This window comes from Leuresthes tenuis, unplaced genomic scaffold (assembly GCF_036924035.1).
Source record: "Leuresthes tenuis unplaced genomic scaffold, fLeuTen1.0.hap1 SCAF_5, whole genome shotgun sequence".
Classification (NCBI taxonomy): domain Eukaryota; kingdom Metazoa; phylum Chordata; class Actinopteri; order Atheriniformes; family Atherinopsidae; genus Leuresthes; species Leuresthes tenuis.
This window is the reverse complement of record NW_027325359.1, coordinates 25,845,773-25,917,255: the sequence shown is the minus strand read 5'-3', so window position 1 is coordinate 25,917,255 and position 71,483 is coordinate 25,845,773. Positions and strand designations below refer to the sequence as shown.

Genomic DNA, 71,483 nt, shown 5'->3' with positions numbered 1-71,483 from the left:
AAAAGGTTCGAATATCCAACCAAACAAAATCAAAAGCAGGAGCAGAGCTGTTCGACTGCAAGTAGGTGTGAATGTCCAGCCATAATTACTCACAAACGGGTAAGAAAAGGTAGTATTGCCACTCCATACATGATCAAAACAGGGAGCGGAGGTGGTTCAGCTGCAACGTGTGAATGTCTGACTATAGTTTGTAAAAAGCGGGTAAGACAAGGTGCGAATGCCCGACAACGTATGATCAAAAGTGGGAGCGGAGGTGTTCGGCTGCAAGGTCTGAATATCCAACCATAATTTCTAAAAACCAGGTAAGAAAAGGCTCGAAAGCCCGACTTTACACCATCAAAAGCGGGAGCGGAGGTGTTCAGCTGCAAGAAGGTGTGAATGTTCGACTAAAGTTTGTAAAAATCTGGTAAGACAAGGTATGAATGTCCGACAATGTATGATCAAAAGCGGGAGCGGAGGTGTTCATCTGCAAGCAGGTCTGAATGTCCATCAATAATTGCTAGAAAACATGAAAGTAAAAATTTCTAAAATCAAACCACACATGATCATAAGTGGGAGAGGAGGTGTTCAGCTGCAAGAAGGTGTGAATATCCACCCATAATTCCTGAAAAATGGGTAAAAAAAAGGTGCGAATGCCCAACCATACATCATCAAAAGCAGCTGTGGATGTGTTCGGCTACAAGAAGGTGTGAACGTCCAACCAAAGTTTGTAAAAAGCAGTTAAGAAAAGGTTCGAATATCCAACCAAACATAATCAAAAGCGGGAGCAGAACTCTTCGACTGCAAGTAGGTGTGGATGTCAGATCATGATTTGCAAAAAGCTGATGAGAAAGGGTGAGAATGCCCGACTATACACCATCAAATGCGGGAGCGGAGTTGTTTGTCTGTGAGTAGGTGTGAATCTGCGACCATAATTGCTGAAAAATATGTTAGAAAAGGTAAGAATGCCGGTCCATACATCATCAAAAGCGAGAGAGGTGGTGTTCTGCTGAAAGTAGGTGTGAATGTCCAGCCATAATTACTCACAATCGGGTAAGAAAAGGTAGTATTGCCAGACCATACATGATCAAAACAGGGAGCGGAGGTGGTTCAGCTGCAACGTGTGAATGTCTGACTATAGTTTGTAAAAAGCGGGTAAGACAAGGTGCGAATGCCCGACAATGTATAATCAAAAGAGGGAGCGGAGGTGTTCAGCTGCAAGAAGGTGTGAATGTTCGACTAAAGTTTGTAAAAATCTGGTAAGACAAGGTGCGAATGCCCGACAATGTATGATCAAAAGGGGGAGCGGAGGTGTTCAGCTGCAAGAAGGTCTGAATGTCCATCAATAATTGCTAGAAAAAAATAAAGTAAAAATTTCGAAAATCAAACCGCACATGATCATAAGTGGGAGAGGAGGTGTTCAGCTGCAAGAAGGTGTGAATGTCCACCCATAATTGCTGAAAAATGGGTAAAAAAAAGGTGCGAATACCCAACCATACATCATCAAAAGCAGGTGTTAATGTCAGATCATAATTTGCAAAAAGCTGATGAGAAAGGGTGAGAATGCCCGACTATACACCATCAAATGCGGGAGCGGAGTTGTTTGTCTGTTAGTAGGTGTGAATCTCCGACCATAATTGCTGAAAAATGTGTTAGAAAAGGTAAGAATGCCGGTCCATACATCATCAAAAGCGAGAGAGGTGGTGTTCTGCTGAAAGTAGGTGTGAATGTCCAGCCATAATTACTCACAAACGGGTAAGAAAAAGTAGTATTGCCAGACCATACATGATCAAAACAGGGAGCGGAGGTGGTTCAGCTGCAAGAAGGTGTGAATGTCCGACTAAAGTTCAAATATATTAACAAAAGCGGGAGGAGAGGTCTTCGGATGAGAGTGGTTGAGAATTTCCAACCATAATCTATAAAATGCGGTGAAAAAAAGGTGTGATAGAACACTAAAAGGTGGAGCGGAAGTGTTCGGCTGCAAGAAGGTGTGAATGTCCGACTATATTTGGTGAAAAGCAGGGGAAGCAAGGTCTGAATGCCCAACCTTACATCATCAAAAGCGAGATCAGAGGTGTTTGGCTGCAAGAAGGCCATAGTTTGCCAAAAGCGGGTAAGGTGCGAATGACCGACTAAATATCAACAAAAGTGGGGGCGGAGGTCTTCGGATGCAAGTGGGTGTGAATATCCCACCATACAAGTATGGTGGAGAGGAAGCTGTGAATTGCTGACCATAGTTTGCAAAAAGCGGGTGAGAAAAGGTGCGAATGTCCAACCATACGTGATCAAAACAGGGAGCGGAGGTGTTTGGCTGCGACAATGTGTGAATGTCCACCCATAATTAATGAAAAGCGGGCAAAAAGTGGGTTCGAATGCCCAACCACACATCATCAAAAGCAGGAGTGGATGTGTTCGGCTATAAGAAGGTTTGAATGTCCGAGCATAGTTTGTAAAAAGCGGGTAAGAAAAGGTTCGAATGCCCGAACATACACCATCAAAAGAGGGAGCGGAGGTGTTCCGCTGTAAGAAGGTGTGAATGTCCGACCAGAGTTGGTAAAAAGCGGGTAAGAAAAGATTAAAAAAACCCGACTGTACACAATCAATAGCGGGAGCAGATGTGTTCGGCTACAAGAAGGTGTGACAGTCCGACCATGGTTTGTAAAAAGCGGGTAAGAAAAGGTGCAAATGCCCGACAATGTATGATCAAAAGAGGGAGCGGAGCTTTTCGGCTACAAGAAGGTTTGAATGTCCGACCATAGTTTGTAAAAAGCGGGTAAGAAAAGGTTCGAATGCCCGACTATACACCATCAAAAGCGGAAGCGGAGGTGTTCCGCTGTAGACGGTGTGAATGTCCGACCATAGTTGGTAAAAAGCGGGTAAGAAAAGGTTAAACTACACGACTGTACACAATCAATAGCGGGAGTGGAGTTGTTCGGCTACAAGAAGGTGTGAAAGTCCGACCATGGTTTGTAAAAAACGGGTAAGATAATGTTCGAATTCCCGAATATATACCATCAAAAGCGGAAGCGGAGGTGTTCGGTTGCAAGAAGGTGTGAACGTCCGACCAAAGTTTGTAAAAAGCAGTTAAGAAAAGGTTCGAATATCCAACCAAACAAAATCAAAAGCAGGAGCAGAGCTGTTCGACTGCAAGTAGGTGTGAATGTCCAGCCATAATTACTCACAAATGGGTAAGAAAAGGTAGTATTGCCACTCCATACATGATCAAAACAGGGAGCGGAGGTGGTTCAGCTGCAACGTGTGAATGTCTGACTATAGTTTGTAAAAAGCGGGTAAGACAAGGTGCGAATGCCCGACAATGTATGATCAAAAGAGGGAGCGGAGGTGTTCGGCTGCAAGGTCTGAATATCCAACCATAATTTCTAAAAACCGGGTAAGAAAAGGCTCGAAAGCCCGACTTTACACCATCAAAAGCGGGAGCGGAGGTGTTCAGCTGCAAGAAGGTGTGAATGTTCGACTAAAGTTTGTAAAAATCTGGTAAGACAAGTTATGAATGCCCGACAATGTATGATCAAAAGCGGGAGCGGAGGTGTTCAGCTGCAAAGAAGGTCTGAATGTCCATCAATAATTGCTAGAAAACATGAAAGTAAAAATTTCTAATATCAAACCGCGCATGATCATAAGTGGGAGAGGAGGTGTTCAGCTGCAAGAAGGTGTGAATGTCCATCAATAATTGCTAGAAAACATGAAAGTAAAAATTTCTAAAATCAAACCGCACATGATCATAAGTGGGAGAGGAGGTGTTCAGCTGCAAGAAGGTGTGAATATCCACCCATAATTCCTGAAAAATGGGTAAAAAAAAGGTGCGAATACCCAACCATACATCATCAAAAGCAGGTGTTAATGTCAGATCATAATTTGCAAAAAGCTGATGAGAAAGGGTGAGAATGCCCGACTATACACCATCAAATGCGGGAGCGGAGTTGTTTGTCTGTTAGTAGGTGTGAATCTCCGACCATAATTGCTGAAAAATGTGTTAGAAAAGGTAAGAATGCCGGTCCATACATCATCAAAAGCGAGAGAGGTGGTGTTCTGCTGAAAGTAGGTGTGAATGTCCAGCCATAATTACTCACAAACGGGTAAGAAAAAGTAGTATTGCCAGACCATACATGATCAAAACAGGGAGCGGAGGTGGTTCAGCTGCAAGAAGGTGTGAATGTCCGACTAAAGTTCAAATATATTAACAAAAGCGGGAGGAGAGGTCTTCGGATGAGAGTGGTTGAGAATTTCCAACCATAATCTATAAAATGCGGTGAAAAAAAGGTGTGATAGAACACTAAAAGGTGGAGCGGAAGTGTTCGGCTGCAAGAAGGTGTGAATGTCCGACTATATTTGGTGAAAAGCAGGGGAAGCAAGGTCTGAATGCCCAACCTTACATCATCAAAAGCGAGATCAGAGGTGTTTGGCTGCAAGAAGGCCATAGTTTGCCAAAAGCGGGTAAGGTGCGAATGACCGACTAAATATCAACAAAAGTGGGGGCGGAGGTCTTCGGATGCAAGTGGGTGTGAATATCCCACCATACAAGTATGGTGGAGAGGAAGCTGTGAATTGCTGACCATAGTTTGCAAAAAGCGGGTGAGAAAAGGTGCGAATGTCCAACCATACGTGATCAAAACAGGGAGCGGAGGTGTTTGGCTGCGACAATGTGTGAATGTCCACCCATAATTAATGAAAAGCGGGCAAAAAGTGGGTTCGAATGCCCAACCACACATCATCAAAAGCAGGAGTGGATGTGTTCGGCTATAAGAAGGTTTGAATGTCCGAGCATAGTTTGTAAAAAGCGGGTAAGAAAAGGTTCGAATGCCCGAACATACACCATCAAAAGAGGGAGCGGAGGTGTTCCGCTGTAAGAAGGTGTGAATGTCCGACCAGAGTTGGTAAAAAGCGGGTAAGAAAAGGTTAAAAAAACCCGACTGTACACAATCAATAGCGGGAGCAGATGTGTTCGGCTACAAGAAGGTGTGACAGTCCGACCATGGTTTGTAAAAAGCGGGTAAGAAAAGGTGCAAATGCCCGACAATGTATGATCAAAAGAGGGAGCGGAGCTTTTCGGCTACAAGAAGGTTTGAATGTCCGACCATAGTTTGTAAAAAGCGGGTAAGAAAAGGTTCGAATGCCCGACTATACACCATCAAAAGCGGAAGCGGAGGTGTTCCGCTGTAGACGGTGTGAATGTCCGACCATAGTTGTTAAAAAGCGGGTAAGAAAAGGTTAAACTACACGACTGTACACAATCAATAGCGGGAGTGGAGTTGTTCGGCTACAAGAAGGTGTGAAAGTCCGACCATGGTTTGTAAAAAACGGGTAAGATAATGTTCGAATTCCCGAATATATACGATCAAAAGCGGAAGCGGAGGTGTTCGGTTGCAAGAAGGTGTGAACGTCCGACCAAAGTTTGTAAAAAGCAGTTAAGAAAAGGTTCGAATATCCAACCAAACAAAATCAAAAGCAGGAGCAGAGCTGTTCGACTGCAAGTAGGTGTGAATGTCCAGCCATAATTACTCACAAATGGGTAAGAAAAGGTAGTATTGCCACTCCATACATGATCAAAACAGGGAGCGGAGGTGGTTCAGCTGCAACGTGTGAATGTCTGACTATAGTTTGTAAAAAGCGGGTAAGACAAGGTGCGAATGCCCGACAATGTATGATCAAAAGAGGGAGCGGAGGTGTTCGGCTGCAAGGTCTGAATATCCAACCATAATTTCTAAAAACCGGGTAAGAAAAGGCTCGAAAGCCCGACTTTACACCATCAAAAGCGGGAGCGGAGGTGTTCAGCTGCAAGAAGGTGTGAATGTTCGACTAAAGTTTGTAAAAATCTGGTAAGACAAGTTATGAATGCCCGACAATGTATGATCAAAAGCGGGAGCGGAGGTGTTCAGCTGCAAAGAAGGTCTGAATGTCCATCAATAATTGCTAGAAAACATGAAAGTAAAAAATTCTAATATCAAACCGCGCATGATCATAAGTGGGAGAGGAGGTGTTCAGCTGCAAGAAGGTGTGAATGTCCATCAATAATTGCTAGAAAACATGAAAGTAAAAATTTCTAAAATCAAACCGCACATGATCATAAGTGGGAGAGGAGGTGTTCAGCTGCAAGAAGGTGTGAATATCCACCCATAATTCCTGAAAAATGGGTAAAAAAAAGGTGCGAATGCCCAACCATACATCATCAAAAGCAGCTGTGGATGTGTTCGGCTACAAGAAGGTGTGAACGTCCAACCAAAGTTTGTAAAAAGCAGTTAAGAAAAGGTTCGAATATCCAACCAAACATAATCAAAAGCGGGAGCAGAACTGTTCGACTGCAAGTAGGTGTGGATGTCAGATCATAATTTGCAAAAAGCTGATGAGAAAGGGTGAGAATGCCCGACTATACACCATCAAATGCGGGAGCGGAGTTGTTCGTCTGTGAGTAGGTGTGAATCTCCGAACATAATTGCTGAAAAATGTGTTAGAAAAGGTAAGAATGCCGGTCCATACATCATCAAAAGCGAGAGAGGTGGTGTTCTGCTGAAAGTAGGTGTGAATGTCCAGCCATAATTACTCACAAACGGGTAAGAAAAGGTAGTATTGCCAGACCATACATGATCAAAACAGTAAGCGGAGGTGGTTCAGCTGCAAGAAGGTGTGGATGTCTGACTATAGTTTGTAAAAAGCGGGTAAGACAACGTGCGAATGCCCGACAATGTAAGGCAAGGCAAGACAAGGCAAGTATATTTGTATAGCACAATTCAACAACAAGGTGATTCAAAGTGCTTCACAGAGACATTAAAACAGAAGAAATAAAAAGCATGATTTAAAATTTAAACAAAAGAAGGAAATAAGAACAATAGATAAAATCAGAAAAAATTATATATATGAAAGATAAAATCAATAGTTAAAACATGATTCCGTTTTGAAACTCAAGCTTATTCAAATGCAGCTGAAAATAGATGTGTCTTCAACCTGGACTTAAATACACTGAGTGTTTCAGCTGATCTGAGGCTTTCTGGGACTTTGTTCCAGACATGTGGAGCATAGAAGCTGAATGCAGCTTCTCCATGTCTGGTTTTGACTCTGAGAACTGATAAAATACCGGATCCAGATGACCTGAGGGGTCTGGAAGGTTCATAGTGGGTCAGGAGGTCACTGATGTATTTTGGTCCTTGACCATTCAGAGCTTTATAGACCAGCATCAGAACTTTAAAGTCTATCCTCTGATGGACAGGCAGCCAGTGTAAAGACTTGAGAGCTGGACTGTGATGTGCTCCACTTTTTTGGTCTTAGTGAGGACTCGAGCAGCTGAGTTCTGGATGAGCTGCAGTTGTCTAACTGACTTTTTAGGCAGACCTGTAAAGATGCTATTACAATAATCAAGCCTACTAAAGATGAATGCATGGACTAGTTTTTCCAGGTCCTGCTGAGACATCAGATCTTTTAGCCTTGATATATTCTTAAGGTGATAGTAGGCTGACTTTGTTAATGCCTTAATGTGTTTGTCCAAATTTAGGTCTGAGTCCATCACTACACCCAGATTTCTGGCCTGGTTGGTCGTTTTTAGATTTATAGATTGAAGCTCTGTGGTGACTTTCAATCGTTTATCTTTGGCTCCAAAGACAATTACCTCAGTTTTGTTTTTGTTTAGCTGGAGGAAGTTGTGGCACATCCAGTCATTAATCTCCTCAATGCATTTTCCAAGGGCCTGTACAGGCCCTCTGTCTCCTGGTGACATTGTTATATACATCTGTGTGTCATCTGCATAGCTATGGTAGTTTATTTGGTTGTTTTTTATAATCTGTGCCAGTGGGAGCATGTAGATGTTAAACAGAATAGGTCCCAGGATGGAACCTTGGGGAACTTGTGATTCTTGTCTGCTCAGATGTAAAGTTACCTATTGACACAAAGTACTTCCTGTTCTCTAAGTATGTTTTGAACCAGTTTAGTACAGTTCCGGAAAGACCAGCCCAGTTCTCCAGTTGTTTGAGTAATATATTGTGGTCAACTGTATCAAAGGCAGCACTGAGATCCAGTAAAACTAAGACTGACATTTTTCCACTGTCTGTATTCAGACATATGTCATTAAACACTTTGGTCAGAGCAGTCTCAGTGCTGTGGTGCTGTCTAAAGCCTGACTGGAAGGTATCATAGCAGTTATTTTGTGTTAAAAAGTAATTAAGCTGTTGAAAAACCGCTTTTTCAATGATCTTACTTAAAAATGGGAGATTTGAGATGGGCCTGTAGTTGTTCATTTGCGTCTTATCAAGATTGTCCTTTTTCAGCAGAGGTTTAATTACAGCTGTTTTTAGTGGCTCTGGAAACACACCTGACGTTAAGGACAGGTTCACAATCAGTAACAGGTCTGACTCCAAAGTCTTTGAGACCCCTTTGAAAAAACCTGTTGGTAGGATGTCTAAACAGCAAGAGGAGGACTTCAGGTGACGTAAGATGTCCTCCAGGTCTTTACTGTTAATGGGTTGAAATAGTGTCATGGTGTTTAAACCGGTTTTCGGTGGACACAGTACATATGCTGAACCTGCTGCTGATGTACCAACTGCTTGTCTAATATTTTGGACTTTGTCTATGAAGAATTTGGCAAAGTCATTGCAGGCCATGGTGGAATGGAGTTCATTTGCCACTGACACAGGAGGGTTTGTTAGCCTGTCAACTGTAGCAAATAAGGCCCGAGCATTATGACTGTTTTTGGTGATGATGTCAGGGAAGTAGGATTTCCTTGCATTCCTCAGTTGTAAATTATAAGAGTGAAGTTTCTCTTTATAGATGTCATAATGAACCTGGAGATTTGTTTTTCTCCATCGGCGCTCAGCTTTCCGACACACTCTTTTCCCATTTTTCACCAGTGTGGAATTTCGCCATGGAGACTTCTTCCTTCCAGAGATAACCTTCACCTTAATGGGAGCAATAGTATCCATAACATTTAACATTTTAGTATTAAAGCTACTGACGAGCTCACTGACTGAACCCCCGGACAGGGCAGGTGCTAAGGAGAAAACCTGGTTAAAGATCTTACTACTGTTTTCAGTTTTGAGATCACTGCTGTTGAGACATTTGTGTGCACTGAAATCGTACTCTCAAAGAAAACACAGGAATGGTCAGACAGGCCCACATCAGACACAGTAATCTTTGAAATGCTTAGACCCTTGGAGATCACTAAGTCTAGAGTGTGCCCCCTATTGTGCGTAGGCTCTGTTATATGCTGAGTCAGCCCAAAGTTGTCCAGAGTGTTACTCAGGTCTTTAGTCCCTCTGTCCTGAGGATTGTCCATATGGATGTTAAAATCACCAACAATAATTATACAGTCAAAATCAACACAGATCATAGACAGCAGTTCACTGAGGTCTTCAGAAAAATCTGAACAGTATTTAGGGGGCCTGTAAATATTCAGAAACAGGACACTGGGTGAGGCCTTCACCTGTATAGCCATATATTCAAAGGACTGAAAACTTCCAGGAGATAACTGCTTACATTGAAAGGATTCATTGAATAAGACTGCGACCCCTCCTCCTCTCCTGCTCACTCTGGCCTCGCTGATAAAACTGTAACCAGGAGGGGTTGACTCAATAAGAACAGCAGCACTGTTATTTTGTTCCAACCAAGTTTCAGTTAAAAACATAAAATCCAGGGTGTGCTCAGTGATAAAATCATCAATTAAGAATGTTTTCCCAGCTAAAGACCTAACATTTAATAAAGCCAACTTAAGTGTTTTAGAGGTATTATTTGCCCCCTCGTGTTTGGGTGCAGTCTGTGGCACACAAGGTATGTTTACTTTATTTAAAGATCTTTTTGAGTGCAACTCTCTGTGTTTTGACTGGGTCACATTTCTCCTTCTGTCACCTAAAAGTACAGAAATTTTAAGATCTTCTAATAAACAGGGTCCCAGCTTGTCCTGGGAAAAGTCACGACTGTCAGAATTCACACAGCCTGGACCCCTCACACATCACACATCAGACTGCGGAGACAGTACATGGTGGCAGCGTGAAGGGACAGAAGGGGGTGGGGCTGGGCTCCGTCGCTTCGGCTGCTCTAGTAGGGGCGGGGCTCGGCGGGGAACCTTTGGCCGCTTTGGTGGGGGGTTTATGGGGGATAAAAAGGGATTGGGCTGGGGGGTAGATCTAAGCCCAGCATTGACCCGTTCCATCATCTCCTCAGTGAATTTCAGGTGAGGGGAGGAGGAGGGAGAAAGGGAGGGTGAGGAGCACAATGACCTGTCAGGGGTTTGGGGGGCTGGGGAAGGTCCTGGTCCTGGTCCCTGGTCCTGGTCATTAGTGCTGTTGAGAGGGTTTGGGGCAAATAAAGACCTCTCTTCTTGCCTCTGATGTCTCTCCTTTCCAAAGTTCCTCTTGGGTGGGGGCAGATGGAGTTCCTCCTCAAGGTTTCTGCTGGGATTTGTTTGTTCCTCTCTATGAGATAACTCCTTGTTTATCTCAGCCTTGGCCCCGAGCACAGATGGATGACGTAGGAAATAAAATATGTTGGAGGTGAACAGTTTCACCCCTGACTTGTTAAAATTAAATCCATTTGCCATGTATGATCAAAAGAGGGAGCGGAGGTGTTTGGCTGCAAGGTCTGAATGTCCAGCCATAATTTCTAAAAACCGGGTAAGAAAAGGCTCGAAAGCCCGACTTTACACCATCAAAAGCGGGAGCGGAGGTGTTCAGCTGCAAGAAGGTGTGAATGTTCGACTAAAGTTTGTAAAAATCTGGTAAGACAAGGTGCGAATGCCCAACAATGTATGATCAAAAGCGGGAGCGGAGGTGTTCAGCTGCAAGAAGGTCTGAATGTCCATCAATAATTGCTAGAAAACATGAAAGTAAAAATTTCGAAAATCAAACCGCACATGATCATAAGTGGGAGAGGAGGTGTTCCGCTGCAAGAAGATGTGAATATCCACCCATAATTCCTGAAAAAAGGGGAAAAAAATGGTGCGAATGCCCAACCATACATCATCAAAAGCAGCTGTAGATGTGTTCGGCTACAAGAAGGTGTGAACGTCCAACCAAAGTTTGTAAAAAGCAGTTAAGAAAAGGTTCGAATATCCAACCAAACATAATCAAAAGCGGGAGCAGAACTGTTCGACTGCAAGTAGGTGTGGATGTCAGATCCATCCATCCATCCATCATCTGCCGCTTATCCGGGGGTCGGGTCGCGGGGGCAGCAGCTTGAGCAGAGAAACCCAGACGTCTCTGTCCCCGGCCACTTCCTCCAGCTCTTCCGGGGGGACCCCGAGGCGTTCCCAGGCCAGCCGAGAGACATAGTCTCTCCAGCGTGTCCTGGGTCTTCCCCGGGGTCTCCTCCCAGTGGGACGTGCCCGGAACACCTCCCCAGGGAGGCGCCCAGGGGGCATCCTAACCAGATGCCCGAGCCACCTCATCTGACTCCTCTCAATGCGGAGGAGCAGCGGTTCTACTCCGAGCCCCTCCCGGATGACTGAGCTTCTCACCCTATCTCTAAGGGAGAGCCCAGACACCCTGCGGAGGAAACCCATTTCGGCCGCTTGTATTCGCGATCTTGTTCTTTCGGTCACTACCCACAACTCGTGACCATAGGTGAGGATGGGAACGTAGATTGACCAGTAAGTAGAGAGCTTCGCCTTCTGGCTCAGCTCCCTCTTCACAACGACGGGCCGGTGCAGAGCCCGCAACACTGCAGACGCCGCACCGATCCGCCCGTCAATCTCCCGCTCCATTCGTCCCTCACTCGTGAACAAGACCCCGAGATACTTGAACTCCTCCACTTGGGGAAGGATCTCATTCCCGACCCGGAGAGAGCATTCCACCCTTTTCCGGCTGAGAACCATAGTCTCGGATTTGGAGGTGCTGATTCTCATCCCAGCCGCTTCACACTCGGCTGCGAATCGCTCCAGTGAGAGCTGAAGGTCACGGCCTGACGACGCTAACAGAACCACATCATCTGCAAAAAGCAGAGACCCGATTCTGAGGTCGCCAAATCGGACACCCTCACCCTCACCCTGCGCCTAGAAATTCTGTCCATAAAAGTTAGGAACAGAATCGGTGACAAAGGGCAGCCCTGACGGAGTCCAACTCTCACCGGAAACGTATCCGACTTACTGCCGGCAATGCGGACCAAACTCTGGCACCGGTCATACAGAGACCGAACGGACCCTATCAAGGGGTCCGGCACTCCATATTCCCGGAGCACCCCCCACAGGACTCCACGAGGGACACGGTCGAACGCTTTCTCCAAGTCCACAAAACACATGTAGACTGGTTGGGCGAACTCCCATGCACCCTCCAGGATCCTGCCGAGGGTATAGAGCTGGTCCACTGTTCCACGGCCAGGACGAAAGCCACACTGCATCTCCTGAATCCGAGGCTCGATTATCCGACGGATCCTCCTCTCCAATACCCCCGAATAGACCTTACCAGGGAGGCTGAGGAGTGTGATACCCCTATAGTTGGAACACACCCTCCGGTCCCCCTTTTTAAAGAGGGGGACCACCACCCCAATCTGCCAGTCCAGAGGCACTGTCCCCGATGTCCACGCGATGCTGCAGAGGCGTGTCAGCCAAGACAGCCCTACAACATCCAGAGCCTTGAGAAACTCAGGACGGACCTCATCCACCCCCGGGGCCTTGCCACCGAGGAGCTTTTTGACCACCTCGGCAACCTCAGCCCCAGAAATGGGAGGCCCCGTCTCCGAGCTCTCCGACTCTGCCTCTTCCGAGCACGTGTTGGTAGGATTGAGGAGTTCCTCGAAGTACTCCCCCCACCGACTCACAACATCCCTAGTTGAGGTCAGCAAAGCCCCGTCCCCACTGTAAACAGTGTTGACTGTGAGCCGCTTCCCCCCCCTGAGACGCCGGATGGTGGACCAGAATCTCTTCGAGGCCGTCCGGAAATCGTTCTCCATGGTCTCACCGAACTCCTCCCAGGCCCGAGTTTTTTTCTCAGCAACCGCCGAAGCCGCAGCCCGTCTGGCCTGTCGGTACCTATCAGCTGCTTCCAGGGTCCCACTGGCCAAAAAGGCCCGATAGGACTCCTTCTTCAGCTTGACGGCTTCCCTCACCACTGGTGTCCACCAGCAGGTTCGAGGGTTGCCGCCACGACAGGCACCGACCACCTTACGGCCACAACTCCGATCAGCTGCCTCGGCAATGGAGTCACGGAACATGGCCCATTCGGACTCAATGTCCCCCACCTCCCCCGGGATATGGTTGAAGCTCTGCCGGAGGTGGGAGTTAAAGCTCCTTCTGACGGGGGATTCTGACAAACGCTCCCAGCAGACCCTCACAATACGTTTGGGCCTGCCAGGTCTGATCGGCATCCTCCCCCACCAGCGGAGCCAACTCACCACCAGGTGGTGATCAGTTGACAGCTCCGCCCCTCTCTTCACCCGAGTGTCCAGGACATACGGCCGCAAGTCCGATGATACAACCACAAAGTCGATCATCGAACTGCGGCCAAGGATGTCCTGGTGCCAAGTGCACATATGGACACCCTTATGTCTGAACATGGTGTTCGTTATGGACAGTCCATGACCAGCACAGAAGTCCAACAACATAACACCACTCTGGTTCAGATCGGGGGGGCCGTTCCTCCCAATCACACCCCTCCAGGTCTCACTGTCATTGCCCACGTGAGCATTGAAGTCCCCCAGCAGAACGAGGGAGTCTCCGGTAGGAGCATTCTCCAGTGCCTCCCCCAGAGACTCCAAAAAGGGTGGGTACTCTGAACTGCTGTTTGGCGCATAGGCACAAACAACAGTCAGGACTCGTCCCCCCACCCGAAGGCGGAGGGAGGCTACCCTCTCGTTCACTGGGGTAAACCCCAATGTACTGGCACACAGCCGGGGGGCAATAAGTATGCCCACACCTGCTCTGCGCCTCTCACCACGGGCAACTCCAGAGTGGAAGAGAGTCCAACCCCTCTCAAGAGGACTGGTTCCAGAGCCCAAGCCGTGCGTCGAGGTGAGTCCGACTATATCTAGCCGGAACCGCTCAGCCTCGCGCACCAGCTCCGGCTCCTTCCCCAACAGAGAGGTGACATTCCACGTCCCAAGAGCTAGCTTCAGTAGCCGAGGATCAGACCGCCAAGGCCTCTGCCTTCGGCCGCTACCCAGCTCACATCGCACCCGACCCCCTTGGCCCCTCCCACGGGTGGTGAGCCCGTCGGAAGGGGGACCCACGTCATCATTTCGGGCTATGCCCGACCGAGCCCCATGGGCACAGACCCGGCCACCAGGCGCCCGCTGACGGGCCCCACCCCCGGGCCTGGCTCCGGGGGGAGGCCCCGGTGTCCCATATCCGGGCAAGGGATCACGAGGTCCAAATTTTTTGTTCATCATAAGGGGTCTTTTGAGCTGTTCTTTGTCTGGTCCCTCATCTAGGATCTGCTTGCCTTGGGTGACCCTACCAGGGGCTTAAAGCCCCGAGCAACATAGCTCCCGGACTCATTGGGGCACGCAAACTCCCCCACCACGATAAGGTGACAGCTCAGGAGGGAGGGATGTCAGATCATAATTTGCAAAAAGCTGATGAGAAAGGGTGAGAATGCCCAACTATACACCATCAAATGCGGGAGCGGAGTTGTTCGTCTGTGAGTAGGTGTGAATCTCCGACCATAATTGCTGAAAAATGTGTTAGAAAAGGTAAGAATGCCGGTCCATACATCATCAAAAGCGAGAGAAGTGGTGTTCTGCTGAAAGTAGGTGTGAATGTCCAGCCATAATTACTCACAAACGGGTAAGAAAAGGTAGTATTGCCAGACCATACATGATCAAAACAGGGAGCGGAGGTGGTTCAGCTGCAAGAAGGTGTGAATGTCCGACTAAAGTTCAAATATATTAACAAAAGCGAGAGGAGAAGTCTTCGGATGAGAGTGTTTGAGAATTTCCAACCATAATCTATAAAATGCGGTGAAAAAAAGGTGTTATAGAACACTAAAAGGTGGAGCGGAAGTGTTCGGCTGCAAGAAGGTGTGAATGTCCGACTATATTTGGTGAAAAGCATGTGAAGCAAGGTCTGAATGCCCAACCTTACATCATCAAAAGCGAGATCAGAGGTGTTTGGCTGCAAGAAGGCCATAGTTTGCCAAAAGCGGGTAAGGTGCGAATGACCGACTAAATATCAACAAAAGTGGGGGCGGAGGTCTTCGGATGCAAGTGGGTGTGAATATTCCACCATACAAGTATGGTGGAGAGGAAGCTATGAATTGCTGACCATTGTTTGCAAAAAGCGGGTGAGAAAAGGTGCGAATGTCCAACCATACATGATCAAAACAGGGAGCGGACGTGTTTGGCTGCGACAAGGTTTTAATGTCCACCCATAATTAATGAATAGCGGGCAACAAGTAGGTTCCAATGCCCAACCATACATCATCAAAAGCAGGAGTGGATGTGTTCGGCTACAAGAAGGTTTGAATGTCCGAGCATAGTTTGTAAAAAGCGGGTAAGAAAAGCTTCGAATGCCCGAACATACACCATCAAAAGACAGACCGGACGTGTTCCGCTGTAAGTAGGTGTGAATGCCCAACCATAGTTGGTAAAAAGAAGGTAAGAAAAGGTTCAAATATCCGACTGTACACAATCAATAGCGGGAGCGGATGTGTTCGGCTACAAGAAGGTGTGAAAGTCTCACCATGGTTTGTAAAAAGCGGGTAAGAAAAGGTGCGAATGTATGATCAAAAGAGGGAGCGGAGGTTTTCGGCTACAAGAAGGTCTGAATGTCCGACCAAAGTTTGTAAAAAGCGGGTAAGAAAGGTTTGAATGCCCGACTATACACCATCAAAAGCGGGATTGGAGGTGTTGCACTGTAAGACGGTGTGAATGTCTGACCATAGTTTGTAAAAAGCAGTAGGTGTGAATGTCAGATCATAATTTGCAAAAAGCTGATGAGAAAGGGTGAGAATGCCCTACTATACACCATCAAATGCGAGAGCGGAGGTGTTTGTCTGTGAGTAGGTGTGAATGTCCCACCCTAGTTGCTGAAAAATGTGTTAGAAAAGGTAAGAATGCCAGCCCATACATCATCAAAAGCGGGAGAGGTGGTGTTCGGCTGCAAGAAGGTGTGAATATCCAGCCATAATTACTCACAAACGGGTAAGAAAAGGTAAGAATACCAAACCATAAATTATCAAAAGCGGCAGCAGAGATGTTCGGCTGGTATTTATAAATGTCTAGATAGATTTGAACAAAAAACAACGTAGTATTTTGCAGTAAAAGAAAGAAAGGTTCAGAAATCCGAGAAAAAGCTTTTCATGAGTTCTGCATGATTTGGGATTTTGCTTATAAAATGCATTCCTTCAATCAAACTATGGTAAAACGGCTTTTACCTTCATATTTATCAATGTCTAGATCGACTTCAACAAAGAACAACATTAGATTTTGCAGTAGAAGAAAGAGAGACACTGAAGGATCAGGAATCCGAGAATAAGCTTATTTTCATACGTTCTGCATGATTTGGGATTTTGCTATAAAATGAATTCCTTCACTCAAACTATGTTAAAACTGCTTTTACCTTCATATTTATCAATGTCTAGATCGACTTCAACAAAGAACAACATTGTATATTGCAGTAGAAGAAAGAGCAACACTGAAGGAACAGGAATCCGAGAATAAGCTTACTTTCATACGTTCTGCATGATTTGGGATTTTATGTATAAAATGAATTCCTTCACTCAAACCAAGTGAAAACTTCTTTGTCCTTCATATTTATCAATGTCTAGATCGACTTCAACAAAGAACAACATTGTATATTGCAGTAGAAGAAAGAGAGACACTGAAGGAACAGGAATCCGAGAATAAGCTTCTTTTCATACGTTCTGCATGATTTGGGATTTTGCTATAAAATGAATTCCTTCACTCAAACTATGTTAAAACTGCTTTTAACTTCATATTTATCAATGTCTAGATCGACTTCAACAAAGAACAACATTGTATATTGCAGTAGAAGAAAGAGCAACACTGAAGGAACAGGAATCCGAGAATAAGCTTATTTTCATACGTTCTGCATGATTTCGGATTTTCCTATAAAATGAATTGCTTTGCTCAAACCAAGTTAAAATTGCTTTGTCTTCATATTTATCAATGTCAAAGCAGTTTTAACATAGTTTGAGTGAAGGAATTCATTTTAAAACAAAATCTCAAAACATGCACAACACATGAAAAGCTTATTCTCGGATTCCTGATCCTTCAGTGTTGCTATTTGTTATATTGCAAAGTACAACGTGTTTTCTTTGTTTTGTTTAAATCTATCTCGACATTGATAAATATGGAAGGACAAAGCAGGTTTAACTTGGTTTGAGCAAAGCAATTTTTTGTAGCAAAATCCGAAATCGTGAAGAACTCATGAAAGCAAGCTTATACTCGGATTCCTGAAACTTTTAGATCTTAGATTTGCTCTTTCTTTTACTGCAAAGTACGTTGGGGTTTTTTTTTGTTTAAATCTTTCTAGACAAGGTAAATATGAAGGACAAATCAGTTTTAACATAGTTTGAGTGAAGGAATGCATTTTATAAGCAAAATCCCAAATCATGCAAAACTAACGAAAAGCTTTTTCTCGCTTTTCACTGCTTTTTACAAACTGGTCGGACGTTCACACCTTCTTGCAGCCGAACAATTCCGCTTCCACTTTTGATGGTGTATATTCGGGCATTCAAACCTTTTCTTACCCGCTTTTTACAAACCATGGTCGGACTTTCACACCTTCTTGCAGCCGAACACCACCTCTCCCGCTTTTGATGATGTATGGTCCAGCATTCTTACCTTTTCTAACACATTTTTCAGCAATTATGGTCGGACATTCACACCTACTCACAGCCAAACACTTCCGCTCCCGCATTTGATGGTGTTTAGTCAGGCATTCTCACCCTTTCTCATCAACTTTTTGCATATGATCTGATATTCACACCTACTTGCAGTCGAACACCTCTGCTTCCGCTTTTGATGGTACATATTTGGGCATTCGAACCTTTTGTTACCCGCTTTTTACATACCATGGGTGGACTTTCACACCTTCTTGTAGCCGAACAACTCTGCTCCCGCTATTGATTGTGTACAGTCGGGTATTTTAACCTTTTCTTACCCGCTTTTTACCAACTATGGTCGGACATTCACACCTTCTTACAGCGGAACACGTCCGCTCCCTCTTTTGATGGTGTATGTTCGGGCATTCGAACCTTTTCTTACCTGCTTTTTACAAACCATGGTCGGACTTTCACACCTTCTTGTAGCCGAACACCTCCGCTCCCTCTTTTGATCATACATTGTTGGGCATTCGCACCTTGTCTTACCCGCTTTTTACAAACTATAGTCAGACATTCACACGTTGCAGCTGAACCACCTCCGCTCCCTGTTTTGATCATGTATGGTCTGGCAATACTAGCTTTTCTTACCCGTTTGTGAGTAATTATGGCTGGACATTCACACCTACTTGCAGTCGAACAGCTCTGCTCCCGCTTTTGATTTTGTTTGGTTGGATATTCGACGCTTTTCTTAACTGCTTTTTACAAACTTTGGTCGGACGTTCAAACCTTCTTGCAACCGAACACCTCCGCTTCCGCTTTTGATTGTGTACAGTCGGGTAGTTTAACCTTTTCTTACCCGCTTTTTACCAACTATGGTTGGACATTCACACCGTCTTACAGCGGAACACCTCCGCTTCCGCTTTTGATGGTGTATAGTCGGGCATTCGAACCTTTTCTTACCCGCTTTTTACAAACTATGGTCGGACATTCAATCCTTCTTGTAGCCGAAAAGCTCCGCTCCCTCTTTTGATCATACATTGTCGGGCATTTGCAACTTTTCTTACCCGCTTTTTACAAACCATGGTCGGACTGTCACACCTTCTTGTAGCTGAACACATCCGCTCCCACTATTGATTGTGTACAGTCAGGTTTTTTAACCTTTTCTTACCCGCTTCTTACCAACTCTGGTCGGACATTCACACCTTCTTAAAGCGGAACACGTCCACTCCCTCTTTTGATGGTGTATGTTTGGGCATTCGAACCTTTTCTTACCCGCTTTTTACAAACTATGCTCGGACATTCAAACCTTCTTGTAGCCGAACACATCCACTCCTGCTTTTGATGATGTGTGGTTGGGCATTCGAACCTACTTCTTGCCCGCTTTTCATTAATTATGGGTGGACATTCACACCTTGTCGCAGCCAAACACCTCCGCTCCCTGTTTTGATCATGTATGGTTGGACATTCGCACCTTTTCTCAACCGCTTTTTGCAAACTATGGTCAGCAATTCACAGCTTCCTCTCCACCATACTTGTATTGTGGAAGATTCACACCCACTTGCATCCGAAGACCTCCGCCCCCACTTTTGTTGATATTTAGTCGGTCATTCGCACCTTACCCGCTTTTGGCAAACTATGGCCTTCTTGCAGCCAAACACCTCTGATCTCGCTTTTGATGATGTAAGGTTGGGCATTCAGACCTTGCTTCCCCTGCTTTTCACCAAATATAGTCGGACATTCACACCTTCTTGCAGCCGAACACTTCCGCTCCACCTTTTAGTGTTCTATAACACCTTTTTTTCACCGCATTTTATAGATTATGGTTGGAAATTCTCAACCATTGTCATCCGAAGACCTCTCCTCCCGCTTTTGTTAATATATTTGAACTTTAGTCGGACATTCACACCTTCTTGCAGCTGAACCACCTCCGCTCCCTGTTTTGATCATGTATGGTCTGGCAATACTACCTTTTCTTACCCGTTTGTGAGTAATTATGGCTGGACATTCACACCTACTTTCAGCAGAACACCACCTCTCTCGCTTTTGATGATGTATGGACCGGCATTCTTACCTTTTCTAACACATTTTTCAGCAATTATGGTCGGACATTCCCACCTATTCAGAGCCGAACACCTCCGCTCCCGCATTTGATGGTGTATAGTCGGGCATTCTCACTCTTTCTCATCAGCTTTTTGCAAATTATGATCTGATATTCACAGCTGCTTTTGATAATGTATGGTTGGGCATTCGCACCTTTTTTTACCCATTTTTCAGGAATTATGGGTGGACATTCACACCGTCTTTCAGCTGAAAACATCCTCTCCCGCTTATGATCATGTGCGGTTTGATATTCGAAAATTTTCTTTCATGTTTTAAAGAAATTATTGATGGACATTCAGACCTTCTTGCAGCTGAACCCCTCTGCTCGCGCTTTTGATGGTGTATAGTAGGGCTTTCGAGCCTTTTCTTCCCGGTTTTTACAAATTATGGTTGGACATTCAGACCTTCTTGCAACCTAACACCTCCGCTCCCTCTTTTGATCATACATTGTCTGGCATTCGCACCTTGTCTTTCGCGCTTTTTACAAACTTTAGTCGGACATTCAGACCTTCTTGCAGCTGAACCACCTCCGCTCCCTGTTTTGATCATGTATGGTCTGGCAATACTACCTTTTCTTACCCGTTTGTGAGTAATTTTGGCTGGACATTCACACCTACTCAAAGCCGAACAACTCCGCTACCGCATTTGATGGTGTATAGTCGGGCATTCTCACCCTTTCTCATCAGCTTTTTGCAAATTATGATCTGACATTCACACCTACTTGCAGTCGAACAGCTCTGCTCCCGCTTTTGATTATGTTTGGTTGGATATTCGAACCTTTTCTTCACTGCTTTTTACAAACTTTGTTCGGAGGTACACGTCTTCTTGAAGCCGAACACCTCCGCTTCCGCTTTTGATGGTGTATAGTCGGGCTTTCGAGCCTTTTCTTACCTGGTTTTTAGAAATTATGGTTGGACATTCAGACCTCACAGCCGAACACCTCCGCTCCCTCTTTTGATCATACATTGTCGGTTATTCGCACCTTGTCTTACCCGCTTTTTACAAACTATAGTCAGACATTCACACGTTGCAGCTGAACCACCTCTGCTCCCTGTTTTGATTATGTATGGTCTGGCAATACTACCTTTTCTTACCCGGTTGTGAGTAATTATGGCTGGACATTCACACCTACTTGCAGTCGAACAGCTCTGCTCCCGCTTTTGATTTTGTTTGGTTGGATATTCGAACCTTTTCTTAACTGCTTTTTACAAACTTTGGTCGGACGTTCACACCTTCTTGCAGCCGAACAACTCCACTCCCGCTATTTATTGTGTACAGTCGGGTAGTTTAACCTTTTCTTACCCGCTTTTTACCAACTATGGTCGGACATTCACACCGTCTTACAGCGGAACACCTCCGCTTCCGCTTTTGATGGTGTATAGTCGGGCATGCGAACCTTTTCTTACCCGCTTTTTACAAACTATGGTCGGACATTCAAACCTTCTTGTAGCCGAAAGCCTCCGCTGCCTCTTTTGATCATACATTGTCGGGCATTCGCACCCTTTCTTACCCGCTTTTTATAAAACCATGGTCGGACTGTCACAACTTCTTGTAGCCGAACACATCTGCTCCAGCTATCGATTGTGTACAGTTGGGTTTTTTAACCTTTTCTTACCCGCTTTTTACCAGCTCTGGTCGGACATTCACACCTTCTTACAGCGGAACACGTCCGCTCCCTCTTTTGATGGTGTATTTTCGGGCATTCAAACCTTTTCTTACCCGCTTTTTACAATCTATGCTCGGACATTCAGACCTTCTTGCAGCTGAATCACCTCCGCTCCCTGTTTTGATTATGTATGGTCTGGCAATACTACCTTTTCTTACCCGTTTGTGAGTAATTATGGCTGGACATTCACACCTACTTTCAGCAGAACACCACCTCTCTCGCTTTTGATGATGTATGGACCGGCATTCTTACCTTTTCTAACACATTTTTCAGCAATTATGGTCGGACATTCCCACCTACTCAGAGCCGAACACCTCCGTTCCCGCATTTGATGGTGTATAGTCGGGCATTCTCACTCTTTCTCATCAGCTTTTTGCAAATTATGATCTGATATTCACAGCTGCTTTTGATAATGTATGGTTGGGCATTCGCACCTTTTTTTACCCATTTTTCAGGAATTATGGGTGGACATTCACACCGTCTTGCAGCTGAAAACATCCTCTCCCGCTTATGATCATGTGCGGTTTGATATTCGAAAATTTTCTTTCATGTTTTAAAGAAATTATTGATGGACATTCAGACCTTCTTGCAGCTGAACCCCTCTGCTCGCGCTTTTGATGGTGTATAGTAGGGCTTTCGAGCCTTTTCTTCCCGGTTTTTACAAATTATGGTTGGACATTCAGACCTTCTTGCAACCTAACACCTCCGCTCCCTCTTTTGATCATACATTGTCTGGCATTCGCACCTTGTCTTACGCGCTTTTTACAAACTTTAGTCGGACATTCAGACCTTCTTGCAGCTGAACCACCTCCGCTCCCTGTTTTGATCATGTATGGTCTGGCAATACTACCTTTTCTTACCCGTTTGTGAGTAATTTTGGCTGGACATTCACACCTACTCAAAGCCGAACAACTCCGCTACCGCATTTGATGGTGTATAGTCGGGCATTCTCACCCTTTCTCATCAGCTTTTTGCAAATTATGATCTGACATTCACACCTACTTGCAGTCGAACAGCTCTGCTCCCGCTTTTGATTTTGTTTGGTTGGATATTCGAACCTTTTCTTAACTGCTTTTTACAAACTTTGGTCGGACGTTCACACCTTCTTGCAGCCGAACACCTCCGCTTCCGCTTTTGATAGTATATATTCGGGCATTCGAACCTTTTCCTACCCGCTTTTTACAAACCATGGGTGGACTTTCACACCTTCTTGTACCCGAACAACCCTGCTCCCGCTATTGGTGGTGTACAGTCGGGTATTTTAACCTTTTCTTACCCGTTTTTTACAAACTATGGTCGGACATTCACACCTTCTTACAGCGGAACACGTCTGCTCCACCTTTTAGTGTTCTATCACACCTTTTTTTCACCGCATTTTATGGATTATGGTTGGAAATTCTCAACCACTCTCATCCGAAGACCTCTCCTCCCGCTTTTGTGAATATATTTGAACTTTAGTCGGACATTCACACCTTCTTGCAGCTGAACTACCTCCGCTCCCTGTTTTGATCATGTATGATCTGGCAATACTACATTTTCTTACCTGTTTGTGAGTAATTATGGCTGGACATTCACACCTACTTTCAGCAGAACACCACCTCTCTCGCTTTTGATGATGTATGGACCGGCATTCTTACCTTTTCTAACACATTTTTCAGCAATTATGGTCGGAGATTCACACCTACTAACAGACGAACAACTCCGCTCCCGCATTTGATGGTGTATAGTTGTTGTTTTGCAAATTATGATCTGACATTCACACTTACTTGCAGTCGAACAGTTCTGCTCCCGCTTTTGATTATGTTTGGTTGGATATTCGAAACTTTTCTTAACTGCTTTTTACAAACTTTGGTTGGACGTTCAAACCCTCTTGTAGCCGAACACATCCACAGCTGCTTTTGATGATGTATGGTTGGGTATTCGCACCTTTTTTTTACCCATTTTTCAGTAATTATGGGTGGACATTCACACCTTCTTGCAGCTGAACACCTCCTCTCCCACTTATGATCATGTGCGGTTTGATTTTCAAAATTTTTACTTTAATTTTTTCTAGCAATTATTGATGGACATTCAGACCTTCTTGCAGCTGAACAACTCCGCTCCCTCTTTTGATCATAAATTGTCGGGCATTCGAACCTTTTCTTACCCGCTTTTTACAAAACTTGGTCGGACTTTCACACCTTTTAGTAGCCGAACAACTCCGCTCCCGCTATTGATTGTGTACAGTCGGGTATTTTAACCTTTTCTTACCCGCTTTTTACCAACTATGGTCGGACATTCATAACTTCTTACAACGGAACACCTCCGCTCCTTATTTTGATGATGTATGGTTGGGCATTCAAACCTACTTGTTGCCCGCTTTTCATTAATTATGGGTGGACATTCACACCTTGTCGCAGCCAAACACCTCCGCTCCCTGTTTTGATGGTGTATAATGGTGGACATTCGCACCTTTTCTCACCCGCTTTTTACTATGGTCGGCCATTCACAGCTTCCTCTCCACCATACTTGTATGGTGGGATATTCACACCCACTTGCATCCGAAGACCTCCGCCCCCACTTTTGTTGATATTTAGTCGGTCATTCGCACCTTACCCGCTTTTGGCAAACTATGGCCTTCTTGCAGCCAAACACCTGATCTCGCTTTTGATGATGTAAGGTTGGGCATTCAGACCTTGCTTCACCTACTTTTCACCAAATATAGTCGGACATTCACACCTTCTTGCAGCCGAACACTTCCGCTCCACTTTTGAGTGTTCTATGTAGCATTCACACCTTTTTCTTCACCGCATTTTATAGATTATGGTTGGAAATTCTCACCCACTCTCATCCGAAGACCTCTCCTCCCGCTTTTGTGAATATATTTGAACTTTAGTCGGACATTCACACCTTCTTGCAGCTGAACTACCTCCGCTCCCTGTTTTGATCATGTATGATCTGGCAATACTACATTTTCTTACCTGTTTGTGAGTAATTATGGCTGGACATTCACACCTACTTTCAGCAGAACACCACCTCTCTCGCTTTTGATGATGTATGGACCGGCATTCTTACCTTTTCTAACACATTTTTCAGCAATTATGGTCGGAGATTCACACCTACTAACAGACGAACAACTCCGCTCCCGCATTTGATGGTGTATAGTTGTTGTTTTGCAAATTATGATCTGACATTCACACTTACTTGCAGTCGAACAGTTCTGCTCCCGCTTTTGATTATGTTTGGTTGGATATTCGAAACTTTTCTTAACTGCTTTTTACAAACTTTGGTTGGACGTTCAAACCCTCTTGTAGCCGAACACATCCACAGCTGCTTTTGATGATGTATGGTTGGGTATTTGCACCTTTTTTTTACCCATTTTTCAGTAATTATGGGTGGACATTCACACCTTCTTGCAGCTGAACACCTCCTCTCCCACTTATGATCATGTGCGGTTTGATTTTCAAAATTTTTACTTTAATTTTTTCTAGCAATTATTGATGGACATTCAGACCTTCTTGCAGCTGAACAACTCCGCTCCCTCTTTTGATCATAAATTGTCGGGCATTCGAACCTTTTCTTACCCGCTTTTTACAAAACTTGGTCGGACTTTCACACCTTTTAGTAGCCGAACAACTCCGCTCCCGCTATTGATTGTGTACAGTCGGGTATTTTAACCTTTTCTTACCCGCTTTTTACCAACTATGGTCGGACATTCATAACTTCTTACAACGGAACACCTCCGCTCCTTATTTTGATGATGTATGGTTGGGCATTCAAACCTACTTGTTGCCCGCTTTTCATTAATTATGGGTGGACATTCACACCTTGTCGCAGCCAAACACCTCCGCTCCCTGTTTTGATGGTGTATAATGGTGGACATTCGCACCTTTTCTCACCCGCTTTTTACTATGGTCGGCCATTCACAGCTTCCTCTCCACCATACTTGTATGGTGGGATATTCACACCCACTTGCATCCGAAGACCTCCGCCCCCACTTTTGTTGATATTTAGTCGGTCATTCGCACCTTACCCGCTTTTGGCAAACTATGGCCTTCTTGCAGCCAAACACCTGATCTCGCTTTTGATGATGTAAGGTTGGGCATTCAGACCTTGCTTCACCTACTTTTCACCAAATATAGTCGGACATTCACACCTTCTTGCAGCCGAACACTTCCGCTCCACTTTTGAGTGTTCTATGTAGCATTCACACCTTTTTCTTCACCGCATTTTATAGATTATGGTTGGAAATTCTCACCCACTCTCATCCGAAGACCTCTCCTCCCGCTTTTGTGAATATATTTGAACTTTAGTCGGACATTCACACCTTCTTGCAGCTGAACTACCTCCGCTCCCTGTTTTGATCATGTATGATCTGGCAATACTACATTTTCTTACCTGTTTGTGAGTAATTATGGCTGGACATTCACACCTACTTTCAGCAGAACACCACCTCTCTCGCTTTTGATGATGTATGGACCGGCATTCTTACCTTTTCTAACACATTTTTCAGCAATTATGGTCGGAGATTCACACCTACTAACAGACGAACAACTCCGCTCCCGCATTTGATGGTGTATAGTTGTTGTTTTGCAAATTATGATCTGACATTCACACTTACTTGCAGTCGAACAGTTCTGCTCCCGCTTTTGATTATGTTTGGTTGGATATTCGAAACTTTTCTTAACTGCTTTTTACAAACTTTGGTTGGACGTTCAAACCCTCTTGTAGCCGAACACATCCACAGCTGCTTTTGATGATGTATGGTTGGGTATTCGCACCTTTTTTTTACCCATTTTTCAGTAATTATGGGTGGACATTCACACCTTCTTGCAGCTGAACACCTCCTCTCCCACTTATGATCATGTGCGGTTTGATTTTCAAAATTTTTACTTTAATTTTTTCTAGCAATTATTGATGGACATTCAGACCTTCTTGCAGCTGAACAACTCCGCTCCCTCTTTTGATCATAAATTGTCGGGCATTCGAACCTTTTCTTACCCGCTTTTTACAAAACTTGGTCGGACTTTCACACCTTTTAGTAGCCGAACAACTCCGCTCCCGCTATTGATTGTGTACAGTCGGGTATTTTAACCTTTTCTTACCCGCTTTTTACCAACTATGGTCGGACATTCATAACTTCTTACAACGGAACACCTCCGCTCCTTATTTTGATGATGTATGGTTGGGCATTCAAACCTACTTGTTGCCCGCTTTTCATTAATTATGGGTGGACATTCACACCTTGTCGCAGCCAAACACCTCCGCTCCCTGTTTTGATGGTGTATAATGGTGGACATTCGCACCTTTTCTCACCCGCTTTTTACTATGGTCGGCCATTCACAGCTTCCTCTCCACCATACTTGTATGGTGGGATATTCACACCCACTTGCATCCGAAGACCTCCGCCCCCACTTTTGTTGATATTTAGTCGGTCATTCGCACCTTACCCGCTTTTGGCAAACTATGGCCTTCTTGCAGCCAAACACCTGATCTCGCTTTTGATGATGTAAGGTTGGGCATTCAGACCTTGCTTCACCTACTTTTCACCAAATATAGTCGGACATTCACACCTTCTTGCAGCCGAACACTTCCGCTCCACTTTTGAGTGTTCTATGTAGCATTCACACCTTTTTCTTCACCGCATTTTATAGATTATGGTTGGAAATTCTCACCCACTCTCATCCGAAGACCTCTCCTCCCGCTTTTGTTAATGTATAGTCGGGCATGAGAACCTTTTCTTACCCGCTTTTTACAAATTATGGTTGGACATTCACACCTACTTGCAGCCGAATACTGATACTGATCCTCCCGTAATAAAATGGTCGGATCTTATCAAACACACTTTGTTTCTTGTGACAATCAAGTCAGCGAAACAGCGTATACACGTCAAGACACTGAATCAAGTTTGCCACAAGAACTCATAAGTTTGGCAGTATTGCTCTGCCGTCAGCAATCATACACCCATTTTATTTTCGTGAGACATGTGCAGGCACCTGTTCATCTACTGTTCTATCACTATGAATTAGTTTATCTATTATCAATAAGGATACTTCTACAACTACTATCAAAGTATGTCCGGACTTCTTATGTTGTCAGTTGCTATATATGAATAAGTGGGTAGCTACTGACAAGCATTAAGCATGTCACACAGCCCAAACATATAACATTTCAGGACACACCACACAGTTAACAACCACAGTGAAGCGTGTCAAAGCCCAAACATGTAACATTCAACGGGACACTTACACAACACATTCAAATCAAACAGTCAGACAACATACAAGAACATATACCCCAGCCGGCATTGCTCCCTGCCTATTTTCCTACAGCTCACTATGTGTGCGCACACCTTTATTCACAAACTCTTCAACTTATACTCTTTTACCGAAGCTGCTACAGCTCGATTGGCCGAATACCCTTAGATCCTATTTCGGTGAATTTGACATCTGCCTTACATGTAACAGATTAGCGATTTAGTTTGAGTGAAGGAATTCATTTTATAGCAAAATCCCAAATCGTGAAGAACTCATGAAAGTAAGCTTATTCTCGGATTCATGAAACTTTAGATTTGCTCTGTCTTTTACTGCAAAGTACAACGTTGTTTTTTTTGTTTAAATCTTTCTAGACATGGTAAATATGAAGGACAAAGCAGTTTTAACATAGTTTGAGTGAAGGAATTCATTTTATAGATAAAATCCCAAGAGTCTGCTGAGAAACAAGAATGAATGCGAAGTAGACTTTAACACGGCTCTAGGAGCGAGCCGAGTGTGGGCTAACCGGGAGAATTGCTTGAAAGAAACGCGACACCGAATGAGCGGTCAGAACAAAGCCTCAATACGGTTTTCCCGTGGTGTTTTTGTTGCTGCCTTGTCTTTTGCACAGAGTAAAAGACAAGGCAGCCATCGAATAGGGCCCGATTGTTCCTACTTGGTCAGCCGAGGAGCAAGGGGGGGAGCAAGCGTCTCAACCAAGCAAAGCTCACCATGGGGAAGGTGGCTATGCCAACTAGCCTGATGCCCTGCTCCCGCAGTGATGGATAATCGTACTCTGGTTTCTCTTCATAACGTACAAGTCTTTCGCCTTTTACTAAAGACTTCCGTGGAAAGCAGCACTAATGAGTTGTTTCTATTTTTGGCAGGCTTTACCTTTGCGGGTGAAGCCCTTTCCGTCTGTGCAAAAGAAATCTTGTTACTGTGCAGAGTGACTTCTCTGAGTAGAGTTGCCTTACTTGTTGCAACTGTGCCGATGTTGCTTGGATGGTGCTTGCTGGAGCGTGCGGTAGTGCAAAGTTATACCATTTAAAAGGGCTGAAGAGTGCTCAGTGCAGCGGGTGGGCGGAGGTGCAAAGTGACACTCTGGCCACCTATGGCCATAAAAAGAACACCACTACAAGTGCGCATTGTGCCAGGAAGGGCCCTTGGACGTGAACCAGTGGACAGATATCACTTCTCGGCCTTTTGGCTAAGATCAAGTGTAGTACCTGTTCTTATCAGTTTAATATCTGATATGGCCTTTGTACGAGGACTACATATTAAATTGATTTTTAGCAATAGGAGTTGAAAAAGGAGCTTGCTCCGTTCACTCCAAGCATCGACCCGGTACTGCAGTGCCGCTGGGAACGGTGCGCTCTTCTCTGCTCTTGTGAAAAAGCAAACAGTGGTGCAGGATGGAAGTTTCAGGGAGCCCAAGATGAAACTTTCTTTTAGTCTGCTGAGAAAAGAGAGTGAATGCGAAGTAGACTTTAACACAGCTCTGGGGGCAAGCCGAGTGCGGGCTAACCGGGAGAATTACTTGAAAGAAACGCGACACTGAATGAGCGGTCAGAACAAAGCCTCAATACAGTGTTCCCGTGGTGTTTGTGGCTGCCTTGTCTTTTGCACAGAGTAAAAGACAAGGCAGCCATCGAATAGGGCCCGATTTTTCCTACTTGGTCAGCCGAGGATCATGGAGGGGGAGCAAGCGTCTCAACCAAGCAAAGCTCACCATGGGGAAGGTGGCTATGCCAACTAGCCTGATGCCCTGCTCCCGCAGTGACGGATAATCGTACTCTGGTTTCTCTTCATAACGTACAAGTCTTTCGCCTTTTACTAAAGACTTCCGTGGAAAGCAGCACTAATGAGTTGTTTCTATTTTTGGCAGGCTTTACCTTTGCGGGTGAAGCCCTTTCCGTCTGTGCAAAAGAAATCTTGTTACTGTGCAGAGTGACTTCTCTGAGTAGAGTCGCCTTACTTGTTGCGACTGTGCCGATGTTTGAAGCTGGAGTGCAACGTTGTTGCTTGGATGGTGCTTGCTGGAGCGTGCGGGAGTGCAAAGTTATACCATTTAAAAGGGCTGAAGAGTGCTCAGTGCAGCGGGTGGGCGGAGGTGCAAAGTGACACTCTGGCCACCTATGGCCATAAAAAGAACACCGCTACAAGTGTGCATTGTGCCAGGAAGGGCCCTCGGACGTGAACCAGTGGACAGTTATCGCTTCTCGGCCTTTTGGCTAAGATCAAGTGTAGTACCTGTTCTTATCAGTTTAATATCTGATATGGCCTTTGTACGAGGACTACATATTAAATGGATTTTTAGCAATAGGAATTGAAAAAGGAGCTTGCTCCGTTCACTCCAAGCATCGACCCGGTACTGCAGTGCCGCTGGGAACGGTGCGCTCTTCTCTGCTCTTGTGAAAAAGCAAACAGTGGTGCAGGATGGAAGTTTCAGGGAGCCCAAGATGAAACTTTCTTTTAGTCTGCTGAGAAAAGAGAGTGAATGCGAAGTAGACTTTAACACAGCTCTGGGGGCGAGCCGAGTGCGGGCTAACCGGGAGAATTGCTTGAAAGAAACGCGACACTGAATGAGCGGTCAGAACAAAGCCTCAATACGGTGTTCCCGTGGTGTTTGTGGCTGCCTTGTCTTTTGCACAGAGTAAAAGACAAGGCAGCCATCGAATAGGGCCCGATTTTTCCTACTTGGTCAGCCGAGGAGCAAGGAGGGGGAGCAAGCGTCTCAACCAAGCAAAGCTCACCATGGGGAAGGTGGCTATGCCAACTAGCCTGATGCCCTGCTCCCGCAGTGACAGATAATCGTACTCTGGTTTCTCTTCATAATGTACAAGTCTTTCGCCTTTTACTAAAGACTTCCGTGGAGAGCAGCACTAATGAGTTGTTGCTATTTTTGGCAGGCTTTACCTTTGCGGGTGAAGCCCTTTCTGTCTGTGCAAAAGAAATCTTGTTACTGTGCAGAGTGACTTCTCTGAGTAGAGTTGCCTTACTTGTTGCGACTGTGCCGATGTTTGAAGCTGGAGTGCAAAGTTGTTGCTTGAATGGTGCTCGCTGGAGCGTGCGGGAGTGCAAAGTTATACCATTTAAAAGGGCTGAAGAGTGCTCAGTGCAGCGGGTGGGCGGAGATGCAAAGTGACACTCTGGCCACCTCGAAAACCGAGGTTACATCCAGTACCAGGGGCAGCCCAAGCTCTGCCGCAAGTGTGGTGAGCATGGGCACCTGGTTGAGGCTTGTACCAAGGTGATATGTGGGAAGTGCAGAGAAATTGGGGACACTTTTGGAGAGTGTCCAAATGGCAGGAAATGTAATCTCTGTGGAGAATTAAATCACCTCTTCTGAGATTGCCCTAAATCTTTTGCCAACAAATTAAAGACGGTAAAGCCACAGTCAAGCCAACAAAGAGAAGGACCAGAGGTGGCAGTTGGTGAACAAAGTGAAGAGGTTGACCCAATAAATTCAAACTTCCCGCTAAAAGCTTGGATTGGAAGTGAGGAGCAAAAAGGAGAGGGGCCTGTAGAGGCCTCACCACTCAGTGCTGAAGTCTGTGAGAATTCACAGGCAGAGGGTGGAGCTAAGCTAAATGAGGAGGAAGAGCAGACAGGTGAGTCTAGTGAAGGTACTCACCTCCCCGAAGGTCAACAGCCGAGGAGGACGGCATCTGAGTTGTCCTCTGATTCCCTTTAGCTCTGCAATCAACCCCCAGGGACTCAAAGTTAAATGCAACATTGCATCAGAGGCCAACACGAGAGTCCGAAAAGGAGAGCTAGTTTCCCAAGAAATAACCTGAGTGTGTAATTTGTTTTGATAACTTAGAAAAACGAAAATGACATACCTACTTTCCTTTATCCTTTTAATGGTTCTCACCTTCTCAACACTAAATGTGAGAAGTGTGAAATCAAAGACAAGAGCCCAGAGTATTATATCCTTCTTAGACTCCATAAAATCAGATGTGTTTTTAATACAAGAATGCGGACTACCTTTTTTGAAAAACCATAGACAATGGGAGGAAATGTGGCCCAATTTATCGATATGGAGTGGCTCAAATCAAATTAAAAATGATGGTGTGGCCATTCTAATTAAAAATCCGCATGTTCTGGTGCGAGACGGACGGGCACTTTTAGCACACTTGAATTTTATGGGGCAAGACTTTAACCTCTTAAATATTTATGGTTTCAATGGAAAAAATGACAGGTATGACCTTTTAGAAGATTACTCACAAACGGGTAAGAAATGGTAGTATTGCCAGACAATACATGATCAAAACAGGGAGCGGAGGTGGTTCAGCTGCAAGGTGTGAATTTCTGACTAAAGTTTGTAAAAAGCGCGTAAGACAAGGTGCGAATGCCCAACAATGTATGATCAAAAGAGGGAGCGGAGGTTTTCGGCTGCAAGGTCTGAATGTCCAACCATAATTTGTAAAAACCGGGGAAGAAAAGGCTCGAAAGCCCGACTATACACCATCAAAAGCGGGAGCGGAGGTGTTCAGCTGCAAGAAGGTGTGAATGTCCGACCATAGTTGGTAAAAAGCGGGTAAGAAAAGGTTAAAATGCCCGACTGTACACCATCAAAAGCGGAAGCGGAGGTGTTCGGCTTCAAGAAGACGTGAACCTCCGAACAAAGTTTGTAAAAAGCAGTTAAGAAAAGGTTCGAATATCCAACCAAACATAATCAAAAGCGGGAGCAGAGCTTTTCGACTGCAAGTAGGTGTGAATGTCAGATCATGATTTGCAAAAAGCTGATGAGAAAGGGTGAGAATGCCCGACTATACACCATCAAATGCGGGAGCGGAGTTGTTTGTCTGTGAGTAGGTGTGAATCTGCGACCATAATTGCTGAAAAATGTGTTAGAAAAGGTAAGAATGCCGGTCCATACATCATCAAAAGCGAGAGAGGTGGTGTTCTGCTGAAAGTAGGTGTGAATGTCCAGCCATAATTACTCACAAACGGGTAAGAAAAGGTAGTATTGCCAGACCATACATGATCAAAACAGTAAGCGGAGGTGGTTCAGCTGCAAGAAGGTGTGGATGTCTGACTATAGTTTGTAAAAAGCGGGTAAGACAAGGTGCGAATGCCCGACAATGTAAGGCAAGGCAAGACAAGGCAAGTATATTTGTATAGCACAATTCAACAACAAGGTGATTCAAAGTGCTTCACAGAGACATTAAAACAGAAGAAATAAAAAGCATGATTTAAAATTTAAACAAAAGAAGGAAATAAGAACAATAGATAAAATCAGAAAAAATTATATATATGAAAGATAAAATCAATAGTTAAAACATGATTCCGTTTTGAAACTCAAGCTTATTCAAATGCAGCTGAAAATAGATGTGTCTTCAACCTGGACTGAAATACACTGAGTGTTTCAGCTGATCTGAGGCTTTCTGGGACTTTGTTCCAGACATGTGGAGCATAGAAGCTGAATGCAGCTTCTCCATGTCTGGTTTTGACTCTGGGAACTGATAAAATACCGGATCCAGATGACCTGAGGGGTCTGGAAGGTTCATAGTGGGTCAGGAGGTCACTGATGTATTTTGGTCCTTGACCATTCAGAGCTTTATAGACCAGCATCAGAACTTTAAAGTCTATCCTCTGATGGACAGGCAGCCAGTGTAAAGACTTGAGAGCTGGACTGTGATGTGCTCCACTTTTTTGGTCTTAGTGAGGACTCGAGCAGCTGAGTTCTGGATGAGCTGCAGTTGTCTAACTGACTTTTTAGGCAGACCTGTAAAGATGCTATTACAATAATCAAGCCTACTAAAGATGAATGCATGGACTAGTTTTTCCAGGTCCTGCTGAGACATCAGATCTTTTAGCCTTGATATATTCTTAAGGTGATAGTAGGCTGACTTTGTTAATGCCTTAATGTGTTTGTCCAAATTTAGGTCTGAGTCCATCACTACACCCAGATTTCTGGCCTGGTTGGTCGTTTTTAGATTTATAGATTGAAGCTCTGTGGTGACTTTCAATCGTTTATCTTTGGCTCCAAAGACAATTACCTCAGTTTTGTTTATGTTTAGCTGGAGGAAGTTGTGGCACATCCAGTCATTAATCTCCTCAATGCATTTTCCAAGGGCCTGTACAGGCCCTCTGTCTCCTGGTGACATTGTTATATACATCTGTGTGTCATCTGCATAGCTATGGTAGTTTATTTGGTTGTTTTTTATAATCTGTGCCAGTGGGAGCATGTAGATGTTAAACAGAAGAGGTCCCAGGATGGAACCTTGGGGAACTTGTGATTCTTGTCTGCTCAGATGTAAAGTTACCTATTGACACAAAGTACTTCCTGTTCTCTAAGTATGTTTTGAACCAGTTTAGTACAGTTCCGGAAAGACCAGCCCAGTTCTCCAGTTGTTTGAGTAATATATTGTGGTCAACTGTATCAAAGGCAGCACTGAGATCCAGTAAAACTAAGACTGACATTTTTCCACTGTCTGTATTCAGACATATGTCATTAAACACTTTGGTCAGAGCAGTCTCAGTGCTGTGGTGCTGTCTAAAGCCTGACTGGAAGGTATCATAGCAGTTATTTTGTGTTAAAAAGTAATTAAGCTGTTGAAAAACCGCTTTTTCAATGATCTTACTTAAAAATGGGAGATTTGAGATGGGCCTGTAGTTGTTCATTTGCGTCTTATCAAGATTGTCCTTTTTCAGCAGAGGTTTAATTACAGCTGTTTTTAGTGGCTCTGGAAACACACCTGACGTTAAGGACAGGTTCACAATCAGTAACAGGTCTGACTCCAAAGTCTTTGAGACCCCTTTGAAAAAACCTGTTGGTAGGATGTCTAAACAGCAAGAGGAGGACTTCAGGTGACGTAAGATGTCCTCCAGGTCTTTACTGTTAATGGGTTGAAATAGTGTCATGGTGTTTAAACCGGTTTTCGGTGGACACAGTACATATGCTGAACCTGCTGCTGATGTACCAACTGCTTGTCTAATATTTTGGACTTTGTCTATGAAGAATTTGGCAAAGTCATTGCAGGCCATGGTGGAATGGAGTTCATTTGCCACTGACACAGGAGGGTTTGTTAGCCTGTCAACTGTAGCAAATAAGGCCCGAGCATTATGACTGTTTTTGGTGATGATGTCAGGGAAGTAGGATTTCCTTGCATTCCTCAGTTGTAAATTATAAGAGTGAAGTTTCTCTTTATAGATGTCATAATGAACCTGGAGATTTGTTTTTCTCCATCGGCGCTCAGCTTTCCGACACACTCTTTTCCCATTTTTCACCAGTGTGGAATTTCGCCATGGAGACTTCTTCCTTCCAGAGATAACCTTCACCTTAATGGGAGCAATAGTATCCATAACATTTAACATTTTAGTATTAAAGCTACTGACGAGCTCACTGACTGAACCCCCGGACAGGGCAGGTGCTAAGGAGAAAACCTGGTTAAAGATCTTACTACTGTTTTCAGTTTTGAGATCACTGCTGTTGAGACATTTGTGTGCACTGAAATCGTACTCTCAAAGAAAACACAGGAATGGTCAGACAGGCCCACATCAGACACAGTAATCTTTGAAATGCTTAGACCCTTGGAGATCACTAAGTCTAGAGTGTGCCCCCTATTGTGCGTAGGCTCTGTTATATGCTGAGTCAGCCCAAAGTTGTCCAGAGTGTTACTCAGGTCTTTAGTCCCTCTGTCCTGAGGATTGTCCATATGGATGTTAAAATCACCAACAATAATTATACAGTCAAAATCAACACAGATCATAGACAGCAGTTCACTGAGGTCTTCAGAAAAATCTGAACAGTATTTAGGGGGCCTGTAAATATTCAGAAACAGGACACTGGGTGAGGCCTTCACCTGTATAGCCATATATTCAAAGGACTGAAAACTTCCAGGAGATAACTGCTTACATTGAAAGGATTCATTGAATAAGACTGCGACCCCTCCTCCTCTCCTGCTCACTCTGGCCTCGCTGATAAAACTGTAACCAGGAGGGGTTGACTCAATAAGAACAGCAGCACTGTTATTTTGTTCCAACCAAGTTTCAGTTAAAAACATAAAATCCAGGGTGTGCTCAGTGATAAAATCATCAATTAAGAATGTTTTCCCAGCTAAAGACCTAACATTTAATAAAGCCAACTTAAGTGTTTTAGAGGTATTATTTGCCCCCTCGTGTTTGGGTGCAGTCTGTGGCACACAAGGTATGTTTACTTTATTTAAAGATCTTTTTGAGTGCAACTCTCTGTGTTTTGACTGGGTCACATTTCTCCTTCTGTCACCTAAAAGTACAGAAATTTTAAGATCTTCTAATAAACAGGGTCCCAGCTTGTCCTGGGAAAAGTCACGACTGTCAGAATTCACACAGCCTGGACCCCTCACACATCACACATCAGACTGCGGAGACAGTACATGGTGGCAGCGTGAAGGGACAGAAGGGGGTGGGGCTGGGCTCCGTCGCTTCGGCTGCTCTAGTAGGGGCGGGGCTCGGCGGGGAACCTTTGGCCGCTTTGGTGGGGGGTTTATGGGGGATAAAAAGGGATTGGGCTGGGGGGTAGATCTAAGCCCAGCATTGACCCGTTCCATCATCTCCTCAGTGAATTTCAGGTGAGGGGAGGAGGAGGGAGAAAGGGAGGGTGAGGAGCACAATGACCTGTCAGGGGTTTGGGGGGCTGGGGAAGGTCCTGGTCCTGGTCCCTGGTCCTGGTCATTAGTGCTGTTGAGAGGGTTTGGGGCAAATAAAGACCTCTCTTCTTGCCTCTGATGTCTCTCCTTTCCAAAGTTCCTCTTGGGTGGGGGCAGATGGAGTTCCTCCTCAAGGTTTCTGCTGGGATTTGTTTGTTCCTCTCTATGAGATAACTCCTTGTTTATCTCAGCCTTGGCCCCGAGCACAGATGGATGACGTAGGAAATAAAATATGTTGGAGGTGAACAGTTTCACCCCTGACTTGTTAAAATTAAATCCATTTGCCATGTATGATCAAAAGAGGGAGCGGAGGTGTTTGGCTGCAAGGTCTGAATGTCCAGCCATAATTTCTAAAAACCGGGTAAGAAAAGGCTCGAAAGCCCGACTTTACACCATCAAAAGCGGGAGCGGAGGTGTTCAGCTGCAAGAAGGTGTGAATGTTCGACTAAAGTTTGTAAAAATCTGGTAAGACAAGGTGCGAATGCCCAACAATGTATGATCAAAAGCGGGAGCGGAGGTGTTCAGCTGCAAGAAGGTCTGAATGTCCATCAATAATTGCTAGAAAACATGAAAGTAAAAATTTCGAAAATCAAACCGCACATGATCATAAGTGGGAGAGGAGGTGTTCCGCTGCAAGAAGATGTGAATATCCACCCATAATTCCTGAAAAAAGGGGAAAAAAATGGTGCGAATGCCCAACCATACATCATCAAAAGCAGCTGTAGATGTGTTCGGCTACAAGAAGGTGTGAACGTCCAACCAAAGTTTGTAAAAAGCAGTTAAGAAAAGGTTCGAATATCCAACCAAACATAATCAAAAGCGGGAGCAGAACTGTTCGACTGCAAGTAGGTGTGGATGTCAGATCCATCCATCCATCCATCATCTGCCGCTTATCCGGGGGTCGGGTCGCGGGGGCAGCAGCTTGAGCAGAGAAACCCAGACGTCTCTGTCCCCGGCCACTTCCTCCAGCTCTTCCGGGGGGACCCCGAGGCGTTCCCAGGCCAGCCGAGAGACATAGTCTCTCCAGCGTGTCCTGGGTCTTCCCCGGGGTCTCCTCCCAGTGGGACGTGCCCGGAACACCTCCCCAGGGAGGCGCCCAGGGGGCATCCTAACCAGATGCCCGAGCCACCTCATCTGACTCCTCTCAATGCGGAGGAGCAGCGGTTCTACTCCGAGCCCCTCCCGGATGACTGAGCTTCTCACCCTATCTCTAAGGGAGAGCCCAGACACCCTGCGGAGGAAACCCATTTCGGCCGCTTGTATTCGCGATCTTGTTCTTTCGGTCACTACCCACAACTCGTGACCATAGGTGAGGATGGGAACGTAGATTGACCAGTAAGTAGAGAGCTTCGCCTTCTGGCTCAGCTCCCTCTTCACAACGACGGGCCGGTGCAGAGCCCGCAACACTGCAGACGCCGCACCGATCCGCCCGTCAATCTCCCGCTCCATTCGTCCCTCACTCGTGAACAAGACCCCGAGATACTTGAACTCCTCCACTTGGGGAAGGATCTCATTCCCGACCCGGAGAGAGCATTCCACCCTTTTCCGGCTGAGAACCATAGTCTCGGATTTGGAGGTGCTGATTCTCATCCCAGCCGCTTCACACTCGGCTGCGAATCGCTCCAGTGAGAGCTGAAGGTCACGGCCTGACGACGCTAACAGAACCACATCATCTGCAAAAAGCAGAGACCCGATTCTGAGGTCGCCAAATCGGACACCCTCAACGCCCTGGCTGCGCCTAGAAATTCTGTCCATAAAAGTTAGGAACAGAATCGGTGACAAAGGGCAGCCCTGACGGAGTCCAACTCTCACCGGAAACGTATCCGACTTACTGCCGGCAATGCGGACCAAACTCTGGCACCGGTCATACAGAGACCGAACGGACCCTATCAAGGGGTCCGGCACTCCATATTCCCGGAGCACCCCCCACAGGACTCCACGAGGGACACGGTCGAACGCTTTCTCCAAGTCCACAAAACACATGTAGACTGGTTGGGCGAACTCCCATGCACCCTCCAGGATCCTGCCGAGGGTATAGAGCTGGTCCACTGTTCCACGGCCAGGACGAAAGCCACACTGCATCTCCTGAATCCGAGGCTCGATTATCCGACGGATCCTCCTCTCCAATACCCCCGAATAGACCTTACCAGGGAGGCTGAGGAGTGTGATACCCCTATAGTTGGAACACACCCTCCGGTCCCCCTTTTTAAAGAGGGGGACCACCACCCCAATCTGCCAGTCCAGAGGCACTGTCCCCGATGTCCACGCGATGCTGCAGAGGCGTGTCAGCCAAGACAGCCCTACAACATCCAGAGCCTTGAGAAACTCAGGACGGACCTCATCCACCCCCGGGGCCTTGCCACCGAGGAGCTTTTTGACCACCTCGGCAACCTCAGCCCCAGAAATGGGAGGCCCCGTCTCCGAGCTCTCCGACTCTGCCTCTTCCGAGCACGTGTTGGTAGGATTGAGGAGTTCCTCGAAGTACTCCCCCCACCGACTCACAACATCCCTAGTTGAGGTCAGCAAAGCCCCGTCCCCACTGTAAACAGTGTTGACTGTGAGCCGCTTCCCCCCCCTGAGACGCCGGATGGTGGACCAGAATCTCTTCGAGGCCGTCCGGAAATCGTTCTCCATGGTCTCACCGAACTCCTCCCAGGCCCGAGTTTTTTTCTCAGCAACCGCCGAAGCCGCAGCCCGTCTGGCCTGTCGGTACCTATCAGCTGCTTCCAGGGTCCCACTGGCCAAAAAGGCCCGATAGGACTCCTTCTTCAGCTTGACGGCTTCCCTCACCACTGGTGTCCACCAGCAGGTTCGAGGGTTGCCGCCACGACAGGCACCGACCACCTTACGGCCACAACTCCGATCAGCTGCCTCGGCAATGGAGTCACGGAACATGGCCCATTCGGACTCAATGTCCCCCACCTCCCCCGGGATATGGTTGAAGCTCTGCCGGAGGTGGGAGTTAAAGCTCCTTCTGACGGGGGATTCTGACAAACGCTCCCAGCAGACCCTCACAATACGTTTGGGCCTGCCAGGTCTGATCGGCATCCTCCCCCACCAGCGGAGCCAACTCACCACCAGGTGGTGATCAGTTGACAGCTCCGCCCCTCTCTTCACCCGAGTGTCCAGGACATACGGCCGCAAGTCCGATGATACAACCACAAAGTCGATCATCGAACTGCGGCCAAGGATGTCCTGGTGCCAAGTGCACATATGGACACCCTTATGTCTGAACATGGTGTTCGTTATGGACAGTCCATGACCAGCACAGAAGTCCAACAACATAACACCACTCTGGTTCAGATCGGGGGGGCCGTTCCTCCCAATCACACCCCTCCAGGTCTCACTGTCATTGCCCACGTGAGCATTGAAGTCCCCCAGCAGAACGAGGGAGTCTCCGGTAGGAGCATTCTCCAGTGCCTCCCCCAGAGACTCCAAAAAGGGTGGGTACTCTGAACTGCTGTTTGGCGCATAGGCACAAACAACAGTCAGGACTCGTCCCCCCACCCGAAGGCGGAGGGAGGCTACCCTCTCGTTCACTGGGGTAAACCCCAATGTACTGGCACACAGCCGGGGGGCAATAAGTATGCCCACACCTGCTCTGCGCCTCTCACCACGGGCAACTCCAGAGTGGAAGAGAGTCCAACCCCTCTCAAGAGGACTGGTTCCAGAGCCCAAGCCGTGCGTCGAGGTGAGTCCGACTATATCTAGCCGGAACCGCTCAGCCTCGCGCACCAGCTCCGGCTCCTTCCCCAACAGAGAGGTGACATTCCACGTCCCAAGAGCTAGCTTCAGTAGCCGAGGATCAGACCGCCAAGGCCTCTGCCTTCGGCCGCTACCCAGCTCACATCGCACCCGACCCCCTTGGCCCCTCCCACGGGTGGTGAGCCCGTCGGAAGGGGGACCCACGTCATCATTTCGGGCTATGCCCGACCGAGCCCCATGGGCACAGACCCGGCCACCAGGCGCCCGCTGCCGGGCCCCACCCCCGGGCCTGGCTCCGGGGGGAGGCCCCGGTGTCCCATATCCGGGCAAGGGATCACGAGGTCCAAATTTTTTGTTCATCATAAGGGGTCTTTTGAGCTGTTCTTTGTCTGGTCCCTCATCTAGGATCTGCTTGCCTTGGGTGACCCTACCAGGGGCTTAAAGCCCCGAGCAACATAGCTCCCGGACTCATTGGGGCACGCAAACTCCCCCACCACGATAAGGTGACAGCTCAGGAGGGAGGGATGTCAGATCATAATTTGCAAAAAGCTGATGAGAAAGGGTGAGAATGCCCGACTATACACCATCAAATGCGGGAGCGGAGTTGTTCGTCTGTGAGTAGGTGTGAATCTCCGACCATAATTGCTGAAAAATGTGTTAGAAAAGGTAAGAATGCCGGTCCATACATCATCAAAAGCGAGAGAAGTGGTGTTCTGCTGAAAGTAGGTGTGAATGTCCAGCCATAATTACTCACAAACGGGTAAGAAAAGGTAGTATTGCCAGACCATACATGATCAAAACAGGGAGCGGAGGTGGTTCAGCTGCAAGAAGGTGTGAATGTCCGACTAAAGTTCAAATATATTAACAAAAGCGAGAGGAGAAGTCTTCGGATGAGAGTGTTTGAGAATTTCCAACCATAATCTATAAAATGCGGTGAAAAAAAGGTGTTATAGAACACTAAAAGGTGGAGCGGAAGTGTTCGGCTGCAAGAAGGTGTGAATGTCCGACTATATTTGGTGAAAAGCATGTGAAGCAAGGTCTGAATGTCCAACCTTACATCATCAAAAGCGAGATCAGAGGTGTTTGGCTGCAAGAAGGCCATAGTTTGCCAAAAGCGGGTAAGGTGCGAATGACCGACTAAATATCAACAAAAGTGGGGGCGGAGGTCTTCGGATGCAAGTGGGTGTGAATATTCCACCATACAAGTATGGTGGAGAGGAAGCTATGAATTGCTGACCATTGTTTGCAAAAAGCGGGTGAGAAAAGGTGCGAATGTCCAACCATACATGATCAAAACAGGGAGCGGACGTGTTTGGCTGCGACAAGGTTTTAATGTCCACCCATAATTAATGAATAGCGGGCAACAAGTAGGTTCCAATGCCCAACCATACATCATCAAAAGCAGGAGTGGATGTGTTCGGCTACAAGAAGGTTTGAATGTCCGAGCATAGTTTGTAAAAAGCGGGTAAGAAAAGCTTCGAATGCCCGAACATACACCATCAAAAGACAGACCGGACGTGTTCCGCTGTAAGTAGGTGTGAATGCCCAACCATAGTTGGTAAAAAGAAGGTAAGAAAAGGTTCAAATATCCGACTGTACACAATCAATAGCGGGAGCGGATGTGTTCGGCTACAAGAAGGTGTGAAAGTCTCACCATGGTTTGTAAAAAGCGGGTAAGAAAAGGTGCGAATGTATGATCAAAAGAGGGAGCGGAGGTTTTCGGCTACAAGAAGGTCTGAATGTCCGACCAAAGTTTGTAAAAAGCGGGTAAGAAAGGTTTGAATGCCCGACTATACACCATCAAAAGCGGGATTGGAGGTGTTGCACTGTAAGACGGTGTGAATGTCTGACCATAGTTTGTAAAAAGCAGTAGGTGTGAATGTCAGATCATAATTTGCAAAAAGCTGATGAGAAAGGGTGAGAATGCCCTACTATACACCATCAAATGCGAGAGCGGAGGTGTTTGTCTGTGAGTAGGTGTGAATGTCCCACCCTAGTTGCTGAAAAATGTGTTAGAAAAGGTAAGAATGCCAGCCCATACATCATCAAAAGCGGGAGAGGTGGTGTTCGGCTGCAAGAAGGTGTGAATATCCAGCCATAATTACTCACAAACGGGTAAGAAAAGGTAAGAATACCAAACCATAAATTATCAAAAGCGGCAGCAGAGATGTTCGGCTGGTATTTATAAATGTCTAGATAGATTTGAACAAAAAACAACGTAGTATTTTGCAGTAAAAGAAAGAAAGGTTCAGAAATCCGAGAAAAAGCTTTTCATGAGTTCTGCATGATTTGGGATTTTGCTTATAAAATGCATTCCTTCAATCAAACTATGGTAAAACGGCTTTTACCTTCATATTTATCAATGTCTAGATCGACTTCAACAAAGAACAACATTAGATTTTGCAGTAGAAGAAAGAGAGACACTGAAGGATCAGGAATCCGAGAATAAGCTTATTTTCATACGTTCTGCATGATTTGGGATTTTGCTATAAAATGAATTCCTTCACTCAAACTATGTTAAAACTGCTTTTACCTTCATATTTATCAATGTCTAGATCGACTTCAACAAAGAACAACATTGTATATTGCAGTAGAAGAAAGAGCAACACTGAAGGAACAGGAATCCGAGAATAAGCTTACTTTCATACGTTCTGCATGATTTGGGATTTTATGTATAAAATGAATTCCTTCACTCAAACCAAGTGAAAACTTCTTTGTCCTTCATATTTATCAATGTCTAGATCGACTTCAACAAAGAACAACATTGTATATTGCAGTAGAAGAAAGAGAGACACTGAAGGAACAGGAATCCGAGAATAAGCTTCTTTTCATACGTTCTGCATGATTTGGGATTTTGCTATAAAATGAATTCCTTCACTCAAACTATGTTAAAACTGCTTTTAACTTCATATTTATCAATGTCTAGATCGACTTCAACAAAGAACAACATTGTATATTGCAGTAGAAGAAAGAGCAACACTGAAGGAACAGGAATCCGAGAATAAGCTTATTTTCATACGTTCTGCATGATTTCGGATTTTCCTATAAAATGAATTGCTTTGCTCAAACCAAGTTAAAATTGCTTTGTCTTCATATTTATCAATGTCAAAGCAGTTTTAACATAGTTTGAGTGAAGGAATTCATTTTAAAACAAAATCTCAAAACATGCACAACACATGAAAAGCTTATTCTCGGATTCCTGATCCTTCAGTGTTGCTATTTGTTATATTGCAAAGTACAACGTGTTTTCTTTGTTTTGTTTAAATCTATCTCGACATTGATAAATATGGAAGGACAAAGCAGGTTTAACTTGGTTTGAGCAAAGCAATTTTTTGTAGCAAAATCCGAAATCGTGAAGAACTCATGAAAGCAAGCTTATACTCGGATTCCTGAAACTTTTAGATCTTAGATTTGCTCTTTCTTTTACTGCAAAGTACGTTGGGGTTTTTTTTTGTTTAAATCTTTCTAGACAAGGTAAATATGAAGGACAAATCAGTTTTAACATAGTTTGAGTGAAGGAATGCATTTTATAAGCAAAATCCCAAATCATGCAAAACTAACGAAAAGCTTTTTCTCGCTTTTCACTGCTTTTTACAAACTGGTCGGACGTTCACACCTTCTTGCAGCCGAACAATTCCGCTTCCACTTTTGATGGTGTATATTCGGGCATTCAAACCTTTTCTTACCCGCTTTTTACAAACCATGGTCGGACTTTCACACCTTCTTGCAGCCGAACACCACCTCTCCCGCTTTTGATGATGTATGGTCCAGCATTCTTACCTTTTCTAACACATTTTTCAGCAATTATGGTCGGACATTCACACCTACTCACAGCCAAACACTTCCGCTCCCGCATTTGATGGTGTTTAGTCAGGCATTCTCACCCTTTCTCATCAACTTTTTGCATATGATCTGATATTCACACCTACTTGCAGTCGAACACCTCTGCTTCCGCTTTTGATGGTACATATTTGGGCATTCGAACCTTTTGTTACCCGCTTTTTACATACCATGGGTGGACTTTCACACCTTCTTGTAGCCGAACAACTCTGCTCCCGCTATTGATTGTGTACAGTCGGGTATTTTAACCTTTTCTTACCCGCTTTTTACCAACTATGGTCGGACATTCACACCTTCTTACAGCGGAACACGTCCGCTCCCTCTTTTGATGGTGTATGTTCGGGCATTCGAACCTTTTCTTACCTGCTTTTTACAAACCATGGTCGGACTTTCACACCTTCTTGTAGCCGAACACCTCCGCTCCCTCTTTTGATCATACATTGTTGGGCATTCGCACCTTGTCTTACCCGCTTTTTACAAACTATAGTCAGACATTCACACGTTGCAGCTGAACCACCTCCGCTCCCTGTTTTGATCATGTATGGTCTGGCAATACTAGCTTTTCTTACCCGTTTGTGAGTAATTATGGCTGGACATTCACACCTACTTGCAGTCGAACAGCTCTGCTCCCGCTTTTGATTTTGTTTGGTTGGATATTCGACGCTTTTCTTAACTGCTTTTTACAAACTTTGGTCGGACGTTCAAACCTTCTTGCAACCGAACACCTCCGCTTCCGCTTTTGATTGTGTACAGTCGGGTAGTTTAACCTTTTCTTACCCGCTTTTTACCAACTATGGTTGGACATTCACACCGTCTTACAGCGGAACACCTCCGCTTCCGCTTTTGATGGTGTATAGTCGGGCATTCGAACCTTTTCTTACCCGCTTTTTACAAACTATGGTCGGACATTCAATCCTTCTTGTAGCCGAAAAGCTCCGCTCCCTCTTTTGATCATACATTGTCGGGCATTTGCAACTTTTCTTACCCGCTTTTTACAAACCATGGTCGGACTGTCACACCTTCTTGTAGCTGAACACATCCGCTCCCACTATTGATTGTGTACAGTCAGGTTTTTTAACCTTTTCTTACCCGCTTCTTACCAACTCTGGTCGGACATTCACACCTTCTTAAAGCGGAACACGTCCGCTCCCTCTTTTGATGGTGTATGTTTGGGCATTCGAACCTTTTCTTACCCGCTTTTTACAAACTATGCTCGGACATTCAAACCTTCTTGTAGCCGAACACATCCACTCCTGCTTTTGATGATGTATGGTTGGGCATTCGAACCTACTTCTTGCCCGCTTTTCATTAATTATGGGTGGACATTCACACCTTGTCGCAGCCAAACACCTCCGCTCCCTGTTTTGATCATGTATGGTTGGACATTCGCACCTTTTCTCAACCGCTTTTTGCAAACTATGGTCAGCAATTCACAGCTTCCTCTCCACCATACTTGTATGGTGGAAGATTCACACCCACTTGCATCCGAAGACCTCCGCCCCCACTTTTGTTGATATTTAGTCGGTCATTCGCACCTTACCCGCTTTTGGCAAACTATGGCCTTCTTGCAGCCAAACACCTCTGATCTCGCTTTTGATGATGTAAGGTTGGGCATTCAGACCTTGCTTCCCCTGCTTTTCACCAAATATAGTCGGACATTCACACCTTCTTGCAGCCGAACACTTCCGTTCCACCTTTTAGTGTTCTATAACACCTTTTTTTCACCGCATTTTATAGATTATGGTTGGAAATTCTCAACCATTGTCATCCGAAGACCTCTCCTCCCGCTTTTGTTAATATATTTGAACTTTAGTCGGACATTCACACCTTCTTGCAGCTGAACCACCTCCGCTCCCTGTTTTGATCATGTATGGTCTGGCAATACTACCTTTTCTTACCCGTTTGTGAGTAATTATGGCTGGACATTCACACCTACTTTCAGCAGAACACCACCTCTCTCGCTTTTGATGATGTATGGACCGGCATTCTTACCTTTTCTAACACATTTTTCAGCAATTATGGTCGGACATTCCCACCTACTCAGAGCCGAACACCTCCGCTCCCGCATTTGATGGTGTATAGTCGGGCATTCTCACTCTTTCTCATCAGCTTTTTGCAAATTATGATCTGATATTCACAGCTGCTTTTGATAATGTATGGTTGGGCATTCGCACCTTTTTTTACCCATTTTTCAGGAATTATGGGTGGACATTCACACCGTCTTTCAGCTGAAAACATCCTCTCCCGCTTATGATCATGTGCGGTTTGATATTCGAAAATTTTCTTTCATGTTTTAAAGAAATTATTGATGGACATTCAGACCTTCTTGCAGCTGAACCCCTCTGCTCGCGCTTTTGATGGTGTATAGTAGGGTTTTCGAGCCTTTTCTTCCCGGTTTTTACAAATTATGGTTGGACATTCAGACCTTCTTGCAACCTAACACCTCCGCTCCCTCTTTTGATCATACATTGTCTGGCATTCGCACCTTGTCTTTCGCGCTTTTTACAAACTTTAGTCGGACATTCAGACCTTCTTGCAGCTGAACCACCTCCGCTCCCTGTTTTGATCATGTATGGTCTGGCAATACTACCTTTTCTTACCCGTTTGTGAGTAATTTTGGCTGGACATTCACACCTACTCAAAGCCGAACAACTCCGCTACCGCATTTGATGGTGTATAGTCGGGCATTCTCACCCTTTCTCATCAGCTTTTTGCAAATTATGATCTGACATTCACACCTACTTGCAGTCGAACAGCTCTGCTCCCGCTTTTGATTATGTTTGGTTGGATATTCGAACCTTTTCTTCACTGCTTTTTACAAACTTTGTTCGGAGGTACACGTCTTCTTGAAGCCGAACACCTCCGCTTCCGCTTTTGATGGTGTATAGTCGGGCTTTCGAGCCTTTTCTTACCTGGTTTTTAGAAATTATGGTTGGACATTCAGACCTCGCAGCCGAACACCTCCGCTCCCTCTTTTGATCATACATTGTCGGTTATTCGCACCTTGTCTTACCCGCTTTTTACAAACTATAGTCAGACATTCACACGTTGCAGCTGAACCACCTCTGCTCCCTGTTTTGATTATGTATGGTCTGGCAATACTACCTTTTCTTACCCGGTTGTGAGTAATTATGGCTGGACATTCACACCTACTTGCAGTCGAACAGCTCTGCTCCCGCTTTTGATTTTGTTTGGTTGGATATTCGAACCTTTTCTTAACTGCTTTTTACAAACTTTGGTCGGACGTTCACACCTTCTTGCAGCCGAACAACTCCACTCCCGCTATTTATTGTGTACAGTCGGGTAGTTTAACCTTTTCTTACCCGCTTTTTACCAACTATGGTCGGACATTCACACCGTCTTACAGCGGAACACCTCCGCTTCCGCTTTTGATGGTGTATAGTCGGGCATGCGAACCTTTTCTTACCCGCTTTTTACAAACTATGGTCGGACATTCAAACCTTCTTGTAGCCGAAAGCCTCCGCTGCCTCTTTTGATCATACATTGTCGGGCATTCGCACCCTTTCTTATCCGCTTTTTATAAAACCATGGTCGGACTGTCACAACTTCTTGTAGCCGAACACATCTGCTCCCGCTATCGATTGTGTACAGTTGGGTTTTTTAACCTTTTCTTACCCGCTTTTTACCAGCTCTGGTCGGACATTCACACCTTCTTACAGCGGAACACGTCCGCTCCCTCTTTTGATGGTGTATTTTCGGGCATTCAAACCTTTTCTTACCCGCTTTTTACAAACTATGCTCGGACATTCAGACCTTCTTGCAGCTGAATCACCTCCGCTCCCTGTTTTGATTATGTATGGTCTGGCAATACTACCTTTTCTTACCCGTTTGTGAGTAATTATGGCTGGACATTCACACCTACTTTCAGCAGAACACCACCTCTCTCGCTTTTGATGATGTATGGACCGGCATTCTTACCTTTTCTAACACATTTTTCAGCAATTATGGTCGGACATTCCCACCTACTCAGAGCCGAACACCTCCGTTCCCGCATTTGATGGTGTATAGTCGGGCATTCTCACTCTTTCTCATCAGCTTTTTGCAAATTATGATCTGATATTCACAGCTGCTTTTGATAATGTATGGTTGGGCATTCGCACCTTTTTTTACCCATTTTTCAGGAATTATGGGTGGACATTCACACCGTCTTGCAGCTGAAAACATCCTCTCCCGCTTATGATCATGTGCGGTTTGATATTCGAAAATTTTCTTTCATGTTTTAAAGAAATTATTGATGGACATTCAGACCTTCTTGCAGCTGAACCCCTCTGCTCGCGCTTTTGATGGTGTATAGTAGGGCTTTCGAGCCTTTTCTTCCCGGTTTTTACAAATTATGGTTGGACATTCAGACCTTCTTGCAACCTAACACCTCCGCTCCCTCTTTTGATCATACATTGTCTGGCATTCGCACCTTGTCTTACGCGCTTTTTACAAACTTTAGTCGGACATTCAGACCTTCTTGCAGCTGAACCACCTCCGCTCCCTGTTTTGATCATGTATGGTCTGGCAATACTACCTTTTCTTACCCGTTTGTGAGTAATTTTGGCTGGACATTCACACCTACTCAAAGCCGAACAACTCCGCTACCGCATTTGATGGTGTATAGTCGGGCATTCTCACCCTTTCTCATCAGCTTTTTGCAAATTATGATCTGACATTCACACCTACTTGCAGTCGAACAGCTCTGCTCCCGCTTTTGATTATGTTTGGTTGGATATTCGAACCTTTTCTTAACTGCTTTTTACAAAATTTGTTCAGAGGTACACGTCTTCTTGAAGCCGAACACCTCCGCTTCCGCTTTTGATGGTGTATAGTCGGGCTTTCGAGCCTTTTCTTACCTGGTTTTTAGAAATTATGGTTGGACATTCAGACCTTGCAGCCGAACACCTCCGCTCCCTCTTTTGATCATACATTGTCGGTTATTCGCACCTTGTCTTACCCGCTTTTTGCAAACTATAGTCAGACATTCACACGTTGCAGCTGAACCACCTCTGCTCCCTGTTTTGATTATGTATGGTCTGGCAATACTACCTTTTCTTACCCGGTTGTGAGTAATTATGGCTGGACATTCACACCTACTTGCAGTCGAACAGCTCTGCTCCCGCTTTTGATTTTGTTTGGTTGGATATTCGAACCTTTTCTTAACTGCTTTTTACAAACTTTGGTCGGACGTTCACACCTTCTTGCAGCCGAACACCTCCGCTTCCGCTTTTGATAGTATATATTCGGGCATTCGAACCTTTTCTTACCCGCTTTTTACAAACCATGGGTGGACTTTCACACCTTCTTGTACCCGAACAACCCTGCTCCCGCTATTGGTGGTGTACAGTCGGGTATTTTAACCTTTTCTTACCCGCTTTTTACAAACTATGGTCGGACATTCACACCTTCTTACAGCGGAACACGTCTGCTCCACCTTTTAGTGTTCTATCACACCTTTTTTTCACCGCATTTTATGGATTATGGTTGGAAATTCTCAACCACTCTCATCCGAAGACCTCTCCTCCCGCTTTTGTGAATATATTTGAACTTTAGTCGGACATTCACACCTTCTTGCAGCTGAACTACCTCCGCTCCCTGTTTTGATCATGTATGATCTGGCAATACTACATTTTCTTACCTGTTTGTGAGTAATTATGGCTGGACATTCACACCTACTTTCAGCAGAACACCACCTCTCTCGCTTTTGATGATGTATGGACCGGCATTCTTACCTTTTCTAACACATTTTTCAGCAATTATGGTCGGAGATTCACACCTACTAACAGACGAACAACTCCGCTCCCGCATTTGATGGTGTATAGTTGCTGTTTTGCAAATTATGATCTGACATTCACACTTACTTGCAGTCGAACAGTTCTGCTCCCGCTTTTGATTATGTTTGGTTGGATATTCGAAACTTTTCTTAACTGCTTTTTACAAACTTTGGTTGGACGTTCAAACCCTCTTGTAACCGAACACATCCACAGCTGCTTTTGATGATGTATGGTTGGGTATTCGCACCTTTTTTTTACCCATTTTTCAGTAATTATGGGTGGACATTCACACCTTCTTGCAGCTGAACACCTCCTCTCCCACTTATGATCATGTGCGGTTTGATTTTCAAAATTTTTACTTTAATTTTTTCTAGCAATTATTGATGGACATTCAGACCTTCTTGCAGCTGAACAACTCCGCTCCCTCTTTTGATCATAAATTGTCGGGCATTCGAACCTTTTCTTACCCGCTTTTTACAAAACTTGGTCGGACTTTCACACCTTTTAGTAGCCGAACAACTCCGCTCCCGCTATTGATTGTGTACAGTCGGGTATTTTAACCTTTTCTTACCCGCTTTTTACCAACTATGGTCGGACATTCATAACTTCTTACAACGGAACACCTCCGCTCCTTATTTTGATGATGTATGGTTGGGCATTCAAACCTACTTGTTGCCCGCTTTTCATTAATTATGGGTGGACATTCACACCTTGTCGCAGCCAAACACCTCCGCTCCCTGTTTTGATGGTGTATAATGGTGGACATTCGCACCTTTTCTCACCCGCTTTTTACTATGGTCGGCCATTCACAGCTTCCTCTCCACCATACTTGTATGGTGGGATATTCACACCCACTTGCATCCGAAGACCTCCGCCCCCACTTTTGTTGATATTTAGTCGGTCATTCGCACCTTACCCGCTTTTGGCAAACTATGGCCTTCTTGCAGCCAAACACCTGATCTCGCTTTTGATGATGTAAGGTTGGGCATTCAGACCTTGCTTCACCTACTTTTCACCAAATATAGTCGGACATTCACACCTTCTTGCAGCCGAACACTTCCGCTCCACTTTTGAGTGTTCTATGTAGCATTCACACCTTTTTCTTCACCGCATTTTATAGATTATGGTTGGAAATTCTCACCCACTCTCATCCGAAGACCTCTCCTCCCGCTTTTGTTAATGTATAGTCGGGCATGAGAACCTTTTCTTACCCGCTTTTTACAAATTATGGTTGGACATTCACACCTACTTGCAGCCGAATACTGATACTGATCCTCCCGTAATAAAATGGTCGGATCTTATCAAACACACTTTGTTTCTTGTGACAATCAAGTCAGCGAAACAGCGTATACACGTCAAGACACTGAATCAAGTTTGCCACAAGAACTCATAAGTTTGGCAGTATTGCTCTGCCGTCAGCAATCATACACCCATTTTATTTTCGTGAGACATGTGCAGGCACCTGTTCATCTACTGTTCTATCACTATGAATTAGTTTATCTATTATCAATAAGGATACTTCTACAACTACTATCAAAGTATGTCCGGACTTCTTATGTTGTCAGTTGCTATATATGAATAAGTGGGTAGCTACTGACAAGCATTAAGCATGTCACACAGCCCAAACATATAACATTTCAGGACACACCACACAGTTAACAACCACAGTGAAGCGTGTCAAAGCCCAAACATGTAACATTCAACGGGACACTTACACAACACATTCAAATCAAACAGTCAGACAACATACAAGAACATATACCCCAGCCGGCATTGCTCCCTGCCTATTTTCCTACAGCTCACTATGTGTGCGCACACCTTTATTCACAAACTCTTCAACTTATACTCTTTTACCGAAGCTGCTACAGCTCGATTGGCCGAATACCCTTAGATCCTATTTCGGTGAATTTGACATCTGCCTTACATGTAACAGATTAGCGATTTAGTTTGAGTGAAGGAATTCATTTTATAGCAAAATCCCAAATCGTGAAGAACTCATGAAAGTAAGCTTATTCTCGGATTCATGAAACTTTAGATTTGCTCTGTCTTTTACTGCAAAGTACAACGTTGTTTTTTTTGTTTAAATCTTTCTAGACATGGTAAATATGAAGGACAAAGCAGTTTTAACATAGTTTGAGTGAAGGAATTCATTTTATAGATAAAATCCCAAGAGTCTGCTGAGAAACAAGAATGAATGCGAAGTAGACTTTAACACGGCTCTAGGAGCGAGCCGAGTGTGGGCTAACCGGGAGAATTGCTTGAAAGAAACGCGACACCGAATGAGCGGTCAGAACAAAGCCTCAATACGGTTTTCCCGTGGTGTTTTTGTTGCTGCCTTGTCTTTTGCACAGAGTAAAAGACAAGGCAGCCATCGAATAGGGCCCGATTGTTCCTACTTGGTCAGCCGAGGAGCAAGGGGGGGAGCAAGCGTCTCAACCAAGCAAAGCTCACCATGGGGAAGGTGGCTATGCCAACTAGCCTGATGCCCTGCTCCCGCAGTGATGGATAATCGTACTCTGGTTTCTCTTCATAACGTACAAGTCTTTCGCCTTTTACTAAAGACTTCCGTGGAAAGCAGCACTAATGAGTTGTTTCTATTTTTGGCAGGCTTTACCTTTGCGGGTGAAGCCCTTTCCGTCTGTGCAAAAGAAATCTTGTTACTGTGCAGAGTGACTTCTCTGAGTAGAGTCGCCTTACTTGTTGCAACTGTGCCGATGTTGCTTGGATGGTGCTTGCTGGAGCGTGCGGTAGTGCAAAGTTATACCATTTAAAAGGGCTGAAGAGTGCTCAGTGCAGCGGGTGGGCGGAGGTGCAAAGTGACACTCTGGCCACCTATGGCCATAAAAAGAACACCACTACAAGTGCGCATTGTGCCAGGAAGGGCCCTCGGACGTGAACCAGTGGACAGATATCACTTCTCGGCCTTTTGGCTAAGATCAAGTGTAGTACCTGTTCTTATCAGTTTAATATCTGATATGGCCTTTGTACGAGGACTACATATTAAATTGATTTTTAGCAATAGGAGTTGAAAAAGGAGCTTGCTCCGTTCACTCCAAGCATCGACCCGGTACTGCAGTGCCGCTGGGAACGGTGCGCTCTTCTCTGCTCTTGTGAAAAAGCAAACAGTGGTGCAGGATGGAAGTTTCAGGGAGCCCAAGATGAAACTTTCTTTTAGTCTGCTGAGAAAAGAGAGTGAATGCGAAGTAGACTTTAACACAGCTCTGGGGGCAAGCCGAGTGCGGGCTAACCGGGAGAATTACTTGAAAGAAACGCGACACTGAATGAGCGGTCAGAACAAAGCCTCAATACAGTGTTCCCGTGGTGTTTGTGGCTGCCTTGTCTTTTGCACAGAGTAAAAGACAAGGCAGCCATCGAATAGGGCCCGATTTTTCCTACTTGGTCAGCCGAGGATCATGGAGGGGGAGCAAGCGTCTCAACCAAGCAAAGCTCACCATGGGGAAGGTGGCTATGCCAACTAGCCTGATGCCCTGCTCCCGCAGTGACGGATAATCGTACTCTGGTTTCTCTTCATAACGTACAAGTCTTTCGCCTTTTACTAAAGACTTCCGTGGAAAGCAGCACTAATGAGTTGTTTCTATTTTTGGCAGGCTTTACCTTTGCGGGTGAAGCCCTTTCCGTCTGTGCAAAAGAAATCTTGTTACTGTGCAGAGTGACTTCTCTGAGTAGAGTCGCCTTACTTGTTGCGACTGTGCCGATGTTTGAAGCTGGAGTGCAACGTTGTTGCTTGGATGGTGCTTGCTGGAGCGTGCGGGAGTGCAAAGTTATACCATTTAAAAGGGCTGAAGAGTGCTCAGTGCAGCGGGTGGGCGGAGGTGCAAAGTGACACTCTGGCCACCTATGGCCATAAAAAGAACACCGCTACAAGTGTGCATTGTGCCAGGAAGGGCCCTCGGACGTGAACCAGTGGACAGTTATCGCTTCTCGGCCTTTTGGCTAAGATCAAGTGTAGTACCTGTTCTTATCAGTTTAATATCTGATATGGCCTTTGTACGAGGACTACATATTAAATGGATTTTTAGCAATAGGAATTGAAAAAGGAGCTTGCTCCGTTCACTCCAAGCATCGACCCGGTACTGCAGTGCCGCTGGGAACGGTGCGCTCTTCTCTGCTCTTGTGAAAAAGCAAACAGTGGTGCAGGATGGAAGTTTCAGGGAGCCCAAGATGAAACTTTCTTTTAGTCTGCTGAGAAAAGAGAGTGAATGCGAAGTAGACTTTAACACAGCTCTGGGGGCGAGCCGAGTGCGGGCTAACCGGGAGAATTGCTTGAAAGAAACGCGACACTGAATGAGCGGTCAGAACAAAGCCTCAATACGGTGTTCCCGTGGTGTTTGTGGCTGCCTTGTCTTTTGCACAGAGTAAAAGACAAGGCAGCCATCGAATAGGGCCCGATTTTTCCTACTTGGTCAGCCGAGGAGCAAGGAGGGGGAGCAAGCGTCTCAACCAAGCAAAGCTCACCATGGGGAAGGTGGCTATGCCAACTAGCCTGATGCCCTGCTCCCGCAGTGACAGATAATCGTACTCTGGTTTCTCTTCATAATGTACAAGTCTTTCGCCTTTTACTAAAGACTTCCGTGGAGAGCAGCACTAATGAGTTGTTGCTATTTTTGGCAGGCTTTACCTTTGCGGGTGAAGCCCTTTCTGTCTGTGCAAAAGAAATCTTGTTACTGTGCAGAGTGACTTCTCTGAGTAGAGTTGCCTTACTTGTTGCGACTGTGCCGATGTTTGAAGCTGGAGTGCAAAGTTGTTGCTTGAATGGTGCTCGCTGGAGCGTGCGGGAGTGCAAAGTTATACCATTTAAAAGGGCTGAAGAGTGCTCAGTGCAGCGGGTGGGCGGAGATGCAAAGTGACACTCTGGCCACCTCGAAAACCGAGGTTACATCCAGTACCAGGGGCAGCCCAAGCTCTGCCGCAAGTGTGGTGAGCATGGGCACCTGGTTGAGGCTTGTACCAAGGTGATATGTGGGAAGTGCAGAGAAATTGGGGACACTTTTGGAGAGTGTCCAAATGGCAGGAAATGTAATCTCTGTGGAGAATTAAATCACCTCTTCTGAGATTGCCCTAAATCTTTTGCCAACAAATTAAAGACGGTAAAGCCACAGTCAAGCCAACAAAGAGAAGGACCAGAGGTGGCAGTTGGTGAACAAAGTGAAGAGGTTGACCCAATAAATTCAAACTTCCCGCTAAAAGCTTGGATTGGAAGTGAGGAGCAAAAAGGAGAGGGGCCTGTAGAGGCCTCACCACTCAGTGCTGAAGTCTGTGAGAATTCACAGGCAGAGGGTGGAGCTAAGCTAAATGAGGAGGAAGAGCAGACAGGTGAGTCTAGTGAAGGTACTCACCTCCCCGAAGGTCAACAGCCGAGGAGGACGGCATCTGAGTTGTCCTCTGATTCCCTTTAGCTCTGCAATCAACCCCCAGGGACTCAAAGTTAAATGCAACATTGCATCAGAGGCCAACACGAGAGTCCGAAAAGGAGAGCTAGTTTCCCAAGAAATAACCTGAGTGTGTAATTTGTTTTGATAACTTAGAAAAACGAAAATGACATACCTACTTTCCTTTATCCTTTTAATGGTTCTCACCTTCTCAACACTAAATGTGAGAAGTGTGAAATCAAAGACAAGAGCCCAGAGTATTATATCCTTCTTAGACTCCATAAAATCAGATGTGTTTTTAATACAAGAATGTGGACTACCTTTTTTGAAAAACCATAGACAATGGGAGGAAATGTGGCCCAATTTATCGATATGGAGTGGCTCAAATCAAATTAAAAATGATGGTGTGGCCATTCTAATTAAAAATCCGCATGTTCTGGTGCGAGACGGACGGGCACTTTTAGCACACTTGAATTTTATGGGGCAAGACTTTAACCTCTTAAATATTTATGGTTTCAATGGAAAAAATGACAGGTATGACCTTTTAGAAGATTACTCACAAACGGGTAAGAAATGGTAGTATTGCCAGACAATACATGATCAAAACAGGGAGCGGAGGTGGTTCAGCTGCAAGGTGTGAATTTCTGACTAAAGTTTGTAAAAAGCGCGTAAGACAAGGTGCGAATGCCCAACAATGTATGATCAAAAGAGGGAGCGGAGGTTTTCGGCTGCAAGGTCTGAATGTCCAACCATAATTTGTAAAAACCGGGGAAGAAAAGGCTCGAAAGCCCGACTATACACCATCAAAAGCGGGAGCGGAGGTGTTCAGCTGCAAGAAGGTGTGAATGTCCGACCATAGTTGGTAAAAAGCGGGTAAGAAAAGGTTAAAATGCCCGACTGTACACCATCAAAAGCGGAAGCGGAGGTGTTCGGCTTCAAGAAGACGTGAACCTCCGAACAAAGTTTGTAAAAAGCAGTTAAGAAAAGGTTCGAATATCCAACCAAACATAATCAAAAGCGGGAGCAGAGCTTTTCGACTGCAAGTAGGTGTGAATGTCAGATCATGATTTGCAAAAAGCTGATGAGAAAGGGTGAGAATGCCCGACTATACACCATCAAATGCGGGAGCGGAGTTGTTTGTCTGTGAGTAGGTGTGAATCTGCGACCATAATTGCTGAAAAATGTGTTAGAAAAGGTAAGAATGCCGGTCCATACATCATCAAAAGCGAGAGAGGTGGTGTTCTGCTGAAAGTAGGTGTGAATGTCCAGCCATAATTACTCACAAACGGGTAAGAAAAGGTAGTATTGCCAGACCATACATGATCAAAACAGGGAGCGGAGGTGGTTCAGCTGCAACGTGTGAATGTCTGACTATAGTTTGTAAAAAGCGGGTAAGACAAGGTGCGAATGCCCGACAATGTATAATCAAAAGAGGGAGCGGAGGTGTTCGGCTGCAAGGTCTGAATGTCCAACCATAATTTCTAAAAACCGGGTAAGAAAAGGCTCAAAAGCCCGACTTTACACCATCAAAAGCGGGAGCGGAGGTGTTCAGCTGCAAGAAGGTGTGAATGTTCGACTAAAGTTTGTAAAAATCTGGTAAGACAAGGTATGAATGTCCGACAATGTATGATCAAAAGCGGGAGCGGAGATGTTCAGCTGCAAGAAGGTCTGAATGTCCATCAATAATTGCTAGAAAAAATTAAAGTAAAAATTTCGAAAATCAAACCGCACATGATCATAAGTGGGAGAGGAGGTGTTCAGCTGCAAGAAGGTGTGAATGTCCACCCATAATTCCTTAAAAATGGGTAAAAAAAAGGTGCGAATACCCAACCATACATCATCAAAAGCAGGTGTTAATGTCAGATCATAATTTGCAAAAAGCTGATGAGAAAGGGTGAGAATGCCCGACTATACACCATCAAATGCGGGAGCGGAGTTGTTTGTCTGTGAGTAGGTGTGAATCTCCGACCATAATTGCTGAAAAATGTGTTAGAAAAGGTAAGAATGCCGGTCCATACATCATCAAAAGCGAGAGAGGTGGTGTTCTGCTGAAAGTAGGTGTGAATGTCCAGCCATAATTACTCACAAACGGGTAAGAAAAAGTAGTATTGCCAGACCATACATGATCAAAACAGGGAGCGGAGGTGGTTCAGCTGCAAGAAGGTGTGAATGTCCGACTAAAGTTCAAATATATTAACAAAAGCGGGAGGAGAGGTCTTCGGATGAGAGTGGTTGAGAATTTCCAACCATAATCTATAAAATGCGGTGAAAAAAAGGTGTGATAGAACACTAAAAGGTGGAGCGGAAGTGTTCGGCTGCAAGAAGGTGTGAATGTCCGACTATATTTGGTGAAAAGCAGGGGAAGCAAGGTCTGAATGCTCAACCTTACATCATCAAAAGCGAGATCAGAGGTGTTTGGCTGCAAGAAGGCCATAGTTTGCCAAAAGCGGGTAAGGTGCGAATGACCGACTAAATATCAACAAAAGTGGGGGCGGAGGTCTTCGGATGCAAGTGGGTGTGAATATCCCACCATACAAGTATGGTGGAGAGGAAGCTGTGAATTGCTGACCATAGTTTGCAAAAAGCGGGTGAGAAAAGGTGCGAATGTCCAACCATACACCATCAAAACAGGGAGCGGAGGTGTTTGGCTGCGACAAGGTGTGAATGTCCACCCATAATTAATGAAAAGCGGGCAAGAAGTGGGTTCGAATGCCCAACCACACATCATGAAAAGCAGGAGTGGATGTGTTCGGCTATAAGAAGGTTTGAATGTCCGAGCATAGTTTGTAAAAAGCGGGTAAGAAAAGGTTCGAATGCCCGAACATACACCATCAAAAGAGGGAGCGGAGGTGTTCCGCTGTAAGAAGGTGTGAATGTCCGACCAGAGTTGGTAAAAAGCGGGTAAGAAAAGGTTAAAAAAACCCGACTGTACACAATCAATAGCGGGAGCAGATGTGTTCGGCTACAAGAAGGTGTGACAGTCCAACCATAATTTCTAAAAACCGGGTAAGAAAAGGCTCAAAAGCCCGACTTTACACCATCAAAAGCGGGAGCGGAGGTGTTCAGCTGCAAGAAGGTGTGAATGTTCGACTAAAGTTTGTAAAAATCTGGTAAGACAAGGTATGAATGTCCGACAATGTATGATCAAAAGCGGGAGCGGAGATGTTCAGCTGCAAGAAGGTCTGAATGTCCATCAATAATTGCTAGAAAAAATTAAAGTAAAAATTTCGAAAATCAAACCGCACATGATCATAAGTGGGAGAGGAGGTGTTCAGCTGCAAGAAGGTGTGAATGTCCACCCATAATTCCTTAAAAATGGGTAAAAAAAAGGTGCGAATACCCAACCATACATCATCAAAAGCAGGTGTTAATGTCAGATCATAATTTGCAAAAAGCTGATGAGAAAGGGTGAGAATGCCCGACTATACACCATCAAATGCGGGAGCGGAGTTGTTTGTCTGTGAGTAGGTGTGAATCTCCGACCATAATTGCTGAAAAATGTGTTAGAAAAGGTAAGAATGCCGGTCCATACATCATCAAAAGCGAGAGAGGTGGTGTTCTGCTGAAAGTAGGTGTGAATGTCCAGCCATAATTACTCACAAACGGGTAAGAAAAAGTAGTATTGCCAGACCATACATGATCAAAACAGGGAGCGGAGGTGGTTCAGCTGCAAGAAGGTGTGAATGTCCGACTAAAGTTCAAATATATTAACAAAAGCGGGAGGAGAGGTCTTCGGATGAGAGTGGTTGAGAATTTCCAACCATAATCTATAAAATGCGGTGAAAAAAAGGTGTGATAGAACACTAAAAGGTGGAGCGGAAGTGTTCGGCTGCAAGAAGGTGTGAATGTCCGACTATATTTGGTGAAAAGCAGGGGAAGCAAGGTCTGAATGCTCAACCTTACATCATCAAAAGCGAGATCAGAGGTGTTTGGCTGCAAGAAGGCCATAGTTTGCCAAAAGCGGGTAAGGTGCGAATGACCGACTAAATATCAACAAAAGTGGGGGCGGAGGTCTTCGGATGCAAGTGGGTGTGAATATCCCACCATACAAGTATGGTGGAGAGGAAGCTGTGAATTGCTGACCATAGTTTGCAAAAAGCGGGTGAGAAAAGGTGCGAATGTCCAACCATACACCATCAAAACAGGGAGCGGAGGTGTTTGGCTGCGACAAGGTGTGAATGTCCACCCATAATTAATGAAAAGCGGGCAAGAAGTGGGTTCGAATGCCCAACCACACATCATGAAAAGCAGGAGTGGATGTGTTCGGCTATAAGAAGGTTTGAATGTCCGAGCATAGTTTGTAAAAAGCGGGTAAGAAAAGGTTCGAATGCCCGAACATACACCATCAAAAGAGGGAGCGGAGGTGTTCCGCTGTAAGAAGGTGTGAATGTCCGACCAGAGTTGGTAAAAAGCGGGTAAGAAAAGGTTAAAAAAACCCGACTGTACACAATCAATAGCGGGAGCAGATGTGTTCGGCTACAAGAAGGTGTGACAGTCCGACCATGGTTTGTAAAAAGCGGGTAAGAAAAGGTGCAAATGCCCGACAATGTATGATCAAAAGAGGGAGCGGAGCTTTTCGGCTACAAGAAGGTTTGAATGTCCGACCATAGTTTGTAAAAAGCGGGTAAGAAAAGGTTCGAATGCCCGACTATACACCATCAAAAGCGGAAGCGGAGGTGTTCCGCTGTAGACGGTGTGAATGTCCGACCATAGTTGGTAAAAAGCGGGTAAGAAAAGGTTAAACTACACGACTGTACACAATCAATAGCGGGAGTGGAGTTGTTCGGCTACAAGAAGGTGTGAAAGTCCGACCATGGTTTGTAAAAAACGGGTAAGATAATGTTCGAATTCCCGAATATATACCATCAAAAGCGGAAGCGGAGGTGTTCGGTTGCAAGAAGGTGTGAACGTCCGACCAAAGTTTGTAAAAAGCAGTTAAGAAAAGGTTCGAATATCCAACCAAACAAAATCAAAAGCAGGAGCAGAGCTGTTCGACTGCAAGTAGGTGTGAATGTCCAGCCATAATTACTCACAAATGGGTAAGAAGAGGTAGTATTGCCACTCCATACATGATCAAAACAGGGAGCGGAGGTGGTTCAGCTGCAACGTGTGAATGTCTGACTATAGTTTGTAAAAAGCGGGTAAGACAAGGTGCGAATGCCCGACAATGTATGATCAAAAGAGGGAGCGGAGGTGTTCGGCTGCAAGGTCTGAATATCCAACCATAATTTCTAAAAACCGGGTAAGAAAAGGCTCGAAAGCCCGACTTTACACCATCAAAAGCGGGAGCGGAGGTGTTCAGCTGCAAGAAGGTGTGAATGTTCGACTAAAGTTTGTAAAAATCTGGTAAGACAAGTTATGAATGCCCGACAATGTATGATCAAAAGCGGGAGCGGAGGTGTTCAGCTGCAAAGAAGGTCTGAATGTCCATCAATAATTGCTAGAAAACATGAAAGTAAAAATTTCTAATATCAAACCGCGCATGATCATAAGTGGGAGAGGAGGTGTTCAGCTGCAAGAAGGTGTGAATGTCCATCAATAATTGCTAGAAAACATGAAAGTAAAAATTTCTAAAATCAAACCGCACATGATCATAAGTGGGAGAGGAGGTGTTCAGCTGCAAGAAGGTGTGAATATCCACCCATAATTCCTGAAAAATGGGAAAAAAAAAGGTGCGAATGCCCAACCATACATCATCAAAAGCAGCTGTGGATGTGTTCGGCTACAAGAAGGTGTGAACGTCCAACCAAAGTTTGTAAAAAGCAGTTAAGAAAAGGTTCGAATATCCAACCAAACATAATCAAAAGCGGGAGCAGAACTGTTCGACTGCAAGTAGGTGTGGATGTCAGATCATAATTTGCAAAAAGCTGATGAGAAAGGGTGAGAATGCCCGACTATACACCATCAAATGCGGGAGCGGAGTTGTTCGTCTGTGAGTAGGTGTGAATCTCCGAACATAATTGCTGAAAAATGTGTTAGAAAAGGTAAGAATGCCGGTCCATACATCATCAAAAGCGAGAGAGGTGGTGTTCTGCTGAAAGTAGGTGTGAATGTCCAGCCATAATTACTCACAAACGGGTAAGAAAAGGTAGTATTGCCAGACCATACATGATCAAAACAGTAAGCGGAGGTGGTTCAGCTGCAAGAAGGTGTGGATGTCTGACTATAGTTTGTAAAAAGCGGGTAAGACAAGGTGCGAATGCCCGACAATGTAAGGCAAGGCAAGACAAGGCAAGTATATTTGTATAGCACAATTCAACAACAAGGTGATTCAAAGTGCTTCACAGAGACATTAAAACAGAAGAAATAAAAAGCATGATTTAAAATTTAAACAAAAGAAGGAAATAAGAACAATAGATAAAATCAGAAAAAATTATATATATGAAAGATAAAATCAATAGTTAAAACATGATTCCGTTTTGAAACTCAAGCTTATTCAAATGCAGCTGAAAATAGATGTGTCTTCAACCTGGACTGAAATACACTGAGTGTTTCAGCTGATCTGAGGCTTTCTGGGACTTTGTTCCAGACATGTGGAGCATAGAAGCTGAATGCAGCTTCTCCATGTCTGGTTTTGACTCTGGGAACTGATAAAATACCGGATCCAGATGACCTGAGGGGTCTGGAAGGTTCATAGTGGGTCAGGAGGTCACTGATGTATTTTGGTCCTTGACCATTCAGAGCTTTATAGACCAGCATCAGAACTTTAAAGTCTATCCTCTGATGGACAGGCAGCCAGTGTAAAGACTTGAGAGCTGGACTGTGATGTGCTCCACTTTTTTGGTCTTAGTGAGGACTCGAGCAGCTGAGTTCTGGATGAGCTGCAGTTGTCTAACTGACTTTTTAGGCAGACCTGTAAAGATGCTATTACAATAATCAAGCCTACTAAAGATGAATGCATGGACTAGTTTTTCCAGGTCCTGCTGAGACATCAGATCTTTTAGCCTTGATATATTCTTAAGGTGATAGTAGGCTGACTTTGTTAATGCCTTAATGTGTTTGTCCAAATTTAGGTCTGAGTCCATCACTACACCCAGATTTCTGGCCTGGTTGGTCGTTTTTAGATTTATAGATTGAAGCTCTGTGGTGACTTTCAATCGTTTATCTTTGGCTCCAAAGACAATTACCTCAGTTTTGTTTATGTTTAGCTGGAGGAAGTTGTGGCACATCCAGTCATTAATCTCCTCAATGCATTTTCCAAGGGCCTGTACAGGCCCTCTGTCTCCTGGTGACATTGTTATATACATCTGTGTGTCATCTGCATAGCTATGGTAGTTTATTTGGTTGTTTTTTATAATCTGTGCCAGTGGGAGCATGTAGATGTTAAACAGAAGAGGTCCCAGGATGGAACCTTGGGGAACTTGTGATTCTTGTCTGCTCAGATGTAAAGTTACCTATTGACACAAAGTACTTCCTGTTCTCTAAGTATGTTTTGAACCAGTTTAGTACAGTTCCGGAAAGACCAGCCCAGTTCTCCAGTTGTTTGAGTAATATATTGTGGTCAACTGTATCAAAGGCAGCACTGAGATCCAGTAAAACTAAGACTGACATTTTTCCACTGTCTGTATTCAGACATATGTCATTAAACACTTTGGTCAGAGCAGTCTCAGTGCTGTGGTGCTGTCTAAAGCCTGACTGGAAGGTATCATAGCAGTTATTTTGTGTTAAAAAGTAATTAAGCTGTTGAAAAACCGCTTTTTCAATGATCTTACTTAAAAATGGGAGATTTGAGATGGGCCTGTAGTTGTTCATTTGCGTCTTATCAAGATTGTCCTTTTTCAGCAGAGGTTTAATTACAGCTGTTTTTAGTGGCTCTGGAAACACACCTGACGTTAAGGACAGGTTCACAATCAGTAACAGGTCTGACTCCAAAGTCTTTGAGACCCCTTTGAAAAAACCTGTTGGTAGGATGTCTAAACAGCAAGAGGAGGACTTCAGGTGACGTAAGATGTCCTCCAGGTCTTTACTGTTAATGGGTTGAAATAGTGTCATGGTGTTTAAACCGGTTTTCGGTGGACACAGTACATATGCTGAACCTGCTGCTGATGTACCAACTGCTTGTCTAATATTTTGGACTTTGTCTATGAAGAATTTGGCAAAGTCATTGCAGGCCATGGTGGAATGGAGTTCATTTGCCACTGACACAGGAGGGTTTGTTAGCCTGTCAACTGTAGCAAATAAGGCCCGAGCATTATGACTGTTTTTGGTGATGATGTCAGGGAAGTAGGATTTCCTTGCATTCCTCAGTTGTAAATTATAAGAGTGAAGTTTCTCTTTATAGATGTCATAATGAACCTGGAGATTTGTTTTTCTCCATCGGCGCTCAGCTTTCCGACACACTCTTTTCCCATTTTTCACCAGTGTGGAATTTCGCCATGGAGACTTCTTCCTTCCAGAGATAACCTTCACCTTAATGGGAGCAATAGTATCCATAACATTTAACATTTTAGTATTAAAGCTACTGACGAGCTCACTGACTGAACCCCCGGACAGGGCAGGTGCTAAGGAGAAAACCTGGTTAAAGATCTTACTACTGTTTTCAGTTTTGAGATCACTGCTGTTGAGACATTTGTGTGCACTGAAATCGTACTCTCAAAGAAAACACAGGAATGGTCAGACAGGCCCACATCAGACACAGTAATCTTTGAAATGCTTAGACCCTTGGAGATCACTAAGTCTAGAGTGTGCCCCCTATTGTGCGTAGGCTCTGTTATATGCTGAGTCAGCCCAAAGTTGTCCAGAGTGTTACTCAGGTCTTTAGTCCCTCTGTCCTGAGGATTGTCCATATGGATGTTAAAATCACCAACAATAATTATACAGTCAAAATCAACACAGATCATAGACAGCAGTTCACTGAGGTCTTCAGAAAAATCTGAACAGTATTTAGGGGGCCTGTAAATATTCAGAAACAGGACACTGGGTGAGGCCTTCACCTGTATAGCCATATATTCAAAGGACTGAAAACTTCCAGGAGATAACTGCTTACATTGAAAGGATTCATTGAATAAGACTGCGACCCCTCCTCCTCTCCTGCTCACTCTGGCCTCGCTGATAAAACTGTAACCAGGAGGGGTTGACTCAATAAGAACAGCAGCACTGTTATTTTGTTCCAACCAAGTTTCAGTTAAAAACATAAAATCCAGGGTGTGCTCAGTGATAAAATCATCAATTAAGAATGTTTTCCCAGCTAAAGACCTAACATTTAATAAAGCCAACTTAAGTGTTTTAGAGGTATTATTTGCCCCCTCGTGTTTGGGTGCAGTCTGTGGCACACAAGGTATGTTTACTTTATTTAAAGATCTTTTTGAGTGCAACTCTCTGTGTTTTGACTGGGTCACATTTCTCCTTCTGTCACCTAAAAGTACAGAAATTTTAAGATCTTCTAATAAACAGGGTCCCAGCTTGTCCTGGGAAAAGTCACGACTGTCAGAATTCACACAGCCTGGACCCCTCACACATCACACATCAGACTGCGGAGACAGTACATGGTGGCAGCGTGAAGGGACAGAAGGGGGTGGGGCTGGGCTCCGTCGCTTCGGCTGCTCTAGTAGGGGCGGGGCTCGGCGGGGAACCTTTGGCCGCTTTGGTGGGGGGTTTATGGGGGATAAAAAGGGATTGGGCTGGGGGGTAGATCTAAGCCCAGCATTGACCCGTTCCATCATCTCCTCAGTGAATTTCAGGTGAGGGGAGGAGGAGGGAGAAAGGGAGGGTGAGGAGCACAATGACCTGTCAGGGGTTTGGGGGGCTGGGGAAGGTCCTGGTCCTGGTCCCTGGTCCTGGTCATTAGTGCTGTTGAGAGGGTTTGGGGCAAATAAACACCTCTCTTCTTGCCTCTGATGTCTCTCCTTTCCAAAGTTCCTCTTGGGTGGGGGCAGATGGAGTTCCTCCTCAAGGTTTCTGCTGGGATTTGTTTGTTCCTCTCTATGAGATAACTCCTTGTTTATCTCAGCCTTGGCCCCGAGCACAGATGGATGACGTAGGAAATAAAATATGTTGGAGGTGAACAGTTTCACCCCTGACTTGTTAAAATTAAATCCATTTGCCATGTATGATCAAAAGAGGGAGCGGAGGTGTTTGGCTGCAAGGTCTGAATGTCCAGCCATAATTTCTAAAAACCGGGTAAGAAAAGGCTCGAAAGCCCGACTTTACACCATCAAAAGCGGGAGCGGAGGTGTTCAGCTGCAAGAAGGTGTGAATGTTCGACTAAAGTTTGTAAAAATCTGGTAAGACAAGGTGCGAATGCCCAACAATGTATGATCAAAAGCGGGAGCGGAGGTGTTCAGCTGCAAGAAGGTCTGAATGTCCATCAATAATTGCTAGAAAACATGAAAGTAAAAATTTCGAAAATCAAACCGCACATGATCATAAGTGGGAGAGGAGGTGTTCCGCTGCAAGAAGATGTGAATATCCACCCATAATTCCTGAAAAAAGGGGAAAAAAATGGTGCGAATGCCCAACCATACATCATCAAAAGCAGCTGTAGATGTGTTCGGCTACAAGAAGGTGTGAACGTCCAACCAAAGTTTGTAAAAAGCAGTTAAGAAAAGGTTCGAATATCCAACCAAACATAATCAAAAGCGGGAGCAGAACTGTTCGACTGCAAGTAGGTGTGGATGTCAGATCCATCCATCCATCCATCATCTGCCGCTTATCCGGGGGTCGGGTCGCGGGGGCAGCAGCTTGAGCAGAGAAACCCAGACGTCTCTGTCCCCGGCCACTTCCTCCAGCTCTTCCGGGGGGACCCCGAGGCGTTCCCAGGCCAGCCGAGAGACATAGTCTCTCCAGCGTGTCCTGGGTCTTCCCCGGGGTCTCCTCCCAGTGGGACGTGCCCGGAACACCTCCCCAGGGAGGCGCCCAGGGGGCATCCTAACCAGATGCCCGAGCCACCTCATCTGACTCCTCTCAATGCGGAGGAGCAGCGGTTCTACTCCGAGCCCCTCCCGGATGACTGAGCTTCTCACCCTATCTCTAAGGGAGAGCCCAGACACCCTGCGGAGGAAACCCATTTCGGCCGCTTGTATTCGCGATCTTGTTCTTTCGGTCACTATCCACAACTCGTGACCATAGGTGAGGATGGGAACGTAGATTGACCAGTAAGTAGAGAGCTTCGCCTTCTGGCTCAGCTCCCTCTTCACAACGACGGGTCGGTGCAGAGCCCGCAACACTGCAGACGCCGCACCGATCCGCCCGTCAATCTCCCGCTCCATTTGTCCCTCACTCGTGAACAAGACCCCGAGATACTTGAACTCCTCCACTTGGGGAAGGATCTCATTCCCGACCCGGAGAGAGCATTCCACCCTTTTCCGGCTGAGAACCATAGTCTCGGATTTGGAGGTGCTGATTCTCATCCCAGCCGCTTCACACTCGGCTGCGAATCGCTCCAGTGAGAGCTGAAGGTCACGGCCTGACGACGCTAACAGAACCACATCATCTGCAAAAAGCAGAGACCCGATTCTGAGGTCGCCAAATCGGACACCCTCAACGCCCTGGCTGCGCCTAGAAATTCTGTCCATAAAAGTTAGGAACAGAATCGGTGACAAAGGGCAGCCCTGACGGAGTCCAACTCTCACCGGAAACGTATCCGACTTACTGCCGGCAATGCGGACCAAACTCTGGCACCGGTCATACAGAGACCGAACGGACCCTATCAAGGGGTCCGGCACTCCATATTCCCGGAGCACCCCCCACAGGACTCCACGAGGGACACGGTCGAACGCTTTCTCCAAGTCCACAAAACACATGTAGACTGGTTGGGCGAACTCCCATGCACCCTCCAGGATCCTGCCGAGGGTATAGAGCTGGTCCACTGTTCCACGGCCAGGACGAAAGCCACACTGCATCTCCTGAATCCGAGGCTCGATTATCCGACGGATCCTCCTCTCCAATACCCCCGAATAGACCTTACCAGGGAGGCTGAGGAGTGTGATACCCCTATAGTTGGAACACACCCTCCGGTCCCCCTTTTTAAAGAGGGGGACCACCACCCCAATCTGCCAGTCCAGAGGCACTGTCCCCGATGTCCACGCGATGCTGCAGAGGCGTGTCAGCCAAGACAGCCCTACAACATCCAGAGCCTTGAGAAACTCAGGACGGACCTCATCCACCCCCGGGGCCTTGCCACCGAGGAGCTTTTTGACCACCTCGGCAACCTCAGCCCCAGAAATGGGAGGCCCCGTCTCCGAGCTCTCCGACTCTGCCTCTTCCGAGCACGTGTTGGTAGGATTGAGGAGTTCCTCGAAGTACTCCCCCCACCGACTCACAACATCCCTAGTTGAGGTCAGCAAAGCCCCGTCCCCACTGTAAACAGTGTTGACTGTGAGCCGCTTCCCCCCCCTGAGACGCCGGATGGTGGACCAGAATCTCTTCGAGGCCGTCCGGAAATCGTTCTCCATGGTCTCACCGAACTCCTCCCAGGCCCGAGTTTTTTTCTCAGCAACCGCCGAAGCCGCAGCCCGTCTGGCCTGTCGGTACCTATCAGCTGCTTCCAGGGTCCCACTGGCCAAAAAGGCCCGATAGGACTCCTTCTTCAGCTTGACGGCTTCCCTCACCACTGGTGTCCACCAGCAGGTTCGAGGGTTGCCGCCACGACAGGCACCGACCACCTTACGGCCACAACTCTGATCAGCTGCCTCGGCAATGGAGTCACGGAACATGGCCCATTCGGACTCAATGTCCCCCACCTCCCCCGGGATATGGTTGAAGCTCTGCCGGAGGTGGGAGTTAAAGCTCCTTCTGACGGGGGATTCTGACAAACGCTCCCAGCAGACCCTCACAATACGTTTGGGCCTGCCAGGTCTGATCGGCATCCTCCCCCACCAGCGGAGCCAACTCACCACCAGGTGGTGATCAGTTGACAGCTCCGCCCCTCTCTTCACCCGAGTGTCCAGGACATACGGCCGCAAGTCCGATGATACAACCACAAAGTCGATCATCGAACTGCGGCCAAGGGTGTCCTGGTGCCAAGTGCACATATGGACACCCTTATGTCTGAACATGGTGTTCGTTATGGACAGTCCATGACCAGCACAGAAGTCCAACAACATAACACCACTCTGGTTCAGATCGGGGGGGCCGTTCCTCCCAATCACACCCCTCCAGGTCTCACTGTCATTGCCCACGTGAGCATTGAAGTCCCCCAGCAGAAAGAGGGAGTCTCCGGTAGGAGCATTCTCCAGTGCCTCCCCCAGAGACTCCAAAAAGGGTGGGTACTCTGAACTGCTGTTTGGCGCATAGGCACAAACAACAGTCAGGACTCGTCCCCCCACCCGAAGGCGGAGGGAGGCTACCCTCTCGTTCACTGGGGTAAACCCCAATGTACTGGCACACAGCCGGGGGGCAATAAGTATGCCCACACCTGCTCTGCGCCTCTCACCACGGGCAACTCCAGAGTGGAAGAGAGTCCAACCCCTCTCAAGAGGACTGGTTCCAGAGCCCAAGCCGTGCGTCGAGGTGAGTCCGACTATATCTAGCCGGAACCGCTCAGCCTCGCGCACCAGCTCCGGCTCCTTCCCCAACAGAGAGGTGACATTCCACGTCCCAAGAGCTAGCTTCAGTAGCCGAGGATCAGACCGCCAAGGCCTCTGCCTTCGGCCGCTACCCAGCTCACATCGCACCCGACCCCCTTGGCCCCTCCCACGGGCGGTGAGCCCGTCGGAAGGGGGACCCACGTCATCATTTCGGGCTATGCCCGACCGAGCCCCATGGGCACAGACCCGGCCACCAGGCGCCCGCTGCCGGGCCCCACCCCGGGCCTGGCTCCGGGGGGAGGCCCCGGTGTCCCATATCCGGGCAAGGGATCACGAGGTCCAAATTTTTTGTTCATCATAAGGGGTCTTTTGAGCTGTTCTTTGTCTGGTCCCTCATCTAGGATCTGCTTGCCTTGGGTGACCCTACCAGGGGCTTAAAGCCCCGAGCAACATAGCTCCCGGACTCATTGGGGCACGCAAACTCCCCCACCACGATAAGGTGACAGCTCAGGAGGGAGGGATGTCAGATCATAATTTGCAAAAAGCTGATGAGAAAGGGTGAGAATGCCCAACTATACACCATCAAATGCGGGAGCGGAGTTGTTCGTCTGTGAGTAGGTGTGAATCTCCGACCATAATTGCTGAAAAATGTGTTAGAAAAGGTAAGAATGCCGGTCCATACATCATCAAAAGCGAGAGAAGTGGTGTTCTGCTGAAAGTAGGTGTGAATGTCCAGCCATAATTACTCACAAACGGGTAAGAAAAGGTAGTATTGCCAGACCATACATGATCAAAACAGGGAGCGGAGGTGGTTCAGCTGCAAGAAGGTGTGAATGTCCGACTAAAGTTCAAATATATTAACAAAAGCGAGAGGAGAAGTCTTCGGATGAGAGTGTTTGAGAATTTCCAACCATAATCTATAAAATGCGGTGAAAAAAAGGTGTTATAGAACACTAAAAGGTGGAGCGGAAGTGTTCGGCTGCAAGAAGGTGTGAATGTCCGACTATATTTGGTGAAAAGCATGTGAAGCAAGGTCTGAATGCCCAACCTTACATCATCAAAAGCGAGATCAGAGGTGTTTGGCTGCAAGAAGGCCATAGTTTGCCAAAAGCGGGTAAGGTGCGAATGACCGACTAAATATCAACAAAAGTGGGGGCGGAGGTCTTCGGATGCAAGTGGGTGTGAATATTCCACCATACAAGTATGGTGGAGAGGAAGCTATGAATTGCTGACCATTGTTTGCAAAAAGCGGGTGAGAAAAGGTGCGAATGTCCAACCATACATGATCAAAACAGGGAGCGGACGTGTTTGGCTGCGACAAGGTTTTAATGTCCACCCATAATTAATGAATAGCGGGCAACAAGTAGGTTCCAATGCCCAACCATACATCATCAAAAGCAGGAGTGGATGTGTTCGGCTACAAGAAGGTTTGAATGTCCGAGCATAGTTTGTAAAAAGCGGGTAAGAAAAGCTTCGAATGCCCGAACATACACCATCAAAAGACAGACCGGACGTGTTCCGCTGTAAGTAGGTGTGAATGCCCAACCATAGTTGGTAAAAAGAAGGTAAGAAAAGGTTCAAATATCCGACTGTACACAATCAATAGCGGGAGCGGATGTGTTCGGCTACAAGAAGGTGTGAAAGTCTCACCATGGTTTGTAAAAAGCGGGTAAGAAAAGGTGCGAATGTATGATCAAAAGAGGGAGCGGAGGTTTTCGGCTACAAGAAGGTCTGAATGTCCGACCAAAGTTTGTAAAAAGCGGGTAAGAAAGGTTTGAATGCCCGACTATGCACCATCAAAAGCGGGAGCGGAGGTGTTGCACTGTAAGACGGTGTGAATGTCTGACCATAGTTTGTAAAAAGCAGTAGGTGTGAATGTCAGATCATAATTTGCAAAAAGCTGATGAGAAAGGGTGAGAATGCCCTACTATACACCATCAAATGCGAGAGCGGAGGTGTTTGTCTGTGAGTAGGTGTGAATGTCCCACCCTAGTTGCTGAAAAATGTGTTAGAAAAGGTAAGAATGCCAGCCCATACATCATCAAAAGCGGGAGAGGTGGTGTTCGGCTGCAAGAAGGTGTGAATATCCAGCCATAATTACTCACAAACGGGTAAGAAAAGGTAAGAATACCAAACCATAAATTATCAAAAGCGGCAGCAGAGATGTTCGGCTGGTATTTATAAATGTCTAGATAGATTTGAACAAAAAACAACGTAGTATTTTGCAGTAAAAGAAAGAAAGGTTCAGAAATCCGAGAAAAAGCTTTTCATGAGTTCTGCATGATTTGGGATTTTGCTTATAAAATGCATTCCTTCAATCAAACTATGGTAAAACGGCTTTTACCTTCATATTTATCAATGTCTAGATCGACTTCAACAAAGAACAACATTAGATTTTGCAGTAGAAGAAAGAGAGACACTGAAGGATCAGGAATCCGAGAATAAGCTTATTTTCATACGTTCTGCATGATTTGGGATTTTGCTATAAAATGAATTCCTTCACTCAAACTATGTTAAAACTGCTTTTACCTTCATATTTATCAATGTCTAGATCGACTTCAACAAAGAACAACATTGTATATTGCAGTAGAAGAAAGAGCAACACTGAAGGAACAGGAATCCGAGAATAAGCTTACTTTCATACGTTCTGCATGATTTGGGATTTTATGTATAAAATGAATTCCTTCACTCAAACCAAGTGAAAACTTCTTTGTCCTTCATATTTATCAATGTCTAGATCGACTTCAACAAAGAACAACATTGTATATTGCAGTAGAAGAAAGAGAGACACTGAAGGAACAGGAATCCGAGAATAAGCTTCTTTTCATACGTTCTGCATGATTTGGGATTTTGCTATAAAATGAATTCCTTCACTCAAACTATGTTAAAACTGCTTTTAACTTCATATTTATCAATGTCTAGATCGACTTCAACAAAGAACAACATTGTATATTGCAGTAGAAGAAAGAGCAAC

The 71,483-nt window shown here is 45.5% G+C and overlaps 10 non-coding genes across 10 annotated transcripts; all 10 read left to right on the top strand.

The window, feature by feature from the left end:
* The first annotated feature begins 28,483 nt into the window (after window positions 1–28,483).
* Window positions 28,484–28,597, top strand: LOC140308243 (U5 spliceosomal RNA). Its single transcript, XR_011916208.1, has one exon. It is a non-coding gene; the product is annotated as a U5 spliceosomal RNA (small nuclear RNA).
* A 285-nt stretch (window positions 28,598–28,882) lies between these two features.
* Window positions 28,883–29,073, top strand: LOC140307866 (U2 spliceosomal RNA). Its single transcript, XR_011915892.1, has one exon. It is a non-coding gene; the product is annotated as a U2 spliceosomal RNA (small nuclear RNA).
* A 411-nt stretch (window positions 29,074–29,484) lies between these two features.
* Window positions 29,485–29,598, top strand: LOC140308242 (U5 spliceosomal RNA). The gene has a single exon (XR_011916207.1). It is a non-coding gene; the product is annotated as a U5 spliceosomal RNA (small nuclear RNA).
* A 308-nt stretch (window positions 29,599–29,906) lies between these two features.
* On the top strand, window positions 29,907–30,097 carry LOC140307993 (U2 spliceosomal RNA). Its single transcript, XR_011916008.1, has one exon. It is a non-coding gene; the product is annotated as a U2 spliceosomal RNA (small nuclear RNA).
* A 411-nt stretch (window positions 30,098–30,508) lies between these two features.
* LOC140308339 (U5 spliceosomal RNA) lies at window positions 30,509–30,622 on the top strand. The gene has a single exon (XR_011916296.1). It is a non-coding gene; the product is annotated as a U5 spliceosomal RNA (small nuclear RNA).
* Window positions 30,623–52,164: 21,542 nt separating this feature from the next.
* Window positions 52,165–52,278, top strand: LOC140308241 (U5 spliceosomal RNA). The gene has a single exon (XR_011916206.1). It is a non-coding gene; the product is annotated as a U5 spliceosomal RNA (small nuclear RNA).
* Window positions 52,279–52,563: 285 nt separating this feature from the next.
* Window positions 52,564–52,754, top strand: LOC140307865 (U2 spliceosomal RNA). Its single transcript, XR_011915891.1, has one exon. It is a non-coding gene; the product is annotated as a U2 spliceosomal RNA (small nuclear RNA).
* A 411-nt stretch (window positions 52,755–53,165) lies between these two features.
* Window positions 53,166–53,279, top strand: LOC140308239 (U5 spliceosomal RNA). Its single transcript, XR_011916204.1, has one exon. It is a non-coding gene; the product is annotated as a U5 spliceosomal RNA (small nuclear RNA).
* Window positions 53,280–53,587: 308 nt separating this feature from the next.
* On the top strand, window positions 53,588–53,778 carry LOC140307992 (U2 spliceosomal RNA). The gene has a single exon (XR_011916007.1). It is a non-coding gene; the product is annotated as a U2 spliceosomal RNA (small nuclear RNA).
* A 411-nt stretch (window positions 53,779–54,189) lies between these two features.
* LOC140308337 (U5 spliceosomal RNA) lies at window positions 54,190–54,303 on the top strand. The gene has a single exon (XR_011916294.1). It is a non-coding gene; the product is annotated as a U5 spliceosomal RNA (small nuclear RNA).
* Window positions 54,304–71,483: the final 17,180 nt, after the last annotated feature.